Source organism: Dioscorea cayenensis, chromosome 1 (genome assembly GCF_009730915.1).
Source record: "Dioscorea cayenensis subsp. rotundata cultivar TDr96_F1 chromosome 1, TDr96_F1_v2_PseudoChromosome.rev07_lg8_w22 25.fasta, whole genome shotgun sequence".
Lineage (NCBI taxonomy): Eukaryota > Viridiplantae > Streptophyta > Magnoliopsida > Dioscoreales > Dioscoreaceae > Dioscorea > Dioscorea cayenensis.
In genome coordinates, this window is record NC_052471.1 from 10557776 (window position 1) to 10629864 (window position 72089).

General features: G+C 33.5%; 2 protein-coding genes across 2 annotated transcripts; one reads left to right on the forward strand and one right to left on the reverse strand.

Moving 5' to 3' along the window:
- Window positions 1–26370: 26370 nt before the first annotated feature.
- On the forward strand, window positions 26371–30063 carry LOC120265312 (protein trichome birefringence-like 12). Its single transcript, XM_039273185.1, has 4 exons — window positions 26371–26927; window positions 27365–27508; window positions 29135–29384; window positions 29468–30063. Exons 1-4 carry the CDS (start codon window positions 26380–26382, stop codon window positions 29747–29749), a joined length of 1224 nt encoding a protein of 407 aa, XP_039129119.1. The 5' UTR covers window positions 26371–26379; the 3' UTR covers window positions 29750–30063.
- Window positions 30064–30565: 502 nt separating this feature from the next.
- On the reverse strand, window positions 30566–35603 carry LOC120259979 (U-box domain-containing protein 44-like). The gene is made up of 4 exons (XM_039267429.1): window positions 35219–35603; window positions 33529–34102; window positions 33133–33442; window positions 30566–32415 (listed from the first exon to the last, which is right to left on the reverse strand). The coding sequence occupies exons 2-4, from the start codon at window positions 34078–34080 to the stop codon at window positions 30839–30841; spliced, it is 2439 nt and encodes an 812-aa protein (XP_039123363.1). The 5' UTR covers window positions 34081–34102; window positions 35219–35603; the 3' UTR covers window positions 30566–30838.
- Between the last annotated feature and the right edge of the window lie 36486 nt (window positions 35604–72089).

Below are 72089 nucleotides of genomic sequence, written 5' to 3' on the forward strand. Positions count from 1 at the left end.
AGGATTTGAATATGGTGTTTTGAGACTTTGTGCCTAGGGTTTGGCATTTGGGATTTTATATGATTAGGTTTTTTCTCGAGTGGTTGAGAAGTGATTTGGTTATCATTATATTTCATAAAAAAAATCAAGAAACTTGGGTTTCTAGAGATTAGTCGGTAGTATTATTGATTGTATCTTTTCTTATTGTCAGTCCTGTTTGTTGGTTGAATCTTAGGAGAAGAGTTTCCACATTTCAATGAACCAAATTAGTGGTTGAATTTAAATGATTCATTTAATTGATTAGAAAAAAGATATAATATGTTGAACTTCGAATGATGGCTTTGTTTTGTTAATGTTTGTTCATTTTATCTTGGCTTTACAAAAAAAACATGGATTTGTAGCATTTACCAACAAAATCAGATTATGTTTCTTAATTAAATTTATCTTTCTCATTGGGTTTGTAGATCAAATTTCAATTGGTTTCATTAAAAAAAAATGTAACTTTTTTGTTCATCTTTCATCCTTAAGGTATGTTCCTCAAAAGAGGCATCTGCAAAAGCTTCGGAGTGGTAGAACATTGTATTCCAGAGATGAGAACACGATGGATACTTATAACTTAAATTTTACTTTGAGTAAGTTACATTCTTTTGAGCTATCTATGTAGATATAGCCATGGCCTTAAATGTTATCTAGTAATATGCCCTTTTTTTATTGATGCAAGCATTTATGAAAAAATTTAACCAAAGAGAAGAGGAGGTCTTCTATATGTCTTAATTCTTTATGGTTTCCTATGTACAAGAGAAAGGTGACAAAGGAAAAGGTGCTTTAGTGGATCAAAACAAAGAATATACTTAAAAGGAAATATGTTTTCATTCCCATTGTTTATTGGTGAACTCTCTTTCATATAAAAATTCTTTTTTTTCCTCTCGATGTGGCTTAATTCATTTAATGTGGATTTTTTTATTTTTTTTTTTTAAAGGGATACTAGAGCCATCTTATCCTTTGCAACTTTAGTGAAAATAGGCAGCCAAACATTGAGAAGACTTTTATGTTATTACTAGATTCACTCCATCAAGCAGATCCAAAGGGGTTGGAGCCAGATATAAGGAGGCATGCACATGTTTTTCACTTTTCTTTCCATTTGGACAAATAAGGGTTCCTTTTTGCTTTAATGATCAATTAAATTTATACATTTTCTTCATATGTGAAAAAATAAGCTAAGATAAAGGAATGCATAGTCTATATATTTTGTATATTAAATTTATGTTCATTGTTTAGCTATTTTGGTGACGAGTATCCTGAGGGCTTTCTATTATGCTTAAAATCCATAATAAATTAATATTTTTCCGTTTGTTTATAGACATAAGTCAAATTTATTGATACACGTTAAATTGTATTTTTGTTGCGTCATTGCTTTATATAGTGATCATTTTATTCGTACCTTCATGTTTTTAGTTGTGAAGATACAAAATAGACATCAAGGAAGGTGTAATCAACATGCTAGAAGTAAGATCAAGGTTCCATCAGTGTGGTGTTCAAGCTTAATTGGTATGTTTGAATGCTTTGCTTTGACTTCCTTTGTTTGAGTAAGAGAAATATTTAGTGCCAATTTCCCTTGCAATAAACATACAGGACTTTAAAAAACAAAGAAAGAAAAACATTGCACTTGACTATATTGCAAAATTCTTTGAGTAGGTACAACATTATGAATAGTTAAGCACTGTATATTATATAGTCAGAGTGGTTGCCTAGAAACATTAAAAATGGCAAAATGCATTATTCAACCAAGTTTATTTGTCAATTACACATGTTTATATTCTTATATTATATTTGTATTGGACATTTGTCGAACTGAGACAAGGGACGAGAATTAAACGATCATATCCAAAATTTATCTTCTTGCTCCCAATGTGACCATTTTCTGCTTTATATCTTTATGTATAACACTGTATTATAAAATACGATGACACAACTTTTAACAATGCTACTATTATAGATTCCACAACAAAGAAATGGTGTGGATTGTAGTATCTTTGTTCTCTATTACTTATATTTATTTGTCCAAAGTGGCCCCACAAATTTCTCTTTAGATGGATACCAATATTTTGTAAGTTAGCCTTTAGTTATGAAGTGCATATTTATATATCCAGCAATTAAAAATTTATTCACATTGTTAATATTGAGTTACTTTTTATTTATTTCTTTCTTTAGCTCAAGGAAGATTGGTTAACTTAGTCAAGATGACATAGTTAACTTTCGGACAAAAATTTATCTTTTTGGATGTAAGCTGGAAATTATTTACTTACCTTTCTTTATTTAAATATGAGGCCCCAATTAGACCCCTACTATTATAGATGCTTTTAATGTTAGCTAAATGAACATAGCAAAAGTGTATATTTTGTGATTATTATAGTCATCTTTACTACATTGGATGCCTATACTATATGAGTTTTTTTTTGTTTTATATATTGCATTATTTATAAATATTGAAATTTTTATAACTTCTAGTGTAACAAAGAAAAACTGTAGAGTTGAGACATGAGGTTGAGATTTGCAAAAGTTGGTGAAAATAACAAAAGCTTTCTATTTATATAGACATGGTTCAAGGTCGACCATTAGATGGGGTTTAATTAACAAATCTATCAAATGAGCTAGGTGTTAACGCTCGGACTTATTTACCTTGTCCATGATAGCTCAAGAAACTTAACTGGGAGGAGCACATAATTCCCACATTTCGTCATCTTGGGGGTAAGAATGGTTTATATTAAATAAGATATATAGTTTATGTATTGTTGTTATAATAATTTTCTTTTCAAATGAATTTTGATGTTATTGGCATTGAGACAAATCCAAGGATAGTTGATTGTGTAGTTTCTATATTGAAAAATAGAATTAGAGATCATTGACAATCTTTGAGGAATTACTATTTGAGTTTTTCTAACTATGAGGATGCAAGGAAGAAGAAAGCTAATAAGTTTATCACTCAAGAGAATTAGGAGGATTTGTGTGATTATTGGAATAATGATAAAACTAAGGTTAATCATGTATCTTGTCAATCATTATCAGTTATGTGTTTTTATATTACTTGATTTCAATAATCTATTTAGCTTTTTTCTTTTGTAAGAAATAACAAGATTGAAAATTAAGTTTAGATCTTACAAGTTCATGACAAACAACAACAAAGGATTTGGATCCTTGATTATGGGGTGTTTCCATATATGATCTACTCACTTTTGTTTTTTCAACCTCTTCCTACAAAAGAAAAAAGCTCAATAGATTATTGAAATCAAGTAATATAAAAGCACATTACTGATAATGATTAACAAGATACATGTATGTACCTTAGTTTTGTCATTATTCCAATAATGACACAAGTCCACCCAATTCTCTTGAGTAATAAACTTATTAGCTTTCTTCTTCCTTGCATCCTCATAGTTAGAAAAACTCAAATAGTAATTCTTCAAAGACTGACGATGATCTATAATTCTATTTTTCAATATAGAAACTACACAATCAACTATCCTTGGATTTGTCTCGATGCCAATAACATCCAATTCATTTGAAAAGAAAATTATTAAAATAACAATACATAAATTATATATCTTATTTAATATAAACCATTCTTACTGCCAAGATGACCAAATGTTGGTTTTATGTGCTCCTCCCAGTTAAGTTTCTTGATCGATCATGGACAAGGTAAATAAGTCCGAGCGATAACACCTAGCTCATTTGATAGCTTTGTTGATTGAACCCCATCTAATGGTCTACCTTGAACCATGTCTATATAAATAGAAAGCTTATTTTTTGTTATTTTCACCAACTTTTGAAAATCACAACCTCATGTCTCAACTCTGCAATTTTCCTTTGTTACACTAGAAGCTATAAAAATTTTCACATCTATAAATAATGCAATATATATATAAAAAAAACTCATATAGTATACGTATCCAATGCTGTAAAAATGACCATAATAACTACAAAATATATGCTTTTGCTATGTTCATTTAGCTAACATTAAAAGCATCTATAAGAGTAGAGGCCTAATTGGAACCTCATATTTAAATAAATAGATGTAAGTAAATAATTTCCAACTTACATCTAAAAAAATGAATTTCCTTCCGAAAGTTAACTGTGTCCTCTTGACTAAATTAACCAATCTTCCTTGAGCTAAAGAAAGCAATAAATAAAAGTTACTCAATATTAATAATGTGAATAAATTTTTAATTGCTAGGATGTATAAATATGCACTTCATAATTGAAGGCTAACTTACAAAATATTGTATCCATCTAAAGCGAAATTTGTGGGGCCACTTTGGACAAATAAATATTAGTAGAGAACAACGATACCACAATCCACACCATTTCTTTATTGTGGAACCTGTAATAGAAACATTGTTAAAAGGTGTGTCATCATATTAAAAAATGCAATGCTATACAAAAAGATATATGGCAGGAAATGATCACATTGGGAACAAGAAGAGGAATGTTGGATATAACTAATTTATTCTTGTCCCTTGCCCCAATTCGACAAATGTCCAATTTGAATACGATATAAGAATATAAACATTTGTAAATTGACAAAGAAAACTTGGTTGAATAATGCATTTTGTCATTTTTTAATGTTGTTATTCAACCAGTCTAACTATATAGTAAACTAGGATTAACTATTCACAGTGTTGTACCTACTCAAAAAAATTGGCAATATGGTCAAATGCAATGCATTTCGTTCTTTGTTTTTTAAAGTCGTGTATGTTTATTGCAAGGGAAATTGGCAATAAATGTTTCTCTTACTCAAACAAAGGAAGTCAAAGAAAAGCATTCAAACATACCAATTAAGCTTGAACACCACACTATTGGAACCTTGATGTTACTGCTAGCATGTTGATTACACCTTCCTTAATGTCTGTTTTTGTATCTTCACAACTAAAATCATGAAGATACGAATAAAATGATCACTATATAAAGCAATGACACAACAAAAATACAATTTAACTTGTATCAATAAATTTGACTTATGTCTATAAACAAACGGAACAATATTAATTCATTCTGGAAGTTTTAAGCATAATGGAAAGCCCTCAGGATTCTTGTCACCAAAATGGCTAAATAGTGAACATAAATTCAATATACAAAACATATAGACTATGCATTCCTTTCTATTAGCTTATTTTTTCACATATGAAGAAAATGCATAAATTTAATTGATCATTAGAGCAAAAAGGAACCCTTATTTGTCCAAAGGAAAAGAAAAGTGAAAAATATGTGCATGCCTCCTTATATCTAGCTCAAACCCCTTTGGATCTGCTTGATGGAGTGAATCTAGTAATAACATAAAACTCTTCTCAATGTTTGGCTACCTATTTTCACCAAAGTTGCAAAGGATAAGATGGCTCTAGTGTCCCTTTTAAATAATAAAAAAAATCTACATTAAATGAATTAAGCCACACCAAGAGGGGGAAAAAAGAATTTTTATATGAAAGAGAGTTCACCAGCAAACAATGAGAATGAAAACATATTTCCATTTAAGTATTTTCTATGTTTTGATCCACTTGAGCACCTTTTCCTTTGTCATCTTTCTCTTGCACATAGAAAACCGTTAGGAATTAAGACATATAGAAGACCTCCTCTTCTCTTTGGTTAAATTTTTCCATAAATGTCTACCACAATAATGAATAAGGGCAGCTTACTAGACAACAATTAAGACCATAGTTGTATCATCATAGATAGCTCAAAAGAATGTAACTTACCGAATGTAAAATTTAAACTTATAAATATCTATAAGGGTTCGGTTCCTTACATTTGTCATGATCATGTTTCATGCTTATATGATCAAGAATAGCCTTTTCCGTTAGGCGTGGGAGTGTGCCGATGCTGCGGCCCGCATGCATCGGTGTGTGGCCAAGGGCTTGTGACCGAGGGTGGGCGAAGTAGTCCACTAGAACATGTGCCTAGACCTAGCGGCATGAGCGCATGGCCATGAGCACACCGGCATGACCGAGACACGCTTGGGTGGGCATGTCCAGACAGAGGCTGATGCTGAACACTTAGCTGATTTTTGCTATGGATGGGACTGATCATTTGTTACCGAGAGGGGAACTTGGCTGTTACCGAGAGACCTTGCCGATAGCCAGGCTATTACTGAGAGGCTTTGGAATGGCTAGGTTGGCACGGACGCTACTGAGGCTAAGTGCGCACAACGTCTAGATACTATCGGGACTTGACCGAGCAAGTGAATAATAATACATGGCGGTATTGTAGTTTAAAGATAGTGGCTGAAACAGTATTAGAATTGTAGTGGAACTATGGTGCGTATTTTGACAAGACCGTTGACTTCTTGCTAGCCTTAGGATCAAGTTCATGGATGATCATCCTTTGTATGAGATTGCTTATATAAGGTCTCTTGTATCCTTGTTGTAGGGGAGGATGAACTGATTTTTGGTTGAGGTCTTGGCCATGGTTATGTGATCTTCTCATTCTATTAGAGAGTTTCATTTTTCTCTCTAAGGCTTGGCTTCTTGTGTTGTATGTATGCTTGCTTGCTTTGTTTACTTGATAGCTTGCTTGCACTGCATTGTATTAGGGCTGTATTCCATCCTTGACCTTCAGGAAGCTAGCTTGTCACTTGGTCTGTGTCAAGCGCCGCATGGTGAGATCAAGGGGTTGATTGGAAGGCTGTGACACTATCCATCATGTTATCATCATTTGAATACAATGTTCTACCACTATGAGACTTAGCCAATGCCTGTTTGAAGGAACATAGCTTAAAGATGAGAGATGAACACCAAAGTTATATAATTTTTTTGTGAAACAAATTGAAATTTAATCTTCAAAACAAATGTAAAAAAAATTAAATTAAGAAACATAATCTGATTTTGTTTGTAAATGCTATAGATCCATGTTTTTTTTTTGTAAAGTTAAGGTAAAAAATTAACAAAACAAAGCCATCAATCGGAGCTCATCATTTTATGTTGTTCTTTTTTTCTAATCAATAAAATGAATCATTTAGAGATAAACATGAGGATCAATTCACCACTAATTTAGTTCATCCAAATGTGGAAACCATTCTCCTAAGATTCAACCAACAAAGAAAACTGACAATAAGAAAAGATACAATCAATAATACTACCGACCAATCTCTGGAAACCCAATTTTCTCAATTTCTTTTATATAATATAATCAAAACCAAAGCAATTCTCAACCACTCAAAAAAACTAAGCATCTAAAATCCCAAATGAGAAACCCTAGGCATGAATTCTCAAAACACTATATTCAAATCTTGCTTTCTCTAATTAACAGTCCCAAGGCAAAAAGAAAAAGGAAAAAAAGAAAAAAAGAACAACAACAAAAATGTAAATACATAAAATCTAACATCAAAAAACAAATAGATACGAAATAGAGATCAGATCAAATACAAGAACTTCTTCTTGCGCTCCTGAAGGTTTTTCATATTTGAGGTTTCCTCACCCACCATCTTTCTCATTGTCCTTGTTACTATATTCCATGTTTCAAACACAGAAGTGGCATGTCTTTGTGATCATGCAAAGCAATATAAAACCTAATTTATTAGCTATTCCGATAAGCAAACACACTTATGTTTAACTAGTTAACAATTTAAGTGATATTTGATAAAGAAAAGCCATACCCTTGTAAGCATTACACCAACGACCTATTTACATCAAGTTTTACCCTTGTAAACCATCTTACAATAATGCTTTGAAACAAAAAAATTAACATGAAGTTAAATCAAACCATGGTAACAAAAAAAAGGATAATAAAATTAAAAGCCATTGAAACATCTCAATTGTTGCCAATAAGAACATAAAAAATCCTTAGTTTACCCATCAAAATACAAAGAAACATAAATCAAGGTTAATATATAAGATAATAGTGGGAGAAAAAAGCATAAAGATATATAATATAGTCACACAATAGTACTATATATAAGGTGGTTGTCCTTGGTAATCTAATTAAGTCACTACCATAGAAATAAGCTGTATATAAGTGAGCCAATTTCCTTGCATTGTGGACATGCATCCAATTGTTTATCACTATTCTAAGTAATAAGAAAAATATATGGGACATCAATAATCGTGCACAAAGTTAGAAATTAATTTTTAAAAAACAAAACATTATATTTTTTCCATTCAAATCTTAAATAATAATAATTAATAAACCTAGATACTAAACATTTGTTGATTTCCTTCTAATCAAATAGCAAATCATTCATAGCATTTAAATATACAAAAAGATAAAATGTGGCTCCACCAACATGATCTCAAGCATAGACTTGGCAACACTACTCTTATTAGTTTAATAAATTCCATAAAATGATAATTAGCAGCTCTAATTATATATTGAAAAAAAGAAAGACACACTAATCCCACCAAAACCTAACCTTATTAGGTCCTTAATAGTTTCAAAATCGTTAAGCCAAAATGGTGTGTGTTGTTGGTGTGTGTTCATTTGTCTAGAGCTTGGTAGGAGAATGAAGTGGAGATTAATGGAGATGGATAAAGAGATTGAATGAAGAAAATAAGGGCTCAAAGTTTACTATGGTTTGTGTGTTTTGTGATTGTAGTTCAAGGTGGAAAGTGACTTCAAGTTGCAGCTATGGAGCTTGGAAATTAAAGGAGTTGGTAATTAATTTATAATTTAGGAGACTAAATAAATGGAAGGAATAGAAGAAACAGATGCAAAGCGAATCTCACCTTGAGAAATCAGAGTGAAGAGACTGCGGCTGTTGGGATCTTGAAGAGCTTTTTTGGGGGCACGAGAGCTTGGGTTTGCACCGCCATTCCAATTGATTAGGAATTAGAGAGGGTGAGGTAAAGAGCCGAGTGAGGAAAAGAATATATCTGAATGAATAACAAATAAAAAATATAACACGTGAATTTTAAATAAATCCTTTTCTATTAATGAAATTATTTTGAAATAAGTCATTATTATTTGTTAATGTCAATGTTAAAAATATTATTTTAGTAATTATTTATCTTAAATTATATAATCACATAAAAATTGATTTATATGAAATAATAAGTTAGTTGTTTTATCGAATTTAATTTTCTCTACAACTAAGTTTTTATTGTTATATGAATTGCTCATAATTTTATTAATTTATATAATGACTTTCTCTTTTAATAACACATTGAAATATCGAATATATTATAACCTAAAATTTAAAGTATTTTTTAAAAATAATTGCAATCAAATATTTATTCACCAAAAAGAAAATCAAATATTTACTTTTTAGTAGGTTTACTAGGGAAAGTTAATCTCTAAAATTTTTTATTTAATAATTAATCTTAAATTATATAATCACATAAAAAATATATGTTACAAATTAATTTATATAAAATAATGAGTTGATTGATTTCCCTATATATGTTGTTTTTTAATATATATATATATATATACAATTTCTGTGTATAATTTCCTACATATTAAATTTGTGGTCAAATATGTTTAATTAGTTTATCTTCTTATGTTTTTAATTGGATAAAAACAATGACTTTTCACTATGCTTTACGATCCGTAAAACATTTAACCTATTTTCTCTAAGATATTTTTCATTGAGAAAAACCTCCTTATTTTATTCACGAAGTAAATCGTAGCTATAAAAAAATGTTCATAATCCATGGTTTTACCATCAGGTAGAATTTCTTGGCACAAAATAACAGTTAGTTCGAGTGGGTGTATTGTAGGTTAAAATTTATTCATTTTGTCATTCAAACACTCACACAATCACACACAAACCAAAAGAAAAAAGGAGGAAAATGAAATTGGTAACTCAATTTGGCACAACGGTTGCTTGCGTCTAATAGCCAAGCCTAGAGATAAAAATCCACTAAAATAGGGGAACAAACATGAGCACAACGTCACGCTCATCCTTACAAGGATAAACAAGAACCCTATTTAGATTGCCATATGTTTACTCACTCTCACCAACACACTTGGGTATCCTTGGTGACTCACTCTAAATCTTAGGGTAGGGTCTCTTATATAGATGTATCTACATCCCCTTCTTTTAGAATCTCTGCGGCTCTTAATTTGGACAACTTCCAAACATAGATGTTACAACTCCGGTTGTAACCGAGTTTGCAACACTGCCCACTTGTTGGCCTTGGCTGAATCGCAGCTTCCTTTACAAGGTGACTTATAGAAGTCTCCACTAATCCTGATTGTGTCTAAGTCTAAGTCGATGTAGTTGAATCCTCTCAATCTAGACATACCAATTACTATCTCTCCTCCTTACGTCCTTATTAGTAGTACCCTTGCAAAGGTCGCACCCCACATGGCCCATTTCCATTATACAAATTATTGTTCTCAAGAAATCTTCAAATGATCTTCAAATCTTTCACTAAACTTGATTTCCAAATCATCCAAGTTTAATTTTATGATCTTCCAAACTTGATCTTCATTCATCCAAGTTTTTTCTTCACAATCTTCTATGATTCCAAGTTTGATCTTCTATTCATCCAAGCTTAGCTCTTTAATCTTCTCCATGTATAGTTGTGTCTTCAAATAGCTCCGCCCATAAATAGCTTCAATCTTCAATTAGCCTTTTCCTAGGTTGGTTAATTAGATATTCCTTTCATGATTTATGCCTCCATATAGCTTTGTTACCAACCTTAGCTTCAATGAGATCTTGGCCTCCAAGTAGTTGATCTTCCAAGCTTGATTCACTTGCCAAATATAGATGTGCCTTCATATGGCCATTACTTGCATTTCAAGAGAAATCCTCTAAGGGTGTGTTTGTTTGGCCGGATATAAAACTACATGTAATTGTAATTACAAAAAACTTCAAAATCTGGTGTTTGTTTGGTTGGATTTGAGAATTTGAAAGTAGTTAGAAATGCAGTGTAGATGGATTTGGTTGGTTTTCAAACTACGTCCAAATCGGCCGTAGTTTAATCTCCCGCATTTGGGATTTCCATAGAAAGTCTCGCACGTGGTGTCACGTGAGACTTTCTAATAAATTTATATATAAATAAAATAAAAATATAATCATGATATTATTTTATCTCAATAATAAATGGTTACTATTATATTTTTATCAATATAAAAAATTATAAATAGTGTAATATATTTTTTATAATTATAAAAAATAACAATAAATTGTAATGAAAACATAAATTTATATTAAATTAAGCAATTATATGCATAATTATTTTGGTTACTATTAATAACAATTAATTATGTATTTATAATTAATTAAATTTAATAATGACCAAGGTGGAGTATCCTTAGCAATGGTGTTTATATCCTACAAATATATCCAACCAAACACATGTTTTCAAAATCCAGATTTACAAATCCTCCCAAAGAAACACAAAATTTTGAAATCCAGCATTTTCAATTACAGTCAACCAAACACCAAATTTGACTCTCCTGCATTTTCAGCTCCAGAATTTACAACTACACTGTGATTGAAAATCTACTGTATTTTCAACTACATCTAACCAAACGCTACCTAAATTGATTGTCTTGCCAAAAATAGTTCCTCCAAAGACAGCTTCATATCTTCATGTCATCTCTTGCCACATCATCATAAGTTTTCACATCACCTTGTCTTGTCATCAATGCCTTGCCACATCATCAAGAACATGGGTCAAATGATGCCAACATGGAGCTTCAGTTCTCATAAAAATATTTATAGTCTGCTATGTTTTATAATTCATAGAAAAAGTTTAGACCTCTTTTATCTACGATATTTCCTATAGACACAAAGTGTTCTTTTTAGCTACAAAATAAATCATAGCTATCAAAATTTATTCATAGGCCATTGTTTGCCCGTTAGTAGCAATTGTTTGATGCCTAAAAGCATTTAGTTTCCTCGAAAAAATGAATAAATCATAGGCAATAAATCTTTTTAGCTACGAAAATGATGTTGTAGCTAAAAATAACGTAGATATACTTACATTTCATGTGGTGGTTTGATAATTTTAAGAGTATGTTTAGAGTTGAAGCAACTATTTTGTAAAAGTTGAATGTTGGTTGTTTGTTGTTGAGACATGTTGTACATTAGTTGAAGGCTTAGAAATCTGCTAAAGTATCAAATGTAGTGATGCTAAATGTGGGGCATCGTTGCTAGAATCAGCATATGACTGCTTTGTGAAGGTTGAATGTCGGTTGTTAATATTTTTGTTTGCATTGTTGATCCAAGCATAGAGCCACTTTCCATGGTCATCAACACAGTATTGTTAGTAATATCAAAATGTATTATGTATTTAGTTTTCAGGTATTGGTTTGATTGATGAGCATAATTTGCACTCAATATATGGACCTTCTTTAACTCATGATGAAGTAAATGTGAATTATTTTGAACCAGAATTACTCCTAGCATTGTAGGAAAAAAAGAGAATGATTTGAAGGAATAATACATCAAAACCACAAAATTGGAGAAAAGATGATCAAGTTTCAATGAAGAGTGAACTAGCAAAACAAAAAATCTATTACCTAGGCGCTACAATAGTAAGAGTTTCAAAACAAAAAGTATAGTGCCTAGGCGCTGCACATTTTAGTACCTAGACGAAATCCCGATATTCATTTTATAAAAGAGACTAGGGTTTGATACCAAAAAATAAGGAGAATTTCAAGGATCAAAAGGCCGAAAGTGAAGACTTGACAAAGATTCATTGCCAAGCTTTAGTTTTAGTTATTCTTTGTTTTTTCATTATGAACCTTATTAATATGTTAAGCTTTGAAATTATCATGTTCTAAATACCTTTTTTGGGCTACGATGTAGCCAGACTATGAAAACTTAGATTCATCTTTGTTTAATTTAATTGATGCTTGTTTCAAGATTATGTTTGATATTTTAATCTATGCTTAATGCTTGTGATTGCCTGATCAATAATTGCATGATTGATAATTCGATTTGAGACTGAGAGGTGATAATTGAATTAGTTCTTGATTGAAATATCACACAATCATTATAAGATAGAGATATTTATGAGATTGTATGCATCATTATAAATTTTTAGAGCTTAATGAGTTCCAAATATTTATAGTTATCTCAGAGATGATGTTAACTTATCTAATGGATTATGATGTTGATGCTTAAGAAAGATCAATAGGTAATTTAGGGAAATTTGATGACAACATAAGAAACAAACATTGATTGATTGAACTAGACAATTTAGGTGGAATTAGTCTAGGTGAACTCAGAAGTCCTAGAATCTCTAAGCATATATTTCTCCTTGTCTAACTGTCTTTATCTAGTCCTCAAATTAGATCTTTAAAAATTAAATCTTTTCAATTCCATTAATCAAGAAGAATTAGGGTTAAAGTAATTTCTGTAGTTAATAAACTCAATCCTCATAGGATGATACTCTCTTATCATTATATTACTTGTTTACGTATACTTGCTGTTAGAGCTAAAGTTCTATAATTGGTATTATTTGACACTCATAGAAGTTGACGTGGCAAAAGCAATAATATGGCAAACAAGCTGATAAGGCAAAGAATGATGACATGGTATAATGACTAGGCACATGATGATATGGCAAGAGATGACAATGAAGACATGAAGGCTAAAATCTTATGAAGCTATCTTTGTAAAGAACATCTCTCTTGAGGAGTAAGCAAAAAGCAAATTGAGAATATCTTCACAACTATCATTGGAGAGACTATTTTTGGCAAGAAACATCAAGGAAAAAAGATCTCTCTTAAAGCACAAGCTATGAGGAGAAAAAAACAAAGTTATGATTTAATTTATCCTTGGTAAGATCCAGGATGATAAAAATCTATCTTTGGTAACTCTTTTCTTATGAGGAATTTATTAAATACCATATGGAAAATATTCTAAAGAAGGGAGTAATCTATTGTTGAAAAGTATGAATATCTTCATTTAAAGACCAAGACTGCAAACGGAACTTAGTTTGGTGTGAAGCTAATTGAAGACACAAACCAAGAAAGGCATGGGCAAAACTATCTACAACACCAAGCTATGAAGATATTAAAGTCCATAATTAGCAAACCCATTGAAGAAAAAGATCCAAAGTTAATTATGGGCAGAGTTATTTGAAGGCACAAGCTATTCAAGGGCACAAACTATCTTTGGCAAGTGCATAGATTTGGAAGAAGATTGATGACCCAAGCTTCGATGAATGAAGATCATGCTTGGGAGATCTTGAAGAGCTAAGCATGGATTAAAGGGGATCAAGTTTAGTAACAAGATATTGAAGACCAAACTTTGATGAATGAAGATCAAGTTTAATGATTGTTGAAGGCCAAACTTGGATGAATAGAGATCAAGTTTGGAAAGAATATTGTAGAGATCTTTGAAGACCATCTTTTGTGAGATGGATTCATGCCTTGGTGTGTGGACTCTCGGGAGAGGGACCTGTTGATATGACATGAGGAAAAAGGCTAGTTGTTAGCAAGAAGAGCTCGGGAGGAGTGTACTGGAGTTGAGTACATTAACACGAACTAGAGCAAATCGGGAGGGTTAGAAGTGTCGTAGGTCATGTTGCAATGAGAACTGGAACTCAGTCAGGATCAACATGTGTGTCGTGTTGCAAGCTCGGTTGCAACAGGAGTTGTAATGTTTTACTTGAAAGGTGTCCAAGTTAAGAAGCCATGGAGATTCTAAAAGAGAAAACTACCTTTGGGACGTAGAGACGTCTATATAAGATATACTGCTTTGCGATTTAGGATGAGACACAAGTGAGAGACCCTATTATAAGGGTTGAGGATAGTGGCCATTGGTCAATCTAGAGAGGGTTAATCTTTGTCATTGTGTGAGTGAGAGTTAATGTTGTACTTTTCATTCTTTCCCTCTTTAGTGGATTGTTCTCTCTGGACTTGGCCCTCCAGACGTAGGCAAGTTGTGCCGAACTGGGTAACAATTTCGTATGTCTCCTTTCTCTTGCATGTTTTATGGTGTGTGATTGCATCTCATGAGAGGTTGAGTGAAAAATCATCACACTATTACCCTTCAAGACCTAACACTTGCATTAAAAAAAATTGCTTAATATTGATTGATCTCAAGCTTTATTATAATTTTTAATGATAGAATTCATGTTTCAAACTTAGTTTTATCTCTTACTTCTGTATCTGGGAAAGACAGTCCACCTCAGTGAGACCCAGAACATAACTCATCACAAGCCAAGTATTGTTTTGCTTAGTCGGGCATTTCACACTTCCTCGAAGTCGAACCCACGACCTAAGCCTTTTGCCTCACTTAAAGTGAGCGCCTCTCACTAATTGATCCTCACTGAGGTGGGCCAGTATCTCACAGTATTATAATGATACAATCTTCAAAAAATATATGTATCTATAATAATCATCATAAAATCGAATTAAAAATAAAATTTAAAAAAACAAAGTAACTACATAAACAATCCTGAGTAATAATAGCAAAAATAATAATAATAATAATAATAACCATAATAATAATAAATTATATATATATATATATATATAAAGAATTATCATAATTCATTTTATAGAAAAGGGCAAATTGATCGCTATCCATCACACAAATGACAAAGAGGTGTTTATAACGTTAATATGTATATGTGTTTAATAAACCAACAAGCTATATTTATTTGTACGAACATGTTAGTGTATTATATATATTGTTAGCAACATATAGGATCCGTTTGATACGCAAAGTTTTGAGGTACAATATATCACAAGTAATCTTGTTCCTTGTTTTGATTTGTAAATAGTTTGAGAGTACAACACAACAGGATGCCAAAATACAACACAAGTGGATAAAATTTTTGTACCACCAAAACCTCGGTACAAATATCTATCGTAGTATAGCACAACTAAGATACTAAATTGCCCTTAATAAATAACAAATATTACAATCATGGCATGCCACATACCACAACACTCAAGTCCCGGACCATACACCTCCTCCCCCCGCCCCCTCCCTTTCATTAAATGAAAAATGATATATATATTTACAAGATTATGCACATAATAAATAAGAATAATATTTGTAGCAAAAGTATTTGTGAAATTTTATTGTTTGATTACTTGATATTTTACAAAATGATTTTTTTTTTTTTAGCAAAAGTCTATTATTTGGCCACCTGATTTTTTTTTTTACTTGATATTTTACAAATTTATTATTTCGCATATCGACATATTATAAATTGGTTTGTATAGTAACAAAAAAATTGCAAAATATTAATTGTTTGGAAACTTTATTTTCTATAAATTAGTGTATATAATATAAAAATATAATTATGATTTAATAATATTATTAATTAAAAATTAGGTAATATAGATTATATATTATTGTATATTTAATAGGATTATATAGTAACAAATTTTATTGTTTAGCCTCTTGACATATTAATAGAATTTATGGTGTACTTTCAGAAAGAACTTATTTGTGCACATATTTTGAAAAGTAAAAAAATATATATAATTATGATTTAATAATTTTATTATTTATTAAAAATTTAATCAGGTTAATATTTTAAATGAGAGAAACTTCAAAATTCACTTGTGAACTTCTCTATTGTAAAACAATCGTAGAACAGGTGTTTGTTTTTTTTTTAGTGTGTAAAATAGGTTTTCAACTGTAGCAACAGTAGATTTACTATTGAATGACATGCTTGTAATAAGTGGGTTTGGTAAGTGTCTTGTTAGGAATAGGTAAGTTTGGTATGTGTCATGTCTTCTACATGAAGGTTTGGTATATGTCAAGTCATGAATAGCATGACTTAAGGGTTAAGTCTTGGAGCCTATATAAGGCCCCTTAGTTTGTATGATAAGGACACACACTTCCCCACACCATAAGGGAAATCTCCCCTCATCCTTTGTATCCCCCTCATAACATAAATGCAATAAAAAAGTCCTTCTTTTGTCCATACATCTTCTCTTCTCTCTTATCCGTGCTTCTTTAGACTCTTTCAAACAAAGCTTCCGCCCTAACCGTTAGTTCACCCCGGATAACCCCGACATCCAGAGTAAGTTGAACGGCATCCCCAACATCCACGTCTTCATCCCCGAGGCCCTGCCGGCACATGTGGATTCCACATAAATAACATTTACATTTTCCTGGTGGTTTATGTGTTTTAAATTTTTTAACATGATTTTTTTTAGGTCTTCTTTTTTTAAAGTATTGACTTCTTTTTAATCCTTTTTGTTTTTTCTATTCATTATTTAGGGCTGGCACATATATTTTACTACTATAGCTATAATTTGAGATTTGTCTGTTTGCTTCGGCTTCTAAACATTTATCTTTTAAATAATTAAATGTAAACATTATTGCTGGCTCTATTCCAGTTAAATATTCATGTCATTTTTCTATCCAATTTTTTAAGATGATATCTACTAAAGGTTTGGGAAGTTTATTAAACCATTTTTTAGTTAATTCATTATTTGTGAATGCTCTTCCTGTTTTAGCTGCTAATGTTATGTATGCTTGACTAAATTGTACTATTTCTCCAAAGTTTTGAATTTGAAGTCTTTCTAAATCTCTGGCAGCCATATCTTGTAATAGTGTGTCTCCTCTAGATGGATTAGTTCCTAAGATAATTTGTCTAATTTGTCATGTTACATTGTATGGATTATCTGCCATTTGTACCATATATTGATATTCTTCTGAATAGTTAATTTTTCAACTATTTAATAAATCTCTTGCAGTGGTTCCTAAAAGATTTTCAATAAAGTTTGTTGTTCCTATTGAATTTCTTTCTCTTCTTCTGATACATTTTCTATAATTCTTAACTTTTCTGTTAAATATTCTTCTACTTCATTAAGACATATATATTTTTGATATTTTATTTTATCTTTTAAGTTATATTATTTTAATTCTTCTAGAGGATAATATCTTATTTTGATTAATTCAATTTTATAATATTCTGTTGTTTCAAGTAGATGTTTCATTTTTTGGGAATTTTAATCTATATTCTGGTGGCTTTAATAATTCTTCTTTAGTCCAGATTTTAAATGGTGTTAAAATTATGATTGAAGAAAGAAAACAAAGAACAAAAAAATTTGAACTATTCCCAGAACCGATAGAAGAAGTAAAACAACTTATTTTCAAGAAAGTAATGGCAACTCAATATGACCAGTTCATCTCTGAAAAAGAAGTACTGAGGTAACTTGCAAAAAAAGAAATTCTGCCTTCAACTGTAGCAACAGTAGATTTACTGTTGAATGACATGCTTGTAATAAGTGGTTTTGGTAAGTGTCTTTTTAGGAATAGGTAAGTTTAGTATGTGTCATGTCTTTTACATGAAGGTTTGGTATATGTCAAATCATGAACAGCATGACTTAAGGGTTAAGTCTTGGAGCCTATATAAGACCTCTTAGTTTGTATGATGAGGACACACACTTCCCCACACTATAAGGGAAATCTCCCCTCATCCTTTGTATCCCACTCATAACATAAATGCAATAAAGAAGTCCTTCTTTTGTCCATACATCTTCTCTTCTCTCTTATAAATGCTTCTTTAGACTCTTTTACTAGATCCACATGCGCCGGCAGGGCCTCGGGGACGAAGACGTGGATGTTGGGGATGCCGTTCAACTTACTCTGGATGCCGGGGTCATCCGGGGTGAAGTAACGATTAGGGCGGAAGCTTTGTTTGAAAGAGTCTAAAGAAGCACGGATAAGAGAGAAGAGAAGATGTATGGACAACAGAAGGACTTCTTTATTGCATTTATGTTATGAGGGGGATACAAAGGATGAGGGGAGATTTTCCTTATGGTGTGGGGAAGTGTGTGTCCTCATCATACAAACTAAGGGGCCTTATATAGGCTCCAAGACTTAACCCTTAAGTCATGCTATTCATGACTTGACATATACCAAACCTTCATGTAGAAGACATGACATATACCAAACTTACATATTCCTAACAAGACACTTACCAAACCCACTTATTACAAGCATGCCATTCAACAGTAAAACTACTGTTGCTACAGTTACAAACCTATTTTACACACTAAAAAAACAAATACCGACTTCTTTACATAATAAAAATAATCAATACTGCTTTCGTTCACCAATAGATGTTAGAGACTGAATTAGTGGAGATTTCCTAGCCTTCCATCATGTTCGCTAAGTTTTCTTCAGCAATTTCTTCTAAACCTTCTAGAGAGTCAGCTGGACTTGGTATCATTAGTATGTTTGCTGGAATGCTTAGTCTGGAATAGTCCCTAAAACGGTATTCTCTTGCCCAAGAGCAAACTTGCTTCATGTGTAGTTCTGTGGCTGGCATTTGTGAAATAAGATTCGGAAAAGGACAGTACATGGGGAACATGTACTGATCAATATATACCTTCATGGTTTTAGTTTCCAGCACCATCTAACATCTTTGATTATCAGTAATTGTAGGGCAAGTTCTCTTCCAATCAATGGAAATTGCACATGCTCGCCATAGCTTTATTTGTTTCTTGATGTCTCCTGGAATAATCATATCTTCTAATCGAATAGGAGTTATTCTTTCTTGTTCAGGTTTATGATGGTGAAGGAGAGTGATCTTGATATGATGTCATGCTTCATCTTCATCATAGCAAGGAGGAATATAATTTAATTCTAAATTGACATACCCATCAATTTATTGTCCAAGAGCTTTGAAGAATTTATGTAGAAGATGTATCAGCTGCCAATAGTCATTCAGGAAGTTTGCCTGCTCTGGATTTGTCAGTATTATTCTAGATAGGTATCCATGTTTGAAGAGACTGATAGCTTTGATCTGAACACCATTAATTTCTTGGTCATGCCATTGGGACATGTCTAAGGAATATTTGACTGCAGTGAATCCTTCTTCACACTGGCATCCAGAATCCTTATGGTCTAGCTCTCTGAGTACATTTCCTGCTATTGCAAATCCTGCTAGGAGAATTTCTTCTTTTGCAAGTTGCCTCAGTACTTCTTATTCAGAGATGAACTGGTCATATTGAGTTGCCATTACTTTCTTGAAAATAAGTTGTTTTACTTCTTCTATCGGTTCTGGGAATAGTTCAAATTTTTCTGTTCTTTGTTTTCTTTCTTCAATCATAATTTCCTTCATTTCTTCGGCTTCTTTTGTAATTTGTTGATGTTGAGCTTTGATCAGTATAACTTCTTCATTTTTATTGGAGATTTCAACTTCCAATGCCTTGATTTTCTTTTCTTGTTCTACCATGTAGTCAAGTGTTTGGGGTTTCAGAGAGAATCTTACACTTGGTGTTTCAGGTAAAGGTAAATGTGGTGGATTTTGGATTTTCTCATTTGTTTGATGGAAGAATTTTGCTAAAGAGTGGAATAGAGAAATGAGGGTTTTTGGGTCATGTTTATTGGCCCAAAGGTTGTCAAGAATAACTTGTTGTGACGGATTCAGATTGACTTGTGTTCTGAACTTTAGGGTGGAGTTTGGTGGGAATATTGGAAGATTTAACTGGGGTTCAAGAGAGGATGAGTGGTTATAGATATTTTTTCCTGCCATTTCTGCAAAAAATAAGCTTGTTAGTTAAATAAATTTTCATGCTTTTGCATGTGTTGGAGATATAATTTTTTATGCTTTTGCATGTATTAGGGTATAAAGATAGCCAGGTTTTCACCATAACAAGAGACGCGTATGGATCTACTGGTTTTGTAGCCACAGCTCTTATTATTCGGATGAATAAACCTTTATCTGTTTATTTCTTTTTGGGACTTGGTTACATAGTTCCCACAATTAAAGAAAACGCAAATGAACCTGCTGGCTTTGCAGTCACAGTTTTCTCTAATGCGAATGGACAAACTATGGGGTAATATTCCAATTATATGTTTTAATTACATGTCTCTCAAAGGGATAAGGATAATGGAGATTCAGTTTGTTGTGAGACCTTTATCCTTAGATTCACAGAGGGAGATAAACAGAGATTAGACTCTTGTTGTAAATATGGAAAGTTTATAGTTTTTTATTTCCCGCTGTTTTATATTTTCTTGTATTTCTTTTATTTCTTTAATCATTTTTTCTAATTCTATATTATTTTCTTTATCTATTTTTCTTTAGTCATCTGAAATATTTTCTTCCTCTTGTTCATGAATAATTATACTTTTTCCTTTATTTTGTTCTTTCTTACTTTTTAGTTGTTCTTTTAAATTTTCTATTTCTTCTTCAAGAGTTTTAATCCTTTTTAATAATTGCTCAATTATTTCTTTGTCTTGTCTAAATTTATTATTTGGTTTTTCTGTTTTCTATTCTTCAAAAGTAAAACCACATAAATCTAATACACATTTCCTACATAATGATAATTCACATTTTAAACATGTGACTCTATGCTTTGTTATGTGGAATTTATAACATTTATCACATTTTGTTTTATAATTTATCTTAAATGGTTCAAATTTATGTTCACATTTTTCAAAATTTTCAATTTGATTGTATTGTTATAATAGATATTTTGGATTTATATCTAGATTGTAAGTTTTTTTATTCATTTTATTTTTAATCATAACAAATGTTTATGGAATCATATTCATTTCTTAATCTTGACCTGTAATTCCATAGTCTATTTTGTTCTTTTAAATATTCATCTTGATGGAATTCTTTATATTTTATTTTGTTGGTTTCCATATGGATTTACCATTTTCATCTTTTTCTTTTGATTTAAATTTTACTTCTATTAATGATTCCGCTTGATAATTAATTTGATCTCTTAGAGTTATATATCTTTTAACTTCTTTTAACCACATACATTATTTTACTTTTATTTCTTCTTTTAGACTTCTATTTTCTTTTATTGTATATTTAATTGAGTTACTTATTAAATCATCTATTAAGTTTATATCTGTTGAATCTATTAATCCTTTCATGTATAACAACTTTCAATAAATTTAAATTGTTCTTCAAAGGATTTTTTCCATTTTTCTAGTCTGATTTTTCTTTGTTGATGTTCTAATGGGTATAATTCTCTTCTTGGTATATATTTTGTATTCCATATCCAATTTCCTTGAGTATCATATTTTACTGTTGCTGTTTCTATTAATATTTCTGAGCTTATTTTATAAAATTTTTTTCATTTTCATTGTTATATAGTCTTTAACACATATTAACCATATTGCTCTTCTTTGTTTTATTTGGTCTGTTACAGATATATTTATACTTCCTAGATATTTTCTTAATGGTTTTAATTGTTCTTCAATTAATTCTGGATCTGTTATATATATTAAATCCATTTTATTCTTGACATTCTTCTATTTTTATGCCTTTGTTTATCATTCTTACACTTGTACTTCCATCAATATTTTCATAAAATTCTGCATTACTTGGTCTATTTGATGTTGCTGGGATATCTATGGGTTGGATGTTCCATTCACTTCCTTCTAACATTTCTGATTGATAAAATTTTCCTTCTATTCCTTTTAGTCCTTGATTTTCTAAAAATGATTTTGCTTTTTTAGGTGTTAAAATATAATTGATTCTATAACTGTTTGTCAGTTGTCCTGTGAATGTTTTTGTTATTATTAAATTTGCTGCATTTGAAATCATGGCATATCCTTTTGAATTTATTATTAATTTTATATATTTATAAAATGTTTCTAGTGGGATTAGAAAGTTTGGGGTCATATATATGATTTCTGGATGGTCTATATTCATATCTACTTCCATGGATTCTATAGTTGCTTTTGTCATATTTTTAATTTGTCTTATATCTACTAAGCTTACTAAAATTCTTGTTCCTAATCCTTTTCTGTGTAATCTTATTACTCCTAACATTAAGAGACCTAAATGGAATAATGTATAACCTGATGATACAAGTTTGTTATATGATTCTTCTGTTATTAAATCCAATATAATTTGTCTTTCATCATAATGTTCATATATTTTTGTTTTTGTTTCAAATATTCCAAATTTATATAATTCTTCTCCAGGGATTAGTTTTATATTCTTATCTCTTGCTTTATTTTGTTGTTCTTCAATTGTGTATGTTACTTCTTTTCTTTTTTGATGTTTATTAATATGATTAGTATATTTTAAATGATTTAAAATTGAAAATCTTCTAATATTATCTATACTTTTTATTATAGTTTTTTCTCCTGAATTTTCTTGATTTTCTCTAGACATATTTTGTTTTTATTTTATCAAATTTTTGTATTAAGTTTATTTTCCAATTTTTAAATTGTTCTTTCTCTTCTTCTGATACATTTTCTATAATTCTTAACTTTTCTGTTAAATATTCTTCTACTTCATTAAGCCATATATATTTTTGATATTTTATTTTATCTTTTAAGTTATATTGATTTAATTCTTCTAGAGGATAATATCTTATTTTAATTAATTCAATTTTATAATATTCTGTTGTTTCAAGTAGATGTTTCATTTCTTGGGAATTTTAATCTATATTCTGGTGGCTTTAATAATTTTTCTTTAGTCCAGATTTTAAATGGTGTTATTGGTTTCCTTATTTTTTGATTTGTTCCTAATTGAATATTTTTTACTTGATTGCATAGGTTATCTATTTCAATTTTATGATTTTCTTTTTCTTTTATGCTATTTTTTACATAGTCTAAATTGGATAAGATAGTTTCTAATTTTAATGATTGTGTTTCTAGATTGTTTAATTTTTTAATAATTAAATCCATTTTGCATCCATTTTTATTTGTTATCTTGATAATATATTAAGATTTCTTAATACTATCATGATGTTTATTAGGATAAATATTATTATTGTAATACATATTACTTGTATTATAATTATTTTCTCTATTATTTTTTTAAGAATTTGGTTCATTGGTGTCTTAATATTTATTTTTGATTTATTATTTTGATTTTATGATTTATGAATTCTTTTTGATATTTTTGTTGATATTGTTGATTTAATGTTTTGTTGATTTGATGTTTTCTTGTAGTAATATTTTGTTGTAGTAAAATAAACTTTGATTTATTTTGTTTTTATATTAAACTGAAATAAGATTTGCAGAAAATATAATCTACTTCTACTTTGCAATAAAATAAAATTACTACTACTTTGCAGTAAAATAAAATTACTACTACTTTGCAGCAACTTGAAATAAGTAAGAGAGAATTCTTATGCAACAACAAGATCCACAACATGTAATACGATAGAAGTTAAACTTGGTAAATAACCCTATTTGATCCATAATTATTAAAAGTAAAAACTTGTTTTTGGTTTTTGTTGGTTTTTTAGTTTTTATGGGTTTTTGAAAATTAAACTTTTTTTCACCATGGACATTCTCTGTCGGCTCGTTCAACCTTACCATCTTAGAGTGTACTAACATTTCCCTGTCTGTGGTACTAGGCCACCGTTGTAGAGTCTCCAGTTTCCAAAGCCTGAGTGTTCCACTTTGCATAATTACTTAGAAGAGTAATTTTTAGCAATTCAAATGATTATCTTTTAATATGTGAGAGTTCATCCTGTCCAACTTTCAGAGTTCAGACTTACCTCCACACTCTTTTTCCCCTAAACAGACCTCATGTCCTTCAGACGGGTACTTTTTGGTGTTCTCCAGTTTGTCTTACTCCTCATATTAGTTAGATTAACTCTTTTCACATAAAAGATTCATTTTTAAGCTCAAAATATTTTTTTTTTTTTTTTCAAAAACTCTGTACAAAACTCATTTTTTAGATTTTTAGATAATGGTTCATGGATCAAATAAAAGTCATACTACCAAGATAAAACTTGCTATCTACATGTTGGGGACCCCGTTAAGGGTTTTACCCCTGCATGGTAAACATTACCTTGAGGTTTTCGTTGAGGAAAGTTACTGTAGCTCTGATACCACTAGATCCACATGCGCCGGCAGGGCCTCGGGGACGAAGACGTGGATGTTGGGGATGCCGTTCAACTTACTCTGGATGCCGGGGTCATCCGGGGTGAAGTAACGGTTAGGGCGGAAGCTTTATTTGAAAGAGTCTAAAGAAGCATGGATAAGAGAGAAGAGAAGATGTATGGACAAAAGAAGGACTTCTTTATTGCATTTATGTTATGAGGGGGATATAAAGGTATTTTGTCTAATACTTAAAGAAATAAAATGGGGAACAACACAAAAAATTTTGTGTTGTCCATAAAATATCAAACATGGTACAGTATAAATAGTTATGTTGTAACACAACTACTTCTACAATATTGTACTATACTGCTTGTGTTGTATTTAGTTACATATCAGATGAACCCATAGGATCATTATATATTATATTGATCACTATTAATGCACCACCATCAATGTGGTATATATATACTAACTTATATATGTGTGTGTATGTGTGCACGCATACATATTTTAGGAATATCCCTAATTATGAACTCTAGGGACGTCCCTATCACAACAATTGGATCCATATTCAATGTATGTATTCTTTTTCTCTGTTTCTATAAGGAAGGGTGGGTATTGTTTGGTTTTTATATTTTGGGAGAGAGGTGGTGCAAATTAAGTTGAACGGCTATGATCCATTGTGTCATTGTTGCGGTCATGATTGGATAGTTGAGATGAGTGCACAATGCATCCCATTTCTATTGTGGCAATTGTTCCTAATATTGTACATCTTACTCTGTACTTTTTGTAGTACTGTTTACCACAATGTTGACTTGCTGTTGTTAAAATCATTGTTCACAAGAGCAGATGAGCTGAAGTCGTTGGATTCATACAACGACTAATAGAGGGACGTCAATAGAATTGTTAACAACGGACATCTCTCGTAGACTAGTCCCATATATATAGTTTATAGTGTCTATTTTTTATGATGTCATTAGTTTTTAAAATCTAGGGATGTTTGTTGGCAATTGTTAGATCATGATCTAACATTTGCTACTTATAGAATGGTGCAAAGAGTTAAGGGGCGTTCATTTTGTGAGAAGTGGTCTGAAGTGGGAAAGTAGGGGGAGTGCTACTTCTCTAAGGTGGGAGAAGTAATATCACTTCTAATATTTTATAGTGTTCATTTGTCAAAAAGTGGGAATATGACCCCGAGAGTTCAAGCATTAGGTGGAGTTTCATGAGTTCAAAAAAGATTTTAAAAATAAAAATAAATTAGTATTTATAGGTGGCTTACTTCCCTCATTTTAGTAAAAAAATTATTGAAATAAGTTTGATTTAAAATCTACTTTTTTGGGAAACATAAATAAAAGACAATCATACTATTTTTCTCTACTTCTCGCCATTTTCCTAAAAAACTGAACACTTCGGTTTTAGTTATCATTCTTTGACACTATCAGCCAGGGAGTGTTGAGTTCTGTTAATTATTATTTAATATTGTATTAAAGAATAGTAATAGTAACATACAAAAGTACCTACAATTGCGGGAACCTTCCTAGAGTACAAGACCTCATATAGCCACTGTATATATATATATATATATGGTGATTTCTGTTTTTAACTTATCTAAATCGGATCCGGATCCAGATCCGGATCCGGATCTTGCTTAACACAAGTCCGACCCGTTTAAACCTTCACCTCCTTCGGCTTCGTTCCCCCGATGGGATCTCCAAACACGCGAACAAATGAAACCAAGAGATCCACATCGCTCTCTCAAATCCTCCCTTTGCTTCTCCGCCATTATCGCCATCCTCCTCTCAAGCTTCGCTCTGCTCTACTCCACCACCCTCCTCCTCCCCCCTTCCCCCTCCTCCTCCTCTCCCCTCTCCAACGCCGCCTGCGACCTCTTCTCCGGCCAATGGATCATCTTTCCTCGCCCCGCCCTCTACGACGCTTCCTGCCCCTTTCACCGCAACGCCTGGAACTGCTACCGCAATGACAGGGACGGTATGGCCTCCATCAACGCCTTCTCTTGGCTCCCCAATGGCTGCGGAGGCTCACCTCTCCCCCCGATCGACCCGGCCGCGTTTCTCAGCTCGATGAGGGGCCGGAGGATAGGTTTTGTTGGTGATTCATTGAATGAGAACTTCTTGGTTGCCTTCCTCTGCGCTCTCCACTCCGCCGATCCCGGCGCAAGGAAGTGGAAGAGGAAAGGCGCTTGGCGTGGTGGCTATTTCCCCACATTCGATGTCACTGTTGCTTATCACCGTGCTGTGTTGCTCGCGCGATATAGGTATGCATTGATTGCATTGTGGTGTTTGGAAAATTCTTAAGTTTTGTCTTTGGATTTATTGAAATTGGTGGAAAATAAAAGGAAACAAAGAGACAGATTGTGTTTCTCTATGAATTTGGTTGAATGGAGAGAGTTTATTTATGATGTTTCCTTAAATTTATGTTCTCTTAATTGTTGGCTCATACACTTGGCAAATAATCATTTGTTTGATTATGAATTTGTCTGGATGAAGATCATTCATTAATGATGTCTTCTTTTCTTTTCTGCAATATTCTTTGAATTCATGCTCTCTTAAGTGATTTCTTGCTACTCTTGGCAGCTGATAATTTGTTATTACCATTTATTTATGGTGATTTCTTTTCTTTTCTGTAACTTTCCTTGAATTCATGCACTCCTATGTGTTTGCTTACTGCTCTTGGCAACTAATCATTGTTAAGGTGGCAGCCTGTGGAGAATTCTTCTGCTTCTTTTCATGAGGATGGATTGAAGGGGATTTATAGAGTGGATGTTGATGTTCCTGCTGATGATTGGGTTAATGTTACCAATTTCTATGATGTGTTAGTGTTCAACACTGGGCACTGGTAATGCTTTGATCTCTTTGTCAATTTATTGAATTTGATTATTAGTTATTTTCTTAGACAAGATATTGATAGAGAACATGCAATCCTTTTTTTGTCGTAATTACAACCATCATCATTGCAATATGAGCATTCACCTTGTTCTTGTTGGAAGTCTCTTTGTAAGTTTATTGAATTTCATTATTAGTTATGTTCTTAGACATGATATTGATAGAAAAACATGCAATCATTTTTTTTTTTTTTGTCATAATTACAACCATCATCATTGCACTATGAACATTCACCTTGTTCTTGTTGGAAGGCATGGATTTTTGTTTATGTATGTTTTCGAAATTTTAAAAGTTTGAACTTCATGTTGTCTGAGATTAATTTGAAGATGTGCATGTAAAATTCTTGCTATTTTCCCATTTTGCCTATTTATGTTACTTCCAATATTGTTGCTACCATTTTGTTAATTAAATCAGGTTTAGGAGGCGAGAGACTTGTCTGCAAACTTAGTTAAGCTTAAGTGGTGATGGGTCGGAAAAAGATTTTGTGTATCCATTCTGTTAATTGAATTAGATTTTGCTTAGAGAATTGTTCTTCATGAATTTTTTTTAAGCTTAGGTATATTCATCCTTGAGAAAATGATGAGATGTATAACTTTCGTAATGCCCCAAAACAATAATTTTTGGTGATACATGGAGCTTGAAAAATTCACCAAAACAAGTGATGGAGCCCTATGTTTTGGTGAAGTTGTGGTGTATTGAGTTAAATAAATAAATAGATAAATAAGTAAATAAATAATAAAAATTAAAAAATAAAAATAGGTGGCGCCAAAACTTCACTTGGTTTTAATTGACTAGAACCTCATTTTTCATCAGGGGTCTTCTTATTGTTGTTGCTTTTGTTGTTTCTGTTACCATTATTATATTAGTACTACCGGTTTACTTTTACTATTCTCACTATGGCTATTAGTAGGGAATAGGGCCTTCTCTTATGTCTAAAAAATTTGTAAGGGATATTGTGCCTAGTGGCTTTGTTTGTTTGGGCAATTTTATCACTCTCTACTTCATTGGAAGGCCTAAGTTTATAAGATTTGAACAAGCATACTGTTTGATGATACTTCTACCTCACTTATACAAGACGTACAATTTATTCATTCAGTTCGTGGTTCAGGAGGCTACCTAAAAAGCTTATCCGATGCAAGTTAGTAAAGTTACGCATGATGATGTTTAAGAAAATGAAATTGACGAATGCTGTGATGTTCCAAAATTTCCAAGTTAAAACCAGTTTAGATGAAAACCTGAAGTCTAATTTATTATCAGACACATATATTTTTTGTTTTTAGTCACTGTATCACATCAGGAAAATGTCATGCACCTGACTCCTGGTGCCGGAGAATCTGCTGGTGCCATTGTGCTGCCAAGATATTGGGTGATGGGCATGATGTGAAGTAGCTATAAAGCTTCTAATAATGCTAGGAAGATAAATCATTTCCTATTTTGTAACTATTGATTTTGTTCTGTTTGCTTTCAGTATTGATTAGCAGAACTTCTATTATGCCCTTCTATTTGTATAATCCTTGTGTATTTTTTATAATATCAATCTAGATAGATAACGAGCTGATTCTACATCTCCTGAAAACAGGTGGGGTTCTGATAAATTTCCAAAAGAAACTCCCCTTGTATTTTTCAAGGATGGAAAGCCTATTGTACCTGCACTTGGAATAGTTGACGGTCTCAAAGTGGTACTAAAGAGTATGATCTCTTACATCGAGAAGGAAGTTCCTAAAAGAACCCTCAAATACTGGCGTTCTCAATCACCAAGACATTTCCACGGTGGTGAATGGGATCACAACGGCAGCTGCTTGTTTACGAAACCCCTCAGTGCAGGAGAGGTACACTGAACATTTTATCGACACAATCTCTATTATTACTACAACTGATCAATAGAATCAAAGTTACATTGATGTCTGGACAGCTTGATTCATGGTTTGATCCTGGAAACAAGGGAGTAAACAAGGAAGCACGAGAAGTGAATTTTCTTATCAAAGAAGCAATTGATGGAAGGGACATCCAGTTGCTCAACTTGACACATATGAGTGAGTTCAGGGCCGACGCACATCCAGCGATCTGGTTAGGGAAGAAGGATGCAGTGGCGATATGGGGTCAGGACTGCATGCATTGGTGCCTTCCCGGCGTACCTGATACATGGGTTGACATCTTGGCAACGAAAATCATACATGACTTCGGAGCAGGATGACTTTTGTTAACGTATGAGAATTATTTGTGATTCCACACGAATGAAGATCAATTACTGAAGTTCATAGTGCTGCATATCTATAGGGGTTCACATTTATTTTAGCAATAGAACATTGCTACTCATTAATGACAGGGGTTTGGCACTTGCACCCCTGTAAATGTGCGTAATTGTTTGTGTTTTTCCTTTTGTGAATATTGCAATTCCACATGTATCCCCATTGGCAGTGATTTTGAGTCTTTGATCCAATTTGTTCAGAAAAATACTTGTAGATGTACTTATAAAATCAATGTTCAAGGATGTTAATGATGACTCCTTACCTTCTATTAGTATGATACCAAATTATTACATTATTTCCCAGCGAGAATAACAATGTTTTTTTTAATAATTACGAATGAGCAATACATACCAGCATCCAAATCATTCTTCATCTCTCATTTTTTTAGAAAAGGTTTAATTTTTTATAATCTAAACTCTTATTTTATAATTTTTAAAGTTTAAAGGTTAATCTTAAACTCTAAACCCTAATATCCTAAATCTGAAACTCAACCCAAATATTATAAAATTTTTAACCTAAAATTAAAAAAACATGAATCCTAAACTCTAAGTCCTAAATAATAAATCGTAATTCGAAAGATTTGCAGTTTATAATTTATGGTTTAGGGTGAGGGTTTTCATTTTATTAGATGGTAAAAAAAAAATTATCTTTTTTTATAAAATAAAAAATGACGTGAATATTGTCATGGATACCAACTCAACATCCACGGCAATCGGACTAATAATTCGACTTATTAATTCAGCTTAAACATCATTACTCAATTGAGAACTGCACTGTCAAAGCATCACCCTGTGAGAATTACAATGTCAAATAATTGCCGAATGCCTCCTAACACACCTTTATAACATTTGATGACAGCATGCACAACAAAACAAAATATTTGCACAAGAACTCATGATACAATTCCATGAACAAATGAACAGCATTCTATAGATACAGAACCTACACCACTTCGTGAAGCAAAATAAATCCAATAAAAAAGAAAAATAAAATATACACTCTTGCCAGGGTTCCCACAATTCGGCATTGCATCATCAACCCATCTTTGGAAATATACCTGAAAAGTTCGGCAATCTGTCAATGTGCTTCAGCGCGCGCTCTGCAGTTTGCTTTGTCCGGTAATCCCCATGCCGAAAAGCCTCTACAAGAGCCGTTCCCACTCTTTGATCTGCCGAAACCTGATAGGCTATTTCCTCTGTCCTAAGAATCCTTTCGACCGCCCAAACTGCTCGATACCGGAGGACCTCTGTTCGGTTTTCAACAAGAACATCTAGTATCGGTTGGATCCCCTCTGCCTCGACCAATACTGCCACTCCTTTTTCGATGTCCACCCCATCAGCCAACAGAGTGCAAAGCGCAGCCAGGGCAGCCTCGACCACCTTCTCATTTGAGTGTTCCAAACATGCGACCAACCGTTCAACTGCTTTACCATCCAAGAGGCAGAAACTCTCCTTCAGTGAACAGAAACCATGGTGCACCAGGCACAATCCAATTACTTCAGGTGGCTTGCCTAAACAGGGAAAGATAGAGCAACATATTCCAGGTTCTGCAACTTCAGGCATTCGTGTAAGGACTTTGGTTTGCTCAGAGAGATTCTCCAACGCCAATGCAGAAGATATTTGTACCTTATCAGGCCCGTTCATCTGAAGCATATCTACAAAGAGTTCGGCGAGCTTGTGTTCACGAACAATGTTCATGATCTCAGCCTCGTCTTGTAAGACATATGTGAGCCTTGAAAGAACTCCAATGAGTCCTTCAAGGAAAGGAGTGTAAAAACGGTTTCCCCGAGTTATCCCTTGTCGTATTCTCATCACCCTAGAAATGACAACATCAAATGCACCCTCATCCAAGAGTCGTCGGGTAAGACCTGAGTCCCTCTCAGGAAGAGAAGCCAACAGACCAACAGCGGATGCCTGTTCTTCCGAGATTCCATTGTTCTCTGATATCACCTTAATCAGGCTGCCCAGCTGTCCAGCTGTAGCACATAGGGCTTCAGCAAGCTCTTGACCCATGAATGGTGATATATTGTGTAGAAGCTTTAGGGAAGCAACACGTATTTCTCTCTGAGGAGCCTCAATGAACTGAATCAGACTAACAGTAGCACCAGAGCTCTTAATGGCCGAAACAATACTTACTACTGTTGCCGAAGAGTTAGTGAGGCCAGCAAGGATTTGAAGAAGCTTGCACTCAATTGCAGGACCAGTGTTGCTAATGAGGTGGAGAAGGTTGTGGACAATGTCTTCGGAAACCATTGTCTGGTCATTCTGACCGACTGAAATGGATTCAAAATCAGCACCTGAGGCAACAATATTAGCAAGAATTGTTGCAGAGACCTCTTTAAGCTTCATGGGAAGATGATTTGCACCAACAGTGAAAAGATCTTTGACGAGCGGAGGGAGAATTCCTGCTTCAATTAATAACTTAGCACTCATATCATGCGATGACATTTGGTTCAGTGCTTTGAGAGCGGCGTCTCGGGCCTGCATGTTTCCACTTCTCAGAATATCAATCAGGGATGACCCAGCAGTTTGGGCAACAAAGACTTTCACATCATTGCTCAGTACAATGTCCCCAAGAAATGCAGCCATTGACAACCTTGTCTCAGATGAACCTGAATCAATAGACATTGTCGTTTATGAGATGAATGAGTTACAATAACGGCAAAAAAAAGCTAAGCATGACAAAAGTTTCCTCCATATTTGTACTATTTTTATGATATTAGTCTCTTGTCTATATATTACTCTCAATGATCAAGTGTTTGAAGGTCATACTAAACTACACAATTAATGGAAAGTCAATTTGTGAGAAAATAAAGAGAAAATTGAAGAAAATAAGATGGATAACCAAAGCACAGTTGTCCCCCCACCCCCCACCCTATCTTCTCAGTGATGCTCTCCAAAATTGCATATAGAGAGCATGATCATATATATTCAAATTATCCACAACATAGAACATATCTTCAAGTGTTTGAAGGTCATACTAAACTACACAATTAATGGAAAGTCAATTTGTGGGAAAATAAAGAGAAAATTGAAGAAAATAAGATGGATAACCAAAGCACAGTTGTTCCCCCTATCTGCTCAGTGATGCTCTCCAAAATATCCACAACATAGAACATATCTTCCTATGATAGTAAACAAAGAGAAGAGAGGGAGAGCAACCTTAGTGTCTAAAAGCTAGAAAATTCAAAAAGTGAGGAAAACATGTGAAAATCACATGGATGGTTTTCGGTTTATCTGCTCATAATAACTCTAATAGCATAATTTAATGAAGATAACAGAGAAAACACATTGACAAGCGACAGCTTTGGACAAGAGATGGGAAATACCTTCAAGGAGTAGTTTTAGAAGAGGCTGCAAACGACCATTTTCAGCCATTTGCTTCACATTTTTCTCGCACCTCTCCAAATTCTCCAGAGTGTGTTCAGCTTTCTCGACTGCTATAATATTTTCAGATTTACTACTTGACATCCCAACCAAGATAAGGATAGCACCATTAACTCCACCAATCTTCTCACACAAAGATTCAGACTTTGAAAGCTCACACAACAAAGAAACAGCCTCCTCCCTCTCCTGTGAATGATCATGTGACAAGAATTTTACAATGGTCCTTATGGTATCCCCAGCAGCCATAGCTTCCTGGAATACAAAATAGTTGATTAGACAATCATAAATCATGCATGTTGGACAACTCATTTCAACAAAAGATAAACCACTTTCACAACCTTATTCTCAATATCTTCTTCTGCCACAATACGAAGAGTTTCTAGTGCTTTACACCTTACTTTAGTGTTGCTATTCTTTAACATTTCAGCAATTTGTGGTATCAGCTCTAAGTTTCGCACAACTTCCTTGTTTGATCTGCTTTTCATGCAAAAGCCAATAATATGGTCTAGGCCTTGCAAAATAGCATTTTCTGAGCTTCCAGGAGTAAGAGATCTACAGCAATTATCAAGCCAAGCAGCATCATTTCTCTTGGTCCATTCCTCAATTGTGTTTCGAATAGCAATGCTAGGGTTGAGGTCAGTATTATTCAATACTCGCAGAGTCAATGGACACATGGGCTTTCTTCCACTGTCTCTACATTCCTTGAACCACTTCTCAATTGCTTCTCGCTCAAAAGTCCGTCCACTCTCTATGGTTACAGGATCATGCATAATCTGCTTTGTAAGGGGGCACAGAAAAGACTCATAAATGGGCTCAAAATGTGTTTTTTCATGGTAGCTATCATCAGACGTGCTTCCAGGATAAAAACTTGCATCAAAACTCTCAGCCATCTTTTCTAAGCAGCAGATATATCTAGACATGAAAAATGAGAACCATATGAGTCATTGAACAGAAAAGAAAACCTATAAGGACAAACAAATAAGTAAACACCATTGAATGGCTGCTTTCAGAGAATTCTGCCAATGTGGTTATAGCGTGAAAAATTACTACTATGGCCACGCAAACAATCAGAAGGACTCAAAAGGCCATGCCGACATCAATAAAGTGAAGCTAGGGCTGCTTTCATCTCTGGCCAGCAAAGTATAACTTTAAACTTCGAAATCTAGAACCCAACAGAAAGGTCCTGCAATTCAGTCTCTGTTTACTCACACTGTCAACAAAGTCAACATTTATTGCCCCAGTTCAGAACAAAGTTGGTCTTTCTCTAAGCAGATACACACAAAACAAGTAGATAACATTTTTTTCTTTTCTTTCTTTTATACAAATCTTATTTAATCTCTTTCTCTCTAAGAGTTTGGACATCATGACACTTGAACAAGGAAAATCTATGAGAGACTTTGACTTGAAACTAGACGTACCAAGTTTTAAAAACAATCTTATTACCATTTCAATCATCCCAGAAATGCAGAATCAACTCAACCACTCATTGCTTTAGAGTCAACTTATCCAAATTCATTCAGCTCAGAACCTCTTTTTGGTAAACTAAACCCCACATAGAGCAAGGCATACAAATTTAGCTTTCACTTGAACCTGGATCAAAGTTCCTTGATGCTAAATTCGATTATATCTCACTGATATTATAACCAGCTCAAAATGAAAGAATTGAGGTATAACATCAACAGACACTGCATAATTTTGACCTCATTTAAAATGCCCTGATTTTTACTAAAACACAAATAAGCTTTTATTGGAGAATTATCTCCATGTTCTTGGCTCATATCATCAAAGCTCATCAGAGATGGAACTTCGATCCCATTTATACACAAACTCAATAAGAAAACCACATGCTAGTTTACCTACAAGAATTCATTATTCATCCAAAAAGATGCATCCACACAGACCAATCAAAATTAAAACCCTAATCAAACTCATAATCATCCCCTAAAAAAAAACCTAATTCCAACTAGGGTTTGCATTCCAGATCCAATTCCCAAATCTCAAACAAATAAAATCAGAAACAAATCAAACCTCAAGAACGCCCGGCACAACTTCTCACGATCTCCAGCGAAGCAACAGCTCACAAAACCCTAATTCACAATCCGCCATTATCATCCGCCACCGGCACCAGCAGAAAACGCGCCAGGTGCCGGATCGCCCGTGCAGAGAGATAAACAAGACTAGGGTTTCCAGAAAGAGGAAAAAGAGGAGGAAAAGGGGTGATCCACGGAAGCGGATTCGGAGAAGGATCAAGGGGAATGGAAAGGGGGAACGTCAGGGGATGACGACAGGTAGAAAGGTCAGCGGAATGAGAAGGGAATGGCGACAAAGGGAGGAATGGGGAGGGAGAGAGTGGGGGAGAGGTTGGTGGGAACCACAGAGAGAGGGATGAGAGCCATGGCTTGGCATGGGCTTCGCTTTAGCTTTGGCTTTGTCCTTAACTTGGGTTTTGTAACCTCACATCATCATCATCATCATCATCATCATCACTACAACCATTGATGTTTGAGAGAAAAAACCTTGTAGTAAAAAACAATCTATCAGTAGCTAATCATTATGCTTTTTCCTACCCCCCACCTCTTTATTATTTACTATTCACTTACTCACTATTTTGAGATATTTTCTTTTCAAAAATTTTTTATATTTTTTATTTAATTTTTTTTATATACATTCATCCTTTTTACTCGTCTATGTTTAACTAATTTATAAATTAAAAATTTTAATTAAAATTAATTAGTAATCTATAATTCATTGAAAAAATTATTTATTAGTCCTTGTAATTTTTCAAATATCATCTACAGTTTTTTATTTTCTATTAACTTATTTTTCAGTCTCTGAATGAGTTTACTTAATTTAAAAATCTAATTTTGCCCCACTTACAAAATGTATTTTCCGTTTATTAAATATATTTTTTATTTAACATTGTATGTTTACGTGTAACTACATAAGTTTTCATTTAAAATGTAATGTTTTTGTTTAATATTTGTTTTTGATGTTTAATATCTCAGTTTTTTATTTACTATTTTGTATTTTCGTTTAAAATCGCTGAGAGGCATTTTAACAAAAGTACTGAAAAATAAGCTATCAGATGGTGTCAAAAAATTAGAAGGAATTTTTGGGATATAAAATAGTTCAGGGATTTTTTTTTTATCATGTGAGAAAGTTCGAGGGATGATATTAAAAATTTTTTTTTATAAAAAATTATATTAATTTTTTAAATTATACTTATTTAGAATATGTAGTTAAATATGATTTATTGAAAATAGTAGAAGATTAAATATAAAAGATAAATTTAAAAAAAATATTTAATACTTTATAAATTTTCCAAATGAATTAATAAAAATAATAAAAAAATCTTTAAAATAAAAATAAAAAATAAAAAATAAAAAAGGCCGGAGAGAGTATATATTTATTATTTATTAAAAAAAAGAGTATATATTTACTATGTATGTGAAAAAAGTATCACTTTGGTTGTTAATGTAAAACATAATTTTTTATATAAAAAAAAATCAAAACAAATCAGTTTTGGTTGAATTTGTGGACGGATATATCCAATCCGTGTATGATTGATGATTTAATGTGTATAAATATAGGATGCAAATCTATGTAAACATATAATAAATGGGATAGTTTTAAAATTAATTAGTTGGGTGAATTCATAAAAATAATATTTTTAAATTTTGTAGGTTACTTTCAATTAATTTTTTTAAATAGTGTTAGTTCCGGAGGGGTAGTTGTGCGTTAAATTTTCACTCAACTTATCAGTAATAAAAACGCAAACACACAATCAAGCATGCAAGAAAGAGGCACACAATATGGTTACCCAGTTCATCACACCCTTACCTACATCTGGGGGACAAAGCCTGGAGAAATAATCCACTAAAAGAGGTTAGGAATGAAGAGTACTAACACACTCTCTCACTCACACAATGACAAAGAAAGCCCTCTTAAGATTGCCCGATGCCCACTCTCCTCAACCTTCACTAAAAGGTCTCTCTCATGTGGCTCATCCTAAATCTTCAAGCATGGTCTCTTATCTACAGGTTCCTAACTTAAACACCTTCCAAAATTAAATATTCCAACACTCAGTTGCAACATTACCCACTTTACTGAACATGACTACATGACTGAGTTGTAGCTCACTTGCAACCGAACTTGCGACACCTTCAACCCTCCCGGTTCCTTCATTCCGCTTTGTAACAATTGACTCGTCCCGAGCTCCTCCTATTTGCAATCGCTTCCTTCCTCACGTCATTTCAACAAGTCCCTCTCCCGAGGGTCTCACACACCAATTGGCACTAACACCATCTCACCAAAGGTGGCCACAAAAGATCTCCCGATTTTCTTTCCAAACTCGATCCAAGTTTGGTCTTCCATTATGATCTCAATTGATCGATTAATATATTATTACTAAACTTGATCTCCTCTCATCCAAGTTTAGTCTTCAATATCTTCCAAGCATGATCTCCAATCATCCATGCTTAAGTCTTCAAATCTTCAATCACATCTCATCGTATATGGCTTGTATCCTTAAATGGCTCGGCCCATAAATAACATTCTTACTAACCCAAGCTTCATGCAATCTTTATAATGATCTTGCCAATCACTTTAGTTATTCCTTTATTTTAGAATTAGACCTTTCATAAAAGGAGTTTACCAAAAATATAATTTATCATCCCGGATCTTACCAAAGATAGATAAAATCATTCCTAAGATAAACTTGCCCTATAATAGAGACCCTTTTACTTTTATGCTCCTTCCAAAAATAGTTATTCTTCAATTGAACCAATTAGAGAAAATCTCTAAACATAATCCCTCATCAAAATCTTCTAGCCCACATCTTTTCATGTGCCATGTCATCACGCGTTTTACTACATCATCCTCTTTGTCACTTCTCTTTTTTGCCAAGTCATCATAGCCATGTCACATTCATTTGCTATGCCATCTCTTGGCTTGTCACATAATGTCAATCCAAGTCTTCAGACATAACAAATAGTATGAGTTATAATAAATTACATGTCAGAAATAAATAAAAAAACTCTTGATGGTTAGTTAATTACTATAGCTTAGTTTTGATGGAGTAAAAGATTATTCTATTCCCATTATTTATCAAAACACCTTATTTACATTAGTGAGGAGCACTTCTTATGTAATTATGTCGAGCACTTAAAGTGTTTATTTTTAAATTAATTTATAATTTAAAATTTATTTATAAGTCAAAAGTTAAAGCTTAAATATCCAAGTTAAATACTAAGGCATCTAGCATTCCATGCACCCTAAAAATCTTTTCTCTTAAGAAGAGACTATGCTAGGTATAGTTGCAAATGAATTGAATCGAGCTTGAGCTACTAAAAGCTAGATTAAAAAAAAAAACCCCATTCATTAAATAAATAAGCTGAATAATTAATTGAGTCGAGCTTGAGCCACATACTGCTCAACTCATTAAGACTCGCAAACCTGCTCTGGAGCTTAATAAATGAACAAGCATATGAGCAAGCTTGCTCACGAGCCTACTAAAGAGCATGCTTATAATCCTCCTAATGAGTATGTCAAACAAACTTGATAATGCACATACTTGTAGCCTTGCTAAATGTGTGTTTTTTCCTAAAGTATGAATGGATTCACATATTAAAAAACAATTTATTAATAATGTTCATTATGATTTATTTGTTTTTTTTAATAAAACTATATAATATAATCTACTCACTCTTAATATATATATATATTAACATGTTAAGAATGTTAAAAATATCAACGTCCTAAAAACATTGAGAATGTAAATAATAATCATTTGCTTGCTCTTAAAAAGAGACTCTTCCATTTTAAATTTATTAAAATGTAACAGTTAACCTATATTATAGATAAAAATATATACTAATATTATTATAAAAAATTTGTATGCTATATCGATATTTAAAGTTATAAAACTTATTATCAAAAATATATTAGCATTAATAATTATAAATACATACACACAATGCATACATAGGCTCGACTCTTCAAGAGCTCAGCTCAACTTGTTTATTAAGATAAATAAGCAATTCTCAAGCTCAATGTCTTAGCTCGTAATATAAATGAGCCGAGGTTGAGCACAATCAAGCTCGGCCCATTAAGGCTAGTGAACAACTAATTTATCGTATTATTAAAGACTCGTTTATAGTATCGTTAACAAGTTCATTTATAAGAGTTATTTATACAAATAATTAATATAATTGTTTATAGCATCATTAATAAGCTCATATATGCATTTCAAAAACCATTTATAGTAATATTAACATGGTCATTTATTGGATCATTAATAATAATATGTTATAAAAATATTATGTCTTTTAGTATATAACTTTAAACAAAATATAAGATTATTTTTTTTATAAAAAGATTTAATAATAATAATAATGATAATGAAAATGATGTATTATTTATGAAAAAATGATTGATCTTTATCGCTCTAACAAGCTGAGCGTAGGCCTTCAAATTTCATGAAGCTCGAAATAATTTCGAGATCGACACGGTTAAAATGGTGGCGAACCAAGCTTGAACATGGCAGAGCTCATTCACACCCTTGACTAGGTAATAGATACAGCTAAAAAAACTCCGAAATGCCCTTCATAAGAAACTAAAAAAAGCATGGGATTTTGAAAATGCATCTCAGTAGAACAATAGTGGGATGGTTAGTTGGCATCCCAACATTTAATTTTGTCATTTAATTTTGGTCCAATAAAAATTTAGTTCCAACCTAATATTTAAAAGGAGTCTTAAATCCCACACATTTAACTTAAACCAAACTTCTAGAACAGCTCAATTGGACTAGTATAGCTCTTATTGCTGAAACTTACTTTTTAGAAAGTTGTTTAGAATTTTGCCCCATCAACCTTATAAATTCATCCATTAAGATAATCTTTAAGGTCTTGGGATCAAGACTGATTCAGGTTCTAAACAAGTTGATTGATGACTCATGACTCACTTTTATCGAAGGCCGCAATGTTATGGATAATATCATAGTTGCTAAGGAGTTAATTTTTAGTTTTAAAAATTACAAGCACCGAAGATACGCTTTTTGTCACAACCTGTCCCACGGGATTGGCATGTGATAATCGCCATGACAATCCCAAGGAAGGATACACACCATCCAACCCTAGAATCACTGCAAGGCTTACTAATTTCTGAACATAAACAATAGGAATACTTAAAAATATTTCAACATGATAACAAAGTTTAACAAAGATATAAAGGGTCTCCAAAGTAATATAAGATAATAAGAAGATCAACAATAGGTACACCAAATCCACCAATAGATCAAAGATCCTTACATATGCAACCATGAACATTCCAAATAAACATACACAAGAGAAATAGACGATGCAAGTACAAAGGTCTGCCAAGCACAACGTATTGTCACACCACCACTAAGCAATAAAACTAGTAATATGGTGAGAAAGGTAAGTAACAAAGTCACTTGGTGAGTGGAATGAAATAGTACTGAAAGAGTCCTCACATGAATTCACAGATAAGAACCTAATAATAATAATAATAATAATTTTTTAAATCATATGATAAAGTATACTTCTAAGCATCTCAAAGGAAGAGCATAAAATCTTCTAACACTTGGAAATCAAACCATAACTTAAAAATATATTTGCTTTAAAAATACTGAAAGAAAGAAGGAAAACATTCATTATCAATTCATAATAGCCTAATAACCCTAGTCGCGGCTGCGATTGGGTTCGGAGCCGCCATGGCCATCATCACCTTGATGTTACCCCACTGAGACTCGTATGGTGACCCCCTATCTCAGTGCAATAACACCCATTTGGGAAAGTCTATACACCTCCGAAACGGAAACATGATCCAGGCCCACCACACCGTCTCTAAAGGCCGAACCGTGAGGATCTCCTATTGCAATAGGTAGGTTATAATCCCATCATTAAGAAAACATAGTCATAGAACAAGGCCGGAGCCCATCTCATAACAATAAAATGTTAATATCATCAAGTATCATAATAATAGTAAGCAGTTCCATTTCTCCGCATTTCACAACATAAAATTCGAGAAACTCAAGTTTCATAAAGAAGTCATTCTTTGATCATATAAGATCAATTTAAAAGTGTGATATTGAGGACTCTCTTCGGTGTTGTTTTTCTATTTTGGGTGTGTAGTAGTGTATTCTGTGTAGTTTGTAGGATTTTTGGTTGTAAAATGGTCATTTCTATCTTTTTTCTGCAGAATACATGGTCAGAAATCCATAAGGACATGTATAATGCCTTGTGGATGGCCGTGTGAACCATTCTTGGGTACCTTAGAATGCATTCATGCTTTTCCTTTTGTTTTCAAGCATGCTTTTGTTGATTTCTTTGCTTTGTGTGGTTTTGTCTTAGGTGGAAAGGCTTCGACCAAGGGCAAGGAGCGGGTGGAGGAATAGCGTCGTTTCTGGGATTGAGTCTCCTAAGTTTGTGAATGGGTTATGTTGAAATGCATGATTCTAATAGGATCTTGAAGTACTTTACTCGCTTGATGAAATTGTTTCTTGGCTTTAACGTATTTAAATCGATGTTTTGGTTGGTTAGAAATGGTTTACTATACAATTGACTGATATACGAAAGTCTAGACATTTGAATGGAAATGTTTATGATTTTTACTTGTATCTATGACAGGAACGGTTTATGAAAAATTCCTTTGCTTGCATAACTATGCTTTTGGCAATTATGGAAATGAAAATGATTTTTATTCCAAAAATATGGATGTTTGTCCTAGACATGGACACTATGAAAGTGTTGGGCTACAGTCTTGATGCTCCGATGGGGGCTAGTTTTGATGATGATGAGGTTTTTTTTACCCCTTACTGCAGTAGTGGATCCTTATGGTTCAGGCTATTGCTAATGAGGCGGCATGATGGATATGGATCATATTTGGTACCCTGCGCATAGAAGTCTCAAGGGGGTAATACACCGAGAACTTGGAGATCACCACACGGGGTTGTCAAAGAAAGAGCATAAGTTTTTCAAACACTTCAGAAATTCAATCTTATCTCAAAAATATGTTTTTTTAATACTAAAAAAAAGGAGGAAAACATTCATATTGATTGATAATAGCCTAAAAACCCTCTGACCTTAGTTGTGGCCACAACTGGGTCCAGAGCAACCAAGGCCATCATCACCTTGGCTTTGGCCCACTGAAAGTTAAGTGATCACCCTGTATCTCAATACAATAACACACATTCAAGAGATTCTCCACAACTTCAAATGGAAACATGAACCATGCCACCTCTAAAGACCGAATTATGAGGAGCTCCTACTGTAATAGATGAGTTTGAACACCATACCATCAAAACATAGTCATAGAACAGGGCTAAAGCCCATATCATACCAATAAAATGTTACCATCATCAAGTGTCACAATAACAGTAAAGAGTTCCATTTCTCCACATTTTACAACTTAAAAATTGAGAAACGCAAGTTTCATAATGAAACCATTATTTCATCATAAAAAATCAATTCAAAAGTGTTCAACCATGAAGGATTGGTAAACTATATGCATCCAACAATATATACATATAGATATATGTATATTTTTAAACATATAATCAACCAAGTAAAATACACTTATCGATAGGGTGATAACACAGGTAAAACCATCACAAATATTGGTTTAAAATAAACGAAAATAATACGGAAACATAAGCATGATAATACGGCAATTAAATTCATTTGGGAACTATTGGAGCTATGCAATAAACGTAATCCCACTCACAAACTTAGGAAGTCTGGAGTTGCGAGGGGGCTACTCCTCCACCAGCTCTTTTTCTCTAGCCGAAACTTCACTGCCTAAAGCCACACCAACACAATGCAAGGAACTCAACAAAAGAATGATTGAAAATAAGATCAAATGAAAGGATGCAATTATAACCCTAGAATGCAATGCAAATCTAATTGAGGCTTGGGTAGGGCTCAATATCGAGCCCAAATGATCCCTACAAATTCTAGCTTGGAAGGGATGTCCATTCAAGGCTAAGAAAACAACGGAGGTGAAGTGAATTTCTCAGTGCTACAGTGATCAAGCTATAGTAACCGCAATTTCCAGCACAAGGGGGTTCCATGAGTTAATTTTTTGTGAGGTTACTTAACTTTTCCTTTATTTATTTTGGGTACCTGAACTTTAATTTGTTTCTAAACGGTTACCATAATTTAATTCCTCTCCACCGGCAGGTCACCCTGTCATTTTCAGGCGCTTAATGCTGATGTGGATCCCAGAATACACTGTTAGCTGTCCTCATCACCATACTTATTCCATGCTGGAGCATCCACGTCATAGTTTTTTTTTTCCTCATTAGCCAAGCCATGACATATCAGCGCACATGTGTGCAAATCGATCTTCCTTTTCTGCCCTTGTTTATTATTATTTCCAACAATCTTAGGACACAAATTGGTGGCGACTTGCATAAGGAGGAGGATGAGTAGCATGAGTGCAAGTATACATGCGAGGTGTAGTGCGTCCATGTCCATAGCAAAGACCAAGAGTGAACACTTTCTAGAAAAGATGGGCATGGGAGTCACTGATGAGGATTTGCTGGTAAAGGAGTCAGAGCATCCTTTTTTTGAGTCATGGTTTTTTTTTCTTTTGTGTAATCATGGGTACTAGAAAAGACCTTGTAAGTATTAGATGCAAACTTGATAAATTGGAATGACTACATATTTATGTTTCCAGATGCTATCATGAAATGAAAACATTTATTATAGTGTTGGTAAGCATCTTGATGCTATAATGAAATAAAACATTTGAAAATTGGAACAAACCAGATATTGTTATTCTTGAAGAATTTAAAAAATTCCAGACAACAAATTCAGTGAACCTGTAAAATTAAGTGATCTATTTAATTGGGACAAAGAAGATGTTGTCATTCCTACATAACCAAAAAATCCCATATATTTGTAGGTTAAGTAAAACTACAGAATTAAATAATGCAATTCATTCCAAAAAGTTTAAGTATTTACATAATACAAATTCACTGCAATGACTCAAGATTAATAAAAAAGGGGAAAAAATACAATTCTATATACCAGTTGTATATAGAATAAAATAAAAGATGGAGTTGTACAGAATTAACAAAAACTAGTTATGTTTATAAAAAAAAAAGTGCAGATTTACAAAAAAATGAAATTAGTCAACAATACAACTTAAGAGAGATCTTACATAATAAATATTAACAAAATCTCCAGATTTCTAAAGCTACAGAAATAACAAAAGACTATATTGATCTCTGAAGTTGTATTTTACCAAAGGTTGCATTGATTCTAAAGCTGTAATTTCACAAAAGACTAAAATGACATTTGTTAATGTGCCTTCTTGTAAGTGTCACTTACACCAGCAGAAGATCCACCTCCTAGTGGTAACCACACTCTTCTCCTCTTGTCAGGGAATATTGCTTTATTGTGGTCTCTATCTTTGCCATCCCTCGTTGCAACTGAGACCTTTGTCCAGCAATAGTTGATGGAGGAGCTGGTGATTTAGTGATAGTGTTTCTTCCACAAAAACCCTTGTATCCCCTTATGTTTGTCCCTTGAATTCTTAAATGAGTTTCTGTTAAAGATGCAACACTTTTATGCAATGGTTGTACAATAAATTGGAAATTTATCAGGTATCACACATGGAAAAAAGTCTCCTGGGAATTTCTCTAACATTTGAAACAAGACCCAAATATTCCTGACATTAAAATAAAATTATTCACCTGTGACAATACAGTTGGCTCTGAAATTTCATTTTCAATGTTCTTAAATGAGTTCATATGCAGTGTTTGTATGTCAATTTTGATCATATGTACATACACAAATAAAATAGAATAAATTCAAAATCAATATACATTTAAATAAATAAGTAAAGTGCATTCACATGTTATTCTACTTGACTCTTACAGGCATCCCCTGCAAATAAATACACCTTATTGAAGGCATCACTTGTAGTTAAATCCAACCTCACAACAATCTTATTGGGAAGATGTTCCATTGGTGTACTTGTTGAGACCCCTGGGTTATTTGTCTGTTAGTTATAAAATAAAGTTAGTATAATGTGATGAATGTTAAACATTACTTAATTTTGAACAGTCATGAATTAAAGTTAATAATCTACTAACCTGACCATGGAATCTTTTGTTATGTCTTGTCTTACCACAAATGCTGCACTTCATGCTAACACCCTTTTTACTTACTTTTCCCTTGGTATAAGCATGTTTTTCATCCACTTCTCTCCTCCTAAGCACAGTTTTCTGCCCCTTCTCCTGTTCACTGTCTCTGGGGGGATGATGGGACCTTGGTCACTTTTTGGATAGAAATCCTTGCCATGAGTTGGGTAGAGTATATTCCTATATGTGTCCTTGAAAGTTTTAACTTCATAACATGAGTGCAATTAGTTTTCTGGTTTCTCTTTATTGGAATACAAAACTGCTACTGCATGGGAACAAGGAATACCACTGAGTTGCCACCTCCTACATGAGCAAAAACAGTCTACCTTATCAACCACAAATTACCTATGAGGACCTAGCACCTGATATTTATCCCCACCAGACCATGTGGTATTATAAACCCAACTCAATTGCTTGGATCTTTCAAGTTTCTTCAATATTCTAGGGCAGTGGGTAGTAGTAACCTTTTCCATTGCACCCCTCCTTTTTTGGATCCTTTTCATTAACTGTGTCCTTATCATTTCATTCATGGTAATAATTCCCTTGGTCCTAGCTTCCAAACTTCCAAAATTTGACTGTTAAAAATTTCACACAGGTTGTTCAAAAGGATATCACACTTAAATTGACTCTTGAAATGTGATCTACTCTAGTGTTTGGGCTCAATCTTTTTCATGTATTCAAATGCTCCTGGGGACATCCCTCTCAAATTATCCATGGCTCTATCAAAGGATGATTTGTATGTTGCCTTAGCACAAGACCAAAGCTGGTCCTTTAGTGCCTTGCCCTTAAATGTTTTCATATAGTTGGTGTGAATATGCCACACACAATATCTATGCTCACTATAGGGGAATATCTGAGCTATTGCTAGCATTAGTCCCTAATATTAATTAAATTGAGAATTATTACACATTGACAAGGGTACACCATCATCCACAAGCATAGCATAGTGTACGACAGATGAAACAAAACACACAATCAAGAGAAATTAAATAGCAATAAACAGATAACAATGCTATAAATACAACACATGCTAAAAACATATAAGCAATAATCTAAATGAAAAAAAAATAAAGACCTGCTTGATTTTGCGTATAATGCTATTAACAAAACACATAAAAAAAATCATTACATAGCATGGCATGCTAAAACCGATAAGCAGTAATCTAAATGAAAAAAAATGAAGACTTGCTTGGCTTTGCTCATAATGTTATTGACAGAACACATAAAAAAAAATCATAACATAGCATGGCATGCTAAAACAGATAAGCAGCAATCTAAATAAAAAAATGTAGACCTGTTTGATTTTAATCACAATGATATAAAAATAATACATAAAAAAATTATTACATAGCATGGCATGCTAAAAATAGATAAGCATCAATCTAAAAAAAAATCAAGACCTGCTTGATTTTGATCATAATGCTATAAACAGAACCTGTCAGACCCATGGCACAACACCATCATTCAAACTTTCTCACATTAGATCATATACATGTGTGTGTGTGTGTGTGTGTGTGTTAGAAAGCATTGTTGGTGCTCTATTTGTAACATTGTTGGAGATGGCATTTTGAGTGAGATTTAAGACATAATGAGAGCATAAAGAGAAAATGAATCACTCCTTACCATGTATATTAGAACTTTTCTCATATTACTGCAATGCAATCTACTATATCTTCTATGTTCTGTCTATAATTTTGCTGCTCTTGAGTTAAGATACAAAGTTGACAAGTATATATTTTCCATGTTCTGTCTACAATCTGGGTACATAATATAAATGCAATCAACTTGGAAGTTAGATCCACAATCTTCACAAGTCATTCCCTACGAGATTATTTTTTATTTTTTATTTTTGAAAGAGCATTATGAGAATTTGATATGAAACTGTTTCATCTCATAACTTTATTCAGTCTATGTTGCCGTGCTACTAAGGTCAGATCCAAAGTTTATGATCATGAAGCAAAGTAAATCACTATTTTCAACCAACTTGTAGATCATAATGTTCACAAGTCATTCACTATGAGAATTAGATGTGAAATACCACTGTTTTCTCTGTTGTGTTTACACTTTTGCAGATATTGATTTAAGACACAAATTTAATGATCTAGATGTAATATAAATCAATCTCCTTCAAAAAGAGAACATTGTTTGGAATTTACATCTTCAAAAGTTATTCAGTAAGAGAATTCAAGCTGGAATTCTCTCATTTCTCAACTATGATGAAGAGCATGTTGGAATGGCCTCCACCCTGTTCTGTGACTTCTCTCTACACTTTGTCCTATTAGTGACTTAAGATACAAAGGTTATGATCTAGGAAAATAATTTTTTTCCCTTAAAAATTGAATTAGATCTATATTTTCACTTGGCATTTGGCATAAGCAGAACACATAAGAAAATGAAGACTTACTTGATTTTGATCACAATGCTATAAACAGAACACATAAAAAAAATTCATTCAACAACAAGGACTCACCTTCTTCCTGTCAGACATAAAGGCCCATTTGTGGCTATCAAAAATCTTAAGGTCCTGTGCTAGTATCTACAAGAACCAGGTCCAGCTCTCCTTGTCCTCTTTCTTGACAACAGCCCATGCAATGGGATAGATACAGTCATTTGCATCTATCCCGACAGCAGACAATAACTGTCCTCCATAAAGTCCTTTGAGAAAGCAACCATCAACGGACACCAATTTCCTACAAACTACAAAGAACCCTACTCTCAATGGAGAAAGGCAAAGATACATACCTTTGAAGACACCTTCTTCATTGGTTTCAATAATGAATGTTGATAAAGGGTGTATCCTCATTATCTCAAGCAAATAATCATATAGTTTGGTCATCTGTGACTACTCATCATTATCTATGATGCTTCATAATATAAAAAACACACACACACACACACACAAAGAATAAATTAAGAAAATTGAAGAGAAAATTCATCAAAATACAGTGATAGAACCACACACTACCTGATGGCTATATTTTTTGCTTTGAAAGCTTTTAATCTGTTGATTTCCACTTATTGATTAATCTTGACAGCCTGTCTTATACCAGCAATTTTCCAATTGGGGTCTGCCCTGAATTGCTCAAGATAATGCCTTGCAATCCAGTATGCATTCACATGTCGATTGTCATGACCCTAGCACATTGATGCTCTAGCACACTTGACTTTATCTAGATTGTGTTCTTATCATTAACCATGGGCAAGGCCCACAAATAGAATGGGTATCCTTTCTTACAGAAACCCTTGCATCTTGTCTTGGTATTGGGTCTAAAATTCATTTCATATCTATTCATGATTCCATAGTTTCTCACTGCATCTTTAAACTGTTTAAAACTGCTAAATTTCATCCCAATTTTAAATTGTGGGTTTCTCATGTTAACCTCATCATTAAAGTAAGGGTATCTAGCTCTTAGTGATTTAAGAACTTCTTCATCTGTTGAAGAACAAGACTGAAATCCTTCTGAATTAGCATAATCATTCTCAAAGTTGTCACAATCACCATCTCGTGCAGCTTCATCACCACTTTACAGCATCTGGCCTTGACCCACCAACATTGGGTGTCTCCTCTTCTTCAGACTCATCACTGAATTGATAATCAGAGTCCTCCAAATCACCTTCATCCACATTGTTGTTTCTGCCATGAACCCCAATTAAAATCTCCTCCAAATTTTCATCACCTAATTCATCTTCTTCATCCTCAACTACATGTTTTAACGGTGCAACCTTACTGCAGTGGCCTAGTCCCACATCTTCATTCACAGAAGTACTGCTAAGGTCATGGGGTAATGGCATCATGCTATTAGGAAGTCTTATACAGACACAAATTTCTTTGCTAGGCCCTAAAGACATGGCCATTTTTAGGGCATCCAAGTCAATTCTCACTTCCTTGTAACCTTTGTTAGCACTTGTTGTGTCTAACCACCATATAGAAGAACCATGCACCTCCAAATTTAACTCTCTTGCCATGGCTATTATTTCTATCTTGGATATTTGATCAACACAACAATAATCTATATATCCTGCCATGCCCTCTATTTCACCCACTTTGTAATGCATCCTTATGGTGAATAATTCAGCATCTGTCACTTTACATAAATATTTAAGAGTCAATTGGTTGCTCATGAAGCAAGGCTATATATAATCATAAATTAGCAAGCTCACGAAAACCAAAGGAGTAATTTAGCTCTAATTAATATCGTAGTTCTACTTTACTTAAATATTTGGGGACATCTTGATTGTGAATTTATTGTATTTTATTTATGCATGTATAGATGATCATAGTTCTGCAAAAGAAGTAAAACAAAACAACACAGGAATAGATTTGAACAACTCATAACAATTATAGAAGAATAACTTCATCCAATGAAGGAAATACAATTTTACATAAAAAAGAAAAAGAAAATGTTAAAAAATACAAATAATATTGATTGATCAGGCGAAAAATAGATTTTCATCCATGGAGGAATCTAAAACTCACATGAAATTGCATAATTAAAATTAAACAATTAATTTACAGATATTAATGCCAAATTAACACAATCACTTACTAAATTAAATTTACATGAGGAAAAAATAACTCCACGGGAATTGATTCGAAAAAACTCAAAAAAATTAAATTAACTCTAATAACTAAAATAACACACATCTGTTAGAGATTCTACAAAAAAGAAATGTTAATCTACTTCGAAACCTCAAATCACTGTACATCTCAAGGTTCCATAACATAGCAGATCATACATATGCAACTTTGGCTACATGAATATAAAGTATTTCATAAGAACCAAACACTTCATGGCCAAACTTTGAGTTCAACCACCATTTCCAAAATTACAACATCATTACAATGGCTGTGTGAAATGGGCCATAGTCAGGCACTTACAGTAGTCGGGGGCTTCATCCCAAGAGTGTCGTATCTCCCAATTTACTGCCATCTTCACCAGGATGCACACTCTTTACCAAGCTTCAAGATCATTGACGACTGCAACCCTTTCTTTAGAAACTCACAGAGGAGTTCATCCAACACTCTCAAGGATGAGTAAAATCAAAACCCTCTTCTCTGTCTCCCTTTCAGACAAGGAGAAGAAGGTCATTGTCTTGTCTCCATCGGTCTTTCTCGAGATGACACGATAGGGCTTTTGCGATGTGTGGCCATTGCCAGCTGATATGGAAAACTCAACACCTAAAATGATGTGGAATGGCATGATGTGTCATGGCTTGGCTAATAGGTAAAAAAAATTGTGACGTGGATGCTCCAGCATGGAATAAGTATGGTGATGAGGCATGCTAATAGTGTATTCCATGGTCCACATCAGCATCAAGCGCTTGAAAATGACAGGGTGACCTGCCAGTGGATAGGAATTAAATTTTGGTAACCGTTTAAAAACAAATTAAAGTTCAGGTACCCAAAATAAGTAAAGGAAAAGTTAAGTAGCCTCACAAAAAATTAACTCGGGGTTCCATGGTTCCAACAATGACAAGAGCTCGACTGTAAGGAAAAGAAGGTCGGTGGCTCTTAACTGTCCCATAGGAATGGATTTAATGAAATTGGCTTGATGTTATTTTTGTAGTATAATGTTAAGATGCTTGTTGATGTGCCCACCCTATGCTTTGGCTAGGGATTGCTCTATTGATATCTAATATTTATTTCCGCTATGCTTATATAGCTATTACTCAATTTCATATGAGAATCTATGATCGACCCTAGTCATATCATTTACTGATATGTGGCTTTCATTAGTGTGTTTTCTTTTAATGCATGTTATTTAGGCTCTCTATGATAGAAGATTCCTTGTCTCATTGATCTTTATATTGTAAGATTATAAGATCTGAAATACATCCTTGCCTTTATATTAATGCAGTAAATATGTAAATATTAAATGCCTTGTTGACTGCGTGGCCCTATCTTATTGTGATGCTCTTAATCTACTTGTAGAAATGCCTTCATGAGTCTATAAGAGTAGGATTGAATTCTTGATGCCTGGTTATACATTTATATGTTGGGGTTTAGCAATTATTGTAAAAAGTTGTGTTATCTTCTTCCCATTTTTTGTTTTAAATAGATTTCTGTTTGGGAATACGCTTGCTATTTAATACAGTGTCTCAAAGTGGTGACTGATGTCCATGTGGTTTGAGTATCATTTACCTGGGAAGTTTAATGAGCTAAAACATGGTTGATTAAGTTTTACTTTCATTCCATGCAGTAGTCTACTTAATGCAACTTCTTTGATCTAAATAGCTATATTATCTTTTGTAATTCATGTGTTGTGTGATATATATCAATATGACTTATGATTCCAAAAAAACTTTGTATCCAATGGCTTTTCTATTGAGAAATGAATTAAATTTGGGCTTATTAACAACCAAAGCAAAGGTGTATGACCTACCCAAAGTTTTTGTTTTGTATGAAATGAAATGCGTCAATTTTCTTTCCTAATGGACCTTTTTATATATAATCTGAACTTTTAGATGGTCATTATCCTGATCTCTACTTTTATAATATTTAAAATCGTATAATTCTCTATCTTGGATGGATAAAGCTAGCCATATTGGAGCATAATTAATCTTGATATAACTATGGTTACAAAAGCATCAAGACTTAATGTAAAATATGAAAATTGTGAAAAGGTCTTATGGTTAAGTGATGACTGATAATTGTGCCCTTAATCTAGTGAAGTACACAAAATTATGATTAGTGAGTATCTATTCTCAAGTAGAGGGGGGCACAAGCCGACATTTGGTTGGGCCCACGATGGAAGAAGCTCAGCCAAACCAACCAAATCAACAATCGTAATCTGCCTAAACTGTAGTGGACCTGGTTAGGGGTTGGGATTTTCCCAACCCATGGCCGGCGGGTTTACCACTTTTTTTTTTTTTAATTTTTAAGAAATTTGTTTCTAAAAAGTTCTATCTCATGGGATTTAATACCATGATCTCATTTTAAGAGAATGAAAGAAAGCCCAACCAACTGGGCTAAACATACATGCGCGCGCATACACACACACACAGATATATATATAGATAATAGTTGAATGTCAGTTTTACTTAAACAATAGCTTTCAATTCACTGAGGACATCAACATGGATATAAACCTCAACATGCTTGAATCGTGGGAAGGTAATAAAAACCTATACCATATTTTTCTACTAATTGCAAAAAAATATTTTTACGTGTTCTATGTCTACAAAAGTGTGTAAGTAGACAATTAATGTAAATGAAAACATAATGCACACAACAATTTTCCGATTGTCACCACTAAATATTTAAATGTAAGTTTTCATGAATGATTAGAAACATGATTAAGTTCAACAACAAAAAACAAAGATCCGAAGCTGTAAAATTAGTGATTTGTTCTTTTTCACTAACAACATTATGAGTACAACAACAATAACCCCTTAGAAATTGAGATCAAAGTCGAAGCTGGAGTAGATCCTGGTTGTGACAAGTACATAAGTGAGTGGCAACTATAATTTAAATTAAAAAACTACGTGGGTTTTAATTTCTCTGATACTAAAAAAAAAAAAAAAGTAGTCAACCTCATTTGATATAGAATTTAATTAAATGCAAGCCTTTCAATTCATTTTTTTAAGTTATTTTAAATTATTTTGGCTTGTCTCAAATTCTTTTAATTTATTATTTTTATTTTTAAAATTATCTTTTCTAAAACAAAGTTAGTCTAAAACAATCCCTAACATAATTAACATGTAGAGTAGTTAGTAAGGTGTTAAGTTGATTTCTAGGATTGCCAAGTTCGAATTCCATTACAATCACTCATTTTTATTTTAATTTAATAATAAAATAATATTTTAAAAAGAGAAACGGCTACCTCGATGGACCGGCACTATAGGCCGGAATGAGCTTGACTTGTGTGGGATCTGGAATTTTTAATTATTCCATTATTTGTTATTTTACAATCTATTTGTTAAGATATTTAATTTGAATATAATTAGATTATTTTTATTGAATAATGGTATCATTGCAGACTTTTCTATAGTCCGGGATCTAGAATTTTTTTAATTATTACATTATTTGTTGTATTACAATCTATTTGTTAAGATATTTAATTCTAATATAATTAGATTATTTTTATTGAAAAATGGGATCATTGCAGACTTTTTCTATAGTCCTCGTTTGATGAAGATTTGGAAATTTTTGAATTATTATGAAATATATATATATATATATATATATATATATATATATATATATATATATATATATATATATATATATATATATATGTTATTTCTACAACATATGATAGATCTGACTTCTGTTTTTAGTGATGTTCTGGAAATGTATTTATTTTGATATAATTGTCTATATTCTCCAAAGAAACTATGCAATAATCCTCTCATTGGGGTTCAAACACTAAACCATGTTGACATACACTTTTGTATATATATTTAAAAACAATAACTCCTGGCATCGAGTAAAACAATAACGACCTCTGATAATCTGACTCAGGTCATTGAGGATAAAAAAGCAACCTTTGAAATTCTAGCTCCAATCATCGAGTATAAATAAATGATCTCTAATATTCTTTTTTAGATAGTTTGGGAGACATGTACTTTGATATCTTCCTAAGTTTTGGTTTGTTTTCTTTTGTTGAACTTTTTGTTTTTAAAAACTGTATTTTTGATAAACGCTATACTATGGTATAATATATATATATATATATATTGAAACCCAAAATCCTGGAACCTAGCTTGTATGATCGCAATTAATTTTAATAATTTACTTATTGGTTGTCAAGTTTTATTAAATTATTTTTCCCCTCTCAGATCAGGAAGAAGGCTGTTTGAAAGGAAGCTCATCGATGGATGTCAAGTGTTGGGATTCTTAGTTTAGTTTGAATAAGCTGTTGCCTTTCGTTCTAGTTGTAGACCTTGAATTTCATTCTATTTTTTGAGTAACTTGTAATTTCAAACCCAGTTATTTTAGTTATTTAAGTATGTTATTTTGGTTTTATTAGTCAAGATAGTATATATTAAGAGAAAATATGAGGCCTTGTATACCTAGTAGGTTTCCACCCCGCTAGCATGCGACCAATTGTCCATGCACTAGGCTCAGGACGTAACGTCTACGTAGTAGGTGAACGATTTTCATTAAAGAAGGTCCTAGTGGAGTGCTGTTATATTCAATCCGATCTCTAGTAGGGTTTTCACGAAGGAACACACGTAGTACTAGGGGTGGAAAAGGAAGCTGTCATTATGCTTTGACAACATTCTCTAGTCGTGATTTCTTGAAATTCAGAGGACAAGACTGTTTTTACTTGAGAAGTTGAGTATAGTTTAGGAAAAACTGACTTACAAAGAAAGATAAGAGACACCTTTCAAAAATTTTTGGGATGCAAATTCCATTACAGTCAAGCATTATTTTTTAATGATTCAATTGCTTTGCATCCCTTCAAGAATAGTGCTAACCTTTGAGAAGGGCTACCGAATTTGTAGTTGCAAAAGGTGAGCTCACAAATATTTGGCTGCATGCTCACACTTTATAATGATAACTTTAGGTTCACTAGTCTGGTAAGGGCTACATTGTCCAGTTGTGAAACTATCACAATGACATAGTCACCACATTACCAAATGGTAGGAAATTTGAGGGTTTCCTACTTCGCCAACTATGCAATTGGCATCCACGAGGTTGAACAGTTCACAATGAGCCATTGCGACAATGTTACCATTAGTTTTGTATATGACATCTATTGGAAAATGATTATGATGATCGACGTCAGTATTGTATGACTTCCTATGGTACACAAAGCCGTATGGTGATTGGGATGGCCAGCTAGACGTTCAGAATCTATTGTGCCACTTAGAATGAAAACTCTTATTTATGCCATATATAGTGGGGTCTGCCAATGTTTTCTAAGCACAAATTTCCAAAAGACAATGGCCGGGAAGAAGAGGAAATTAACACATACCTCATTGGGTTCCCGCATTACACCTCATATGGTCCAAACACTGGTGAACCATTATACATGACTTTTTAGGGCAATAACATGCTTACAAATGACAAACGAATGATTTTTCAAGACTTTTGTGTTGGGCGACATACCCATTGCAACTAACGCTTGAATGGTTGCCACAGTGCCTTGGGATAAATAACAACACAACCTTCATTATGAAGTTCAAGGAGAAAATTCTCATTAGAGAAGAACTGGTAACATCCATTAATGACATCCTAGCATAGAAGTTTGTTGTAAAATGTAGGACCGAATATAGCAGTACTGCAGCAAAATAAATAAGAATAATACTGAAAAATAAAGGACACAAAGATATTACGTGGATAACCCCTAAATAATTAGGGTAAAAACCACGGGCAAGGATAGAAGAAATTTACTAAGTGGGAAAATTTCAGAAGTTACAAACTCTCTCTAATAATAAGGAGAAAATCAGTATCCTCTCTCACACTAGGAGAATAGACTAACTCTCAAAATATTTTCTCACACTTCTCACCCTTCTTCTTTCTCTCTAATTTTCTCATTCTCACTTGTGTGTATCTTTAAAATTGTCATAAGGGGTTTATATAGCCTTTCACCTAACAAACCAAGGGCTAGGATCATTTTGATCCAAGGGCTCACATTGATGGGGTAGGTGGCACTTACCCCCACATAATATAAAAATATTCTCCCACTAACTATCTCCACCTACCACCAAGTTATGACAAATTTGAGGAAATGTCATCCTTGCCCTTCCATCTCGGTGGAGTATGACAATTGGTTTGGGCTAAGAATTGGTTTGGGCCAACAATTCTCCCACTTGAAGATTTGATTGAAAAACAATAAGATTTTCACACCATTCTTTCTACCTTGCCATTCGATGTTCCTTACATCTATATCAGACCACAAAAGGATCGACTCCACATAAATCTGATAGCGTTGATTACTTTTGTCATGAAATATGCTAGGTTATCCTTGGTATGAATCTTTTGCATGTCCACTGTTTCTTCTTCTACTTCATCACGAACGAAGTGGTACTGAACTTTGATATGTTTTGTCTTTGAATGAAATGCTGGATTCCTTGCAAGATGCAATGCACTCTGGTTGTCACAATATAGAGTGATGTTCTGTTATTTGTACCCGAGTTCTTCCAACACCATCTTTAACCACACTGCTTCTTTGCTGTCTTGCGTAGTTGCCAAATACTCTACTTCTATCATTGATGTAGCCATGATTGACTGCAGTTTTGAAACCAAGCTTACAGCTCCTTCTGCTAGTGTGAACACATATCCAGTAGTGGATTTGCTTTTATCAAAATCACCTACATAATCAGCATCAACATATCCACTGGCAATAAAGTCTGATCCCCCATAACATAATGCAACATCTAAGAATCCTCTTAACAACATTCCAATGCTCTCGACCAGGATTCGCCATATATCGACTTCCCACTCCCACTACATGTGCAATGTCTGTATAGAGATTTGTTCAACCTACAAACCAAGTTCTCTTTACCTTTTTCTTCAAATCCTTCTGGTTGGAGCATGTAAATTTCTACTTCAAGATCTCCATGAAGAAATGCAGTTTTAACATCTAACTGCTCAAGTTGTAAGTGAAATGTAGTACACATCGCCAAGACTGCTCAAACTATTGTGAGTCGAACCATAAGTGAAAATATTTCGTTAAAGTCAATACCTTCTTTCTAAGCATATCCTTTTACCACCAATCTAGCACGATAACGATCTACTTGATCATCACAATTATTCTTGATCTTGTAGACCCATTTGTTACCAATGGGCTTTCGCCCTTCTGGTAGTGACACAAGTTCCCATGTCCTATTTTTATGAAGAGCTTCAATTTCTTCTTCCATTGCTTCCATCCACTGAGACGCATCTGAATTGTTTAGTGCTTCTTGAAGAGTTGATGGCTCTCCATCCTCACTTAGAAGACAATAAGCAACATTACCCTCCATAATATAGTCAAAATGCCAACTTGGTGCCTTTTTTGTACGAGTTGACCACCAAACTTCTGAAACTTCAGATTTAGCTGGCTCTTGTACTTCATGCTCTAGTGTAGCTTCAGCTTCTTTTTCTGTCTGTACTATTCTAGCCTGGCTCTAGTACCACTTGTTGTAAAATGCAGTACCGGATATAGCGGTATCGCAGGAAAATAAAAAAGAATAATGCTAAAAAATAAAGGACACAAAGATATTACGTGGAAAACCCTTAAATAATTAGGGTAAAAACCATGGCCAAGGATAGAAGAAATTTACTATGTGGAAAAATTTCAGGAGTTACAAACTCTCTCTAACAATAAGAAGAAAACCAGTATCCTCTCTTATACTAGGAGAAAAGACTAACTCTCCAAATATTTTCTCACACTTCTCACCCTTCTTCTTTCTCTCTAATTTTCTCACTCTCACTTGTGTGTGTCTTTACAATTGTCATAAGGGGTTTATATAGCCTTTCACCTAACAAACCAAGGGCTAGGATCATTTTGATCCAAAGGCTCACATTGATGGGGTAGGTGGCACCTACCCCCACATAATATAAAAATATTGCCCCACTAATTCTCTCCACCTACCACCAAGTTATGATAAAATTGAGGAAATGTCATCCTTGCCCTTCCATCTTGGTGGAGTATGACAATTGGTTTAGGCCAAGAATTGGTTTGGGCCAACAAAGTTGTGCTATATGTGTAGCATCATCAGTGATGATCTAACATAGAGTAAATTACAAGGGGACAAATAAATAACAATGTAAACAAGCATGGCTTATGCAATAAACTTTTTATATTAATGGATGCATTTTATTACCCCATACACTATGTGTTAACTGTTAATGAAAACACGATGGTAAATAATAGTCATATTCGAGAGTTGAGTTCCTAACAATTTAATAGTGAAGACTAGACTCAAGTCTCTTAGTTATGCTTGTGTTTTGCTAACAGTTAAGCAAAAGGTGTTCTCTTTAGACTGTTGCAGCTTGTAATGTGTTGTATAATAGTTTAATGAAGCATGTTCGTTTGAAACATTATTTCTTGTGCTCTGCTTAAAAGTTCGGTAAGTTGTGCTCTTTCAAGACTATTACAACTTATAATGCTCTATATAATAGTTCAGCTAAGTCTATTCTCTCAAGGCTTATTGTCACACCCACCCTTTCTATCGAGGTAAATGTGCCACCATCAGTTAAAAACCCATTTTAACTGGAATTAAGCACCACTATAAAACAAATTCAAACTTACAAAACATGAATGATAACTTTTGCACAAACAACAAGTTCAAATACATGCATGCAAGATACCTAAATATTAAGATATGTGGGAACATCTACTACAAGATCACAACACAAATAAATAGAAATGAAGGGGACCCATTGCAACCCTGGACTTAACCCTGATTGGCTCTATACTCACATAGGCAATTTAGCAGGGTCCTACTCCTGCAACTGTAACACATTTCAGTTAGTTAATAGTGGCTCAATAATTTCAAATAAAAATAATATAAAGTATATAAAGATTAATTGCTCAAATAAAGTTTCCAACTCACAAACAAAACTCCTCATCGAAGAAAATTTTCCAGAGAATATACAAGAGATCACCTCTTGAATATATCTTTCGCATGAAAAAAATATAGTTTTCTCAAATACAAAGATTTCATCTCAAAGAAATGGCCAATGTCCTAAAAACACTATCAACCTTAGCCGCCGTCGCGATAGGTTAAGAGTTGTCAAGGTCTTCATAACCTAACATTGGCCCACCAAGAGCCTATGTGATGACTCCGGATTTTCAATGCATATCCATTCAGGATTCTACACGCCACCTGAACTAGACAATAAACTCGGATCTTCATGCCACCTCAACATGCTGACCGTAAAGACCGCCTACTGCAATAGGGTAGGGCTCCGCAGGTCACCATCAAAACTTGTTGAAGCTTAATAGTACAATACATGCATAATACCAGTAAAGTCCAGATCCAGGACACCATCCTTATACTAGGAATGAAAATCGATTCCACAAGCATTAACGGTAAAAGTATATCAACATGCACACACGATTTCACAAATTATTTCAAAGTCAAGACATACCTAACCATTAAAATAAATACCTTAAATGAATAATTAAATCATATATACAGGTATTTCCCACAATTGAAACTATGTATAATTATACAAAACTAGATGTTTTAATATGATTTCAGCGGCATAGAAAACTACAAATAAATATAAGTATATTTTAATAATATAAATTATTAAACATAATATAATGAAATATTTAAACCATTATTTCCAAGTAGTAGTCATTAAGCAATTATTTCAAAATCGTAGCCACTACCAACTTACCTAATCCCTTGGGTTTCTCTCTAAACCTAGAACTCCCTCCCAAGCCTGAACCACACCTAACAAGATAATGGAATAAAATAAATAAAACAGACTAATGACAGAACTGAACTCAAAAGAAAATACAAGAAACAAAACGGACTCTCTAATTGGGTACATTCACTCCAACCGGTTCAAACCCGACCTTGCATAATCAAACCGGCCTCCAACTTGTACTTAAACCAATTCAATTTGGATTAAACCCTCCTGAACCAACCTGAACCAACCTCAATTTCACTGAACTAGGTTTAATTAAACTAGTTTAACTTGAACCAAACCGACCCTAATTGAACCCTCTAGGTCCAATTAGACTGAACCAACCTGAAATCAACCCAACTCAAATTCATTTTGGTCCAAATCAAATCAATCCTCAAACCAATTCTTTAACCTCAATCAAATCCAATTGATTCCAACCTACTTCATCGTGGTTAGCCAAACCCAACTCCAAATTCAACCATCATCATCATTATTATCGTCTAACTTAATTAACCATCACTAACCATAATTCCGATTGCTACAGTATGCTGCAGTAAACCAGAGAGTTTCTTCACCATTCATGCAAAATTCAACTCCAAAAAACCAAGTATTTTCAAAGGAAAATTGAAGCACTCATCATCTACAACAGTAAGCCATGCTTTTGCTACTCCAATCCAAACCAAATATCACAAAAACATGCTTAATTTCTAGCATGTTTGTCCAAGCTTTTAACCAAATATAATGCATCATCCAAACCAAGAAGACTCTTAGCAAGCCATGAAATCTCCTACAAACTCACTCCGGAAATCTCCAAACACACCTCCTCAAGCCTCCCATTTTCCTTCTTTTTTTCCCCTAGTTTGGAAGCATTAATAGAGAAGAAACCCTTCAATTGAACCAATCAACTCTGCTTTCTCATTACTTTAATTCCTGTTAAAATTCTTTTCTGATCCTTGATAATAAAAATTATTACAAAAAGGTCCCTGAAAAGTTTCCAATAGTCCTTGCATCATAAAATAGTATTTCCAAAAGATCCCTGCCAACTTACCTCTCAGTCTTTTGGTCTCCTGAAACACTTCAGATCAAATCCTCTTATTTACTTGTGAATCCAAAATCTTCTATAACTCTCACATTCAGGTCCTTGTGCTTTCAACTTGGGTTTCTTGATAGAACTGCTCTATAGAATAATCTCACTGCAACTGTGATAATACCCTGAACAAAATTTCAATAGTTATCTAAAGGTTCAGGCTATTACATTTATAACTTGTAAATCTCTACCTATCAGTTCAACAAAGTATGCTCCCTTGTATTTAAGTAACATCAAATTTCATCCCTCATTTTTTGTAATGCATAAGATGGGTTCCCTTCATCATTTGTGACCATCGATATTTGGTTTCCTATTCCCTAAGCTTTTCGCATTCTCCAAGCTAGGCTACAACTACCTCTTTGGAGAATGTATTACTCATTTCACAATTGGTATGAAGTTATTCCTTCTTCAATAAATTCCTTGGGGAGAATTTGATAGTGCCTAATAGAGCTCGCTATCACTCCTAATCAATCTCCAACCATTCCAAATACTTGCTTCACGAGATCTTTTCCATCGTAATTGCATGAGGTAAAAGATATTATCCATCACAACAAGGTATTCTATCTCTTTCTCTCTGTCCACTCTTTACTCTATAGGTCTGCCATATCTCATTAGCATGAAGTGGAGTCTAGATAATGCTCATCATCCTTAGCCGGTCAGAGCTTTTACCCTATCGTATAAATCATCTTCATGCCCTCTTCCAATAGATCATCCAAGCCTTTTCAACTCACCCTAGCCCATCAAGTGATATATGGAACAATTTCTCATGGACGAAGAGATAGTAACTAATGTTGATGATAGCCCATGTGGAGGTTGTGCTACGCTTGTCACATTATTTGTGATGGGTTAGCCTACCTATATGTACAAGGGGATGAATACTTTCTGACAATGTTAATTGTCTTATATAACCAACTATCTATGTTAATGAATGCAATGACATTGACAATGTTAATTACTACCATGAAGAATCTTTCATATTAATTTATGCATATTTGCTTATCAGAGTAGAGCTTTACAAATTAAAGTAAAATTCCCCCCTCCAGGGAAGAAGATGAGTAATGCATTATCCAGATCATTTAATGTAGTGTATTTTTAAGAATTCATTATTTAAAAAAAAATAAATGGGTAAAAATGTAATTCTTTGGAAATTTAATGTACATTGTCCTGCATTGGATTACCCGATGGTGGCCTATTAATGTTAGTAATCGGTGTTGGAATTTACCGCCAACACTAGCTAACCCTAAGAGAGGGCTATTATGTTAGATATTTGGGTTAAATTTTAAAAATTTATTTCGGTGCATATATTTTTTTGTTGGAAGACATAGTGGGATGGGAAATTTTTATCGAGTAAACTATAACCCCGATGGTGGAATGGTAACCCCGATGGTGTTTTTTGTGTGGAAGATATAGGGTATGTAATTTATTAATTATTGGTTCACAATACAAGCTAACCACAATGGCGGGCTGTTATGCCAGATATCATGCTTACATTTTAAACACTTATTCAATGCATTTTTTTTTTTGTTTTTAATAGACTATTAATTAAGATGTAAATTTTCACTTCGGTAACCGTAACCCCAATGTAGGCCTACTTATACTAGCTATCAGGAATGGAATTTAGTATTAACACAAGCCAATCACAAAGGGAAGGCTATTATGTCATATATCTATGTTACATTTTAAAAACTCATTTCAGTACATATGTTTTTTTATTAGACAAAAAGATGGGATGGAAAATTTTCATTGTGCGAACTGTATCCACGATGGCAGATTCATAACCTTGATGGCAACCTTTGTTTGGAAGCTATTAGGGTTGGAATTTAGTACCCCAGAGATTCACAACACAAGCTAACCAGGATGGTGAGTTGTTAGGCAAGATATCTGGGTTACATTTTGAAAACTTATTCAGTGCATATGTAGTTTTTAATAGATGATAAGGTGGAATGTAAATTTTCACTAGACTAACCTTAACCCCGATCGTGGCCTATTTATGTTAGCTATTAGGGAGGGCTAATGTGTCAAATATCCAGGTTATATTTTAAAAACTTATTTCGGTGCATATGTTTTTTTTTAATTGGACAACAAGGTGAAATGGCAAGTTTTCACAAGGCAAACTATAACCCTAATGGCGGGTTAGTAACCCCGATGGTGGATTGGTAACCCTAATGGTGGCCTTTGTTTAGAAGCTATTGGGGTTGAAATTTTGGTGCCGAGAGGTTCAAAACATAAGCTAACAATGTGGCGGCCTGTTACACCAGATATCTGAGTTATAGTTTAAAAACTTATTCAGTGCATATGTTGTTTTTAATGCATGATAAGGCAAGCTATAAATTTTCATTGGATTAACCTTAAACCTAATGGCAGCCTGATTATGCTAAGGATTGGGCTTGAAAATTTTTTACCTTGATAGCTTCCAAACAACGACCGCCATCAGGGTTACCAATCGGCTATCAGGAATACAAGTCTGTTGTTGGGGTTTGGTACTCAAAGGCTCAGATACAAGCTAACAACATTGGCAATTTGTTATACAAGATATCTGGGTTTTATTTTAAAAACTTATTTAGTGTATATGTTGTTTTTAATATACAACAAGGAGGGATATCAATTTTCATTGGGTTAACCTCCTTAATCTCGACGGCGGCCTATTTATGCTAGCTATCATGGTTGGACTTTAGTGGCAGTACAACCTAACCTTGATTGAGGGCTATTATGTTAGATATCCCGGTTGCAATTTAAAAACTTATTTTGGTGCATATGTTTTTTTTTTATTTGATAACAAGGTAGGATGGTAAATTTTCACTAGGAAAACTCTTACTTTGATAACAGATTCTGAACCTTGATGGCGGGTTAGTAACCACGATGGCAGATTGGTAATTAAGATGGCAATCTTTGTTTGGAAGCAATCAGGATTGGAATTTAGTACCAAGATGTTAAGAACACCAAGGTATATTTTAAAAAATTATTCAGAGCATATGTTGTTTTTAATAGACTACAAGGCTTTATATTGGGGTAACTTTGACCATGATGGCGGCTTATTTATGCTAGCTAACCGGTTAGAATTTAGTACCAACACAAGCTAACCTCGAGAGAGGGCTATTATGTCATATATCCGAGTTACATTTTAAAAACTTATTTAGGTGCAAATTTTTTTATTGGATGACAAGGCGGGATTAACAAATTTTCAATGGGAAATTTTTATCCATGGTTGGGGATTTGTAACCTTGATAGTGGGTTAGTAACACCGATGGTAGCCTTTGTTTGGAAGTTGTTAGGGTAGAATTTAGTACCCAGAGGTTCACAACACAAGCTAACTATGACGGTGGTCTCTTATGCCAGTTATCTGGGTTACATTTTAAAAATTATTTGGAGGATTTGTTGTTTTTAATGAACTACATTGCGGGATGGAAATTTTCATTTGGTTAACCGTAACCCCGATGGCGGATTATTTATGCTAGTTATCGAGGTTGGAATTTAGTGCCAACACAAGCTAACCCTGAAGAAGGGCTATTATATTAGATATTTGAGTTACATTTTATAAACTTATTTCAGTACATATGTTGATTTTATTGGATAACAAGGTGGAATGGCAAATTTTTCTTTTGGAAACTGTTACCTCTACGGGAGATTCGTAGCCCTAATGGTGGGTTAGTAACCTAGATGGTGGATCTAGATGGCGGATTTGTAACCCTGATGACAACTTTGTTTGAAGTCTATTAGGGCTGCAATTTAGTACATAGAAGTTTATAACATAATCTAACTACGATGACAGTCTGTTATGGCAGATATCTGTTACATTTTCAAAACTTATTTAGTACATATGTTGTTACAAATTTTTACTGGCTGAAACTTTACCCCGATAGCAACCAATTTATGTTAGCTATCAGGTGTTGGAATTCAATGCTAACAAAAGCTAACCCCGATGGAAGGCTATTATGTTAGATATTTAGGTTACATTTTAAAAACTTATTTCGGTGCACATTTTTTTTTTAATTAGATGACATGATGGGATGGAAAATTGGCATGGGCAAATTGTAACTGTTAGTGTACGCCCTAGCCCCAATACATTGTATAAACTCTTATTATTTGGATAATCATTATGAGGCGTCATTTTATCTATTATTATTTCTGTGCATAGTTAATAAGTAAAACATCCTTGAATATTGGTTCTGCTCAAGTTATCAAATGCTTGATTTGGATAGTAAAACCTTGGAGCATAAACTAGAACAATATTCTAAATGTCCCTAGTCGATTATTTTCATGGGAATGAAAATAAATTAAGGTAGTATGTCTTTTGTGAGGTGGCCTTGTTTTACGGGTCATAGGATATAGGATATCAATCAAAGGACATAGATACATGTTAGGAAATAGTGTACCTGGATCGATTCGCTCTTGAGAACACTACATGGTTGTAAAGTCATAATTTTTTTTCTCAAGCAATTCTTGTACTCGAATCCTTTGACCTAAAATCACTATGGATATCAGATGCATCCTTACATGCTTTGACTTAAGCCTAACATTATTCATAACTGAGTGGCAAGTACGGGTATGTTTGGGCATGTCACGGTTCATTTTGAGAGACATGAGTGAAATGAAGCGATTGTCCCTCTCTGTAGAGAGAGTGAATATCACAGGCCACATGATTAGTGAGATTGAGTAGTGCGTGGCCACACCCTAGGGAAATGATAAGAGTTATCATTTACTTGACCTAGTCAGTTCACTAAGAGATCAAAAAATTAATTAGCATTAAAATAAAGGGTGACTTTCTCCATGCCTTATGCTAATTAAGATATTCAGTAACAAAGGATTGTATAAGGTTGCGATAGGTTGTGTTAATTCTCGAAATTGACCTTCATTTAATATTGGGTAATCGTATTATTTTGCTAGAGAATAATTATAATTTATGAGCATTAAAGTTGTTTAAGCTCATTGCCAATGTTAAATGGACCTACAGGATCATACACCAAGAATGCCAGGATCAAGGTTCAGTATTTATTATTTATTGAACCACCTGATTAATGTTTTGGTGAAAAACCTAATTAGATGGACCAAATAGCTTATTCGGGTTGGGTCTTATTAAGTGTTGATCCAATCTATTCAATTTGGTTGATTAAAATGGTTTAATTAATCAATTATAGAAGAGATTCCTACTTTGATTAGGAGTGAAGGGTTTTGGGTTTCCAATATAAATAGATGGTCTAACCCTAATATGAGATAAGGAAAAATGGAGTGATTGAGAGATAGTCTCTTAAGAAACCCTAGCCCTCACCCACCCCTCTTCTCCCTTGCCCTCCGGCGACAGTGCTCGCCTCCAACGATGCTCACCGCCAATGCTCGCCGGCGGAGCCCGCCGTAGGAACCCACCGCCGTCACCGAGCATACAGCCCATTTTTCTCTTCTCTATGGATCGGATCTCAAGACAAAGAGGAAATTGTTTTTCTCTTGATTCTCGTTGATCGATCTCGGTTGCTTCCTATTCAACCAAGAAACAAGTGTTATTTCTCGAGGTACTAGCATACCTGCTTGATTCCCAAAGTCGTTCGTGTGTACGTGATTGTAGAGGAGAGTCGCGATTCACAGTCCCTTTTTTTATTTCAGGGAAACAAGGGTGCGTTCAGAATCATCATCAAAAGAAAGGTAAAAAAAACTTTTAATCATAGTTCTGGTATGCAATAGGGTTTTATTATGTTTACTTGCCTTTAAATTTTGCTATCCACTGTGTATCAGCATGTATATTTTTTGCACGATAATTCCCTTGTTTGTTGATAAGTTCCTACAGTAACGCCGATGGTTGATTTGTAATCTTGATGGCGGATTATTAACTTCAATGGTGGATGGTGACCCCGACAATGGCCTTTGTTTGGAAGCTATCGAGGTTGGAATTTAGTACCCAGATGTTCACAACACAAGCTAACCACAATGGCAGGCTTTTATGCCAAATATCTAGGTAATATTTTAAAAACTTATTCAGTACATACATTGTTTTTAATGGATGACAAAAGGGGGATGTAAATTTTCATTGGGGTAACGTTAACCTCGATAATGGCCAATTTATTCTATCTATTGGTATTTGAATTTAGTGCCAACACATGGTAACCCCAAGGGAGGATCATTATGTCATATATTAGGGTTTCATTTTAAAAGATTATTTCGGTGTATATGCTTTTTTTATTGGACAATAAGGCGTTATAGCAAATTTTCATTGGGGAAACTATAACAATGATAGGATATTCATAATCTCGATGGCATATTTGTAACCCTAATTACAGCTTTTCTTTAGAGGTTATCATGGTTGGAATTTAGTACCTAGAGATTCACAACACAAGCTAACCACGCTGGTGGACTGTTAAACTAGATTTTTAATGGACGACAACGCGGGATGTAAATTCTTATAAGGCAACCTTAACCTAATGGAGCCTATTTATACTAGCTACCAAGGTTGGAATTGAACGCCAACACAAGCTAACCCTGAGGGAGGGCTATTATCTCAAATATCTATATTATATTTTAAAAACTTATTTTGGTGCATATGTTTTTCTTTATTTGATGACAAGGTGGGATGGTAAATTTTCACTAGGGAAATTGTGACCCTTATGGCAGGTTAGTAACCCTAAAGGCGGTCTTTGTTTGTAGAGACCCCAAAGTCAGCTGCAATAATGTTAGGGTCCTTTTAACTCCTTACATGAAAGGACTCCTTATAATATTTTTTAACTTTTAAATACACCTTTATAATAAGTTAATCCAAGCACATTCATATAATAGTAAATATCTTTTTTTTTAAAATATTAATAATTAAAAAAAACTTTCAATAGAATTTTTTTGTACATTTGACCTCATTAGTTACAGAAAGATATATTAATTTAAATATTTTTTTATTTTCTTGGACAAATTCAAAATTAGGTGTTTATTAGTATACTTTGTTTTTATGCCCCCTTCCATAAAAACGTAAGTAAACATATCCTCCATTCTCATCCTCTTCATGCATATGCCAAAATGAAAATAGAGAAGAAATATCAAGGAGATATATACGGAAAATTCTCATCTAAGGGCATCTTTAGATTTTAAATCTATGTTAGATTCAAATCTAATGGATGCTATTAATTGATGTCGTTCCCCCCTCCCACTCAACATAGCAACCCTTTCCCCTCCGCTCCCATTCCTCACTCCTAAACAATGAAACTTCCTTCTTATTCCATTTCTCTTTCCTCAATTTTATTTCAATCCAAACAAACCTTAAAATCAAAGAACTTGAGCACAAGCAATCAATGGGAAAATGGGAAAGCTTGGAGATCTGATCCAAAGGGATCTTGCAGTGACAACCCTAATAGCAGGGGAGAGGGGTAGCGCGAGGAAGGTGGAAGAGATGCCTAGCAGCATAACTAGCATTATGTCTTATAAACGAGTAACTTTGATTCAAGTTCATGTTTGGTTTGATAGGAATTTTAGTATTTGTGATTATATTTTGATGTCTAACAGATTTGCTGTTGTTTATGTTACCATGACTTTCACTAGTTTTTATAAACATTTGCTTCATTAATTCTTTTTTGTAGTAAAATGATTCAATGTCATGCTTTGTCTTTCAATGATTGTTATCAAAATCATAGTATCCCTCAAGAAAATATTGTTAATCACACTAGTTAAAACACGCAACCAAAGACAGTAATTCCTAGAAGTACTGTAGATATTGGTCTTAATCAAGTTAGAAACCATTATGATATCAACATAAATCAATATGGCATTTTAAAAAATCCCCACCTTGTTACAAATATTAATTTTTTTGTGCTATTATCTGAAATCCTGATCTTGTTATAGTATGGTGTTATGTCTAATCATTAATAGAAGTTTGGGTTTTTTAGTATTGGATTAAATTCTGATAAAATAAGAATTGTGTAAAGTTTGTTGCATGCAGTGAATCACTATTTTTTTTCTTAATGATTCTCATTAATAAAAGATAGTATGAATATTTTGACAAAACAAAGGTCGAGTCTTCTTATGTGTAGTTCTTTATAAATTTAGATAGGCCTAAAGATGATTTTCTCCAAACTAGGAATTCTTTTTATCTAAGAAAATTTCTTTTATTTATTGTATAGAGTTCAAATTTGTTCACGCATGTGAGACTTACACTAAATCAGATATATTCATTGTTTTAGGTGTATGTACTGGTGTATTGAAGAGAATTTTCCATGAACATGGTGTTTTAAGGTGGCCTTGTCAAAAGGTAAAATTGTTTTGATTAGTGATAGGAAACTTAGAACCTTTCCTATTTTTTAAAAATTGTTTTATAATTTAATATAATTAATTTTCATTGAATACAATGATTAGGTTAGTACTCACTTACAGTACCATTGCAATTCTTTAGCTAGTCTTGTATGGAACAATCAAAGTAGAAAATAACATGTAATACGATTAGTTGTATGCTTTGATATATTCTAATTGGTTGTACTTATTTTAATAGAATATCATCACAAATATCATTGATGAATTATACAATGATGATTCCATATTTAAGGATATTGAAATAGATCTCAATGAGCTCAGATTATACCAGGTTAAATGAAGAAGATGGTGGTGTGGCACAAGAGATTAATAGCCAGCAGCGTAAAGGTAGACATGACTTGGTAACACAATATCAACATGAAATGGCAATCATTCCACAATCTCTAGATGAACAAGAATTCACAAGAATCCTATTTATTGGTATGGAGTTCTAGGATGAGAATGAAGTGGTTCAATATTACTTGGATTATGCAAAATCCATATATTTTTGGGGAAGAAGAGGTCACCTGTATCATTTATCTCATTCTTAATTAATTAAATTTCAACACCTTGTTTGTGATAAGGAAAGAGAAAAGTGTATGATAAACAAAAAACAACTAGGTGAAACTATTCGAAGACTCAGAGATAATAGGACAAATTGCCAAGTCAGAAGGTAGTATCAAAAATGAAGAGCGGACTATGGACCATAAAGACCTTTAATGACATGCATAACCATCCTTTACTAAGTGCTCCCTCTAAGGTTATGAAGATGTTGTCTCACTGTCATTTGAGGAAGACATGTAGAAGTTTGATGGAGATATTGCATAATAGTAGAGTGGGACTGAGCTAAATGTATCTAATATTGAATGAAACACTTTCAAATATAATGTTTGCACCAATTACTCGAGATGACGGCTCAAATCATTTGAGGGGAAATCAAAGCAAAAATATTGGGCAAGAATGTATGGCTATTGTTAAATTTTTCAATGAGAAAAAACCCAATCGCAATTTTTCTTCTTTGATATGGAGCTTGATGAGTTTGGTCAGGCTAGATGTGTTTCTTAGGCAGATAGAAGATCTAGAGTGGCATATTCTGAATTTGGAGATGCTGTTTTTGACACCATTTTAAAACCAATAGATATTGTTTCTAGTTCGCTCTTTTTTGTTGGAGTCAACTGTCATAAGCGATTTAGTTTATTTTATTGTGCTCTAATCACCAATGAAAAATGAAGTTTTTACGGGTATTTCAGACATGGTTGAAATGTATGGTAAAGAAACATCTATAAACCATTATTACAGATCAAGCCTTAGTTATGGGGAAGGCCATTACAGAATTGTTTTTCAAATTCTAGTCATCAACTTTACTCCTAACACATTGGGATAAATTCAATAAAATATTTAGAAAATTTGAAGAGAAAAGAGGGGCTTTATGATGGACTACTAGTGGTATCAAGTGGGTCAGCAAGGCCCGGCATGGCACGTGCCCACTGCTGTTAGAGCTCTGTGCGTGCTTAGGTCAGCACAACCTAGGCTCTTACCGTATTGGGCCTGCACGGCATGCCAAGCCCAGGGGTCGGCCTAGCACAGTAAACTAATATTAATGAAAAATAAATCTTAGTAAAAGGTAAAAGCCACAAACTAATAAAACCCCCTATCACTCTACTCATCTTCTCATAGTTCAAACCACGAGAGATCCACCTTCCCTTGTTCTTCTTCTTCTCCATCATCTCCTTCTTCAACAATGGAGGACCAACAACCCCAAACCCAAACCCTAACCCCCAAATTCCTCTCCCAAACCAGTAAAACACAACCTCATGAGCTCACTAATGGAAGTCGCCACATCCACTCTCCTCATCCATTCTTTCTTTTTCAAAGAATACTCCTATCTCCCCTCCTATATCACCTCTCAATTGAAATCCCTCTAAGACAATGTTATACAGTATGATCAGGCATTGTGTGCTTGATGAAATGATGAAAAAAAATGAAGACTTCAAGACTCTGAACTCTATGGTTAACTTTCACATAGTTTATTTAATTGAGAGATATGCAAGGAAGTGTATACAAGAGCTGCATTTATTATTTTTCAGGTGGAATTGTGAGAGAGTGATATCATACTTGCTGAACGCATTTGAGATGGGCTTGATCATGCTAAATATACAATTTGCAATCAGATTGTTGTATTTAGGAAAGATTGTAGTAAAGATGGGGATTCTTTTGCTATATTCTCTTGCAAGAAGTTTGAGAGGAAGGGTGTGTTGTGTTGCCATATATTGAAAATATTAAAAACAAAAATAGAGGTTGAAAAGACTCCCAAAAAATATCTTGTCCATTGTTGGACTATATATGGATGCAAGATACAAGTAGAGTGTTATGATGGTTGAGATGGGCAACAACGCCTTTACATCCTTGATGAGTGATGTGCACAAAATATGTGTTTTCATATCACACAATCTATATCATCCCTAGAGATGTATGAGAGAAGCTAAATGACATCTTCAAAATGGTCGGTGAAATGTCTAGTGCATGATAATATAGATTGCGCAATGAGCAAAATGAGAAAAATTGAGAGATTATTGGTTTTTCTTCTTTGCTTGTCTTCTCAGGTGAGGATGATGTTTTTGGGTCACACATTAGTGTTCTTGATCCAAAACCTGTCAAGAACAAAGGTCGTCCAAGAGTGAATACAAGGATTAAGTCTAGAATCAATCTTCAATTATTAGTTAAGAGTAAAAGGATTTGAAGTAGATTGGGGGAAAAGGCCATTACATGACTACATGCACATTCAAGAAGATAATGAAGTGTTGTGTTGATTTGATTCATATTTTCAATCTATCATTATTGCATACCAATGAGACTTTTTATTTGTCAATGCAAATCCATCTTGAGGTATTGAGAACATTCAATTGTAGAAGCTATCTATGAATTTCCCTTTTTATTTGTCTTTTCCCAGGATTATATATGTTATTTTTTGTATTAAGTTCAAAAAGTATGCTTTTTTTTTTAATTTTGTTTTTGTGATTTGATGTTGCCCATTTTTTATTTTGAATATTTTGAAGAATATTATTTTGATTTGAAACTAATTTGCTAGGAGAAAACT

Excerpts from the sequence above, each read along its gene's own strand:
- LOC120259979 (XM_039267429.1), bottom strand. The coding sequence starts at position 34,080 with ATGGCTGAGAGTTTTGATGCAAGTTTTTATCCTGGAAGCACGTCTGAT. Across the intron at positions 33,443-33,528 it reads AAGAAGATATTGAGAATAAG|GAAGCTATGGCTGCTGGGGA; the intron begins GTTGTGAAAGTG and ends TTTGTATTCCAG. Across the intron at positions 32,416-33,132 it reads TCTAAAACTACTCCTTGAAG|GTTCATCTGAGACAAGGTTG; the intron begins GTATTTCCCATC and ends CTATTGATTCAG.
- LOC120265312 (XM_039273185.1), top strand. The coding sequence starts at position 26,380 with ATGAAACCAAGAGATCCACATCGCTCTCTCAAATCCTCCCTTTGCTTC. Across the intron at positions 27,509-29,134 it reads GTGTTCAACACTGGGCACTG|GTGGGGTTCTGATAAATTTC; the intron begins GTAATGCTTTGA and ends TCCTGAAAACAG. Across the intron at positions 29,385-29,467 it reads AACCCCTCAGTGCAGGAGAG|CTTGATTCATGGTTTGATCC; the intron begins GTACACTGAACA and ends ATGTCTGGACAG.